Below are 72,089 nucleotides of genomic sequence, written 5' to 3'. Positions count from 1 at the left end.
TACCTGGAAGCTTGAGCCAGTTCAGCAGCAGCAGCTAATTGGCTATATTTTGGTGGGAAGCTATGTTGTGGGAAGTATAATTACAGGTGCTTCTGATGGGCTACTTAACATTTTGAAGGGATAGCAGCTACACAGCAGCCTGCCTGCCAACCCCATGTATTTATCAAATAAAATGAATTATGAAAATAGTTGCTGCTAAAAAGAGGTAGGTTAATAGATTTTGAAATATATGTACACATACTTTTATTCACACTGTTTATACAGCTCAAGCCCGTTATAACGCGATCAGTTACAACGTAAATCCGCTAATAACGTGATGCAAGCGTGGCTCCCAATTTTCGTATTTATGAATACTTTACAACACGATTATTGGTATCTTAAATACTTTATTGTACAGTGCATACATTTGTACATTATCTCGAACGTGATCCGCTTATAGCGCAATATGATTCTTTGCACCCCAAGAACAGCTTATAAGAGGGTTGAGCTGTAATTGGAAACCTTGTCAGAGATAGGTTTGTTGAAACATAGATCAGTCCCCAATTTGGGGTGTGTATGGAAGATACAGTAGCTTGGGAGCATGGTTTTGAGGCAGCTTGTGCTAGTCTCCTACTGAGGTTGGTTTTGAAAAAGAGAATAAAACCCAACAAATCAGAATATAGTGAATTTAAAAATCTTGTCTTAGGGAATATCTCTATTTTTTTTTCTTTATGGTCACCCAGATTAGGTCTTTATCCCCCCCTTAGTGGATCATATGGAGAGTTTAGAGAAATCAAAAGGACAATTAACAGAAAACCTATAAAGAAAAGAGAAAGAGACATCTCACCTGGGAGTGCCTGTATTAAGCTTTTTTTTCTTCAAATTACACATACTGTATGAGAAAGATGTACTGCACTATATTTGGATTTGTTATGTTTTATTTTCTTCATTTTTGCATGAGGTCCTAATCGACTATGGATGTATCAGAAGATTTGGAGACATTTTGGGAAATTTCTAGTTTCAATTATGAACTTATTGTAGGAAAGTGAGGCTTATTGTTAATTACCATTAGAGTTGATAATTGAATGTAATTCACATTTTGCACAGTTGTTTATTGTCTGTATATCTTAATATGACTGACATTTAGATTCACTACGCACGACTTTGATTAGCACCCGTTCTTTTCTTAATATCGTTATTTCTTTAAAAGATAACCTTATGTTATATAACCTTAGAGGACTAAGGCAAAAGTGGTTGGTGTTGGTTGTCTTTTAGTGCGGGCGAGTTTCAGATTTTAGTTTTAATTTTATATACAATGGGAATTTTTGGTAATAAAGAAATGCTGTTGCCTTTACCTCCATCCAGGTGTTACGTGTTCATTTATGTTAAGTTGGCGTGGGATATTTGTGATTCTTGGAGTGTGGGGGACCATGCTCACTGCTGCCTCCCTCCAGAGCTTTGTCAGCGCTACTGTTATACAGTAGATAGTAAAAATAGATTTCTGTGATTCAGAGACTCCATTTGATTTGTCTTTCAGTATCCATTGTGTTTCCCCAGACTCTATTCAGACTGAACTGAGAGATTATGGAATGTGAGTAAATGTAAATGTAAGTCAACAACTGTTTGTTGAACAGAAGTAGGTACAGAAAATAAATCAAGGTCTAGATTAGAATATGTCAACATGCCCAGTCTGCTGACAGTTCTTCCCAAGGATGATCATGTGTTTTGTAATTTATTCTGTTTATAATATGTAGCCTCAATTGCCTAATAGTAAAACAGCTAGTTAACAAAGTTGTGCATACAGTAAGTTCATTCTTGGGTGGGAAATAACTGTATGAAATTACGTACAGTAGCCCAAGTCTGTTCCCCATTTTAAACATGTATTTGCCTGCATTTGCCTGAAGCTTGTTGTAACTGCTTGTAGAAGAAATAAAGAATTTGGAACTTCAAGGGTCTTGTGTTAGACCAATTTATTGAAAACGACATGCAAAAATCTGTATTTTCACACTTTTGGAACATTTATTTTCAACAGCGAGCCAGCAGTACAGTCCATGACCCAGTACAGAGAGAAAGAACTTGATGTATGTTGATGATCTGTTGAAACAAATGAAAGATGAGGCAGAGCAGGTGGAAATTTACAAAAAAATTGCTGCTTTGGAGGAATCAGGATTGAAGTAATTTTTGGGGGTGTTGTGAATTCTGACAAAGACAATAGTTCACTTGAAGAGAGGGTGGAAGCTTAACAAATTCTACAATGGCTCACTTCAATCATGAGAGGCGGAGAGGTGGAGAGGTGGAGAGACGGAGAGACAGAGAGACGCACATCCATGCATTTTGGTGCTACATGACGGATATGCTCAAAATGGCTATGGATAATAGAACACGGATTTAATAGAAATACTTTATTTTACAATAAATATAACTCTTGAAACTGCAGGATGTGATTCAATTTGCTTCCCACAGCAGACAAAGTGTTACTGGGTTGACAAGTCTAAAAAGGCACCTTAGAAATGTGGTATGGTGTCAGGCCCAACAGGATCAGATGTTAAACCCACACAATCTCTGTTATTCAAAACAACAGCTCTAGAATTGTGAGCTATATCAGCTGACTGCTATCAGTGCATACTCTCTGCTAACAGTATACCTCCAAAGGATATCCATTCTGTTGATTGTGCTTGAAGTGCTTTCAAGGTTACAAATACAAAGTAATAATATGTACGTACAGTACTTGAGTTACTGAGGCCAGGTGACATTAAATAAAAGATGAACAGAACATGAGCAACCTCACTCTACTGGGTTAGAAGAAAATGGGTGCCTCCTCTGTTACTCTAGGGGTTACACAGTTACAAGCAAGCAGTATTATTATTTGTAGACTATTCTTGATACTATCTGGATGTTATACATTGTCATCTTACGTAGACCACAGGTGCAATCTCGTTTATATGTATTGTACAGGAGGCATAAAATCCATTCTACTGTATGTTTATACAAATATGACTAATAAATAAAGATCAGTCAAATAGAATCCAATATTGTTTGCACTCAAGTAGGATACAGTTATAGTGAGGGAATGCATATCCCAGGATCTCAATGACCCCTCAGAGGCCATTCACATTGAATCATATGGCAAAACTTTTAAAAATAAACTTTATTATCAAATATAGCGAGTGTAGGTATATGTAACAGTGTTTCCCCCACCCTCTGGGAGATTCTGCCATTATGGGTCGTGTGGTGCATGATACCTGCTGGTACCAGGAGGGTCAAGCTCTCCTCTGGTGGCAGTGGGGACACAGGATCAGGTTTCTGGGGTACATTACCCACATGGGTCTCTAGCAGTGCAACACCTACATCTGCTGTAGGCTCCAGATAGGTGAAGATGATCTCCTACAGTAGAACTATCACATCTCCCCCCCAGTAAAATCACACACTAGGCAGGAGTATAACAGGAATGGTCTATTCTCTTGGTCTAACAGTACAGGAGCAAGGCAGATCTCTCCCCACTGCAGTCTCTGGGATTGTCAACATGAGTATGGGCCCTGGACTGCAGGTCATGGGCCCTGCAGCTGTCCTGGCTCTTCCCTGGCCCTCTATCAGGACCAGAGGTATAGGGTATCACTCACTCTCCCCCAAGGAGAAGAGAAGCAGGGTAGGCCAAGTTCCAGGGGAATCCTGTGTGATCCCTGCCTCTCACAAGGGGAAGAGGCACTACTAAATTTGGGACAGCACTGCCCTTAAGTACAGGTAGGAGGAGGGCACCAGGTCTGCCCCATGATTGGACATGATTGGACCTGATGTCAACGCCTCCCACTCTCACTCAAGTGCAGCACCAAGGAGGGGTAAAACCCCATGTTGACTACTGGCAGCCTGATTTTAGCAGGGCTAACTGCAAGGAGCAGGGCAGGTTAGTAGATAAAGGCGGCATGGCTACATATACATATATAATGTGAACTTAAAACAAGATGGTGGTTCTAGAGCTGGAACTAAGAGCCAATACCCACAATTGCTTTTGCAAAAGGGATGAGGGATGTCCCTCAACGGGTTAATATTGTTATGACCATACCTCACTATAAAAATATAGTAAACCTATAATTAAGTGTGCTAGGATACACATCTGTCTCACCTAAAGTGCTGTAAAGTTATTAAAGCAGTGATATCACAACTGAAGCGGTATAGATACAATGTGCTGCACCTCAGCATACAAAGCAGCACTGTTGCTGTTAATAGCCTACAGATCTAAATAGTAGATGTAAGTGCTATAACATTGTTTACTGGATTGTCAGAAAACCCTTGATATTATTCTTAGATACATAAAGTAACATCCACACCAATATCTATGTAAAGATAACAAATATTAACAAACCAGGCTTGGTACAAATTTGATAGGAAGCCAGGAGATACATTTCTGCAGGGGAGATGCCGAGACAGATTTAGGAAAGACTTGAGTGATTCTGGCAGCAGCATTTAGGATAGATTGTAGGGGAGACAGGTGAGAGGGAGGAAGGTCAAAAAGCAGGAGTTTTCTGTAATCGAGACGGGAGCGATCAGAGTTTTAGCAGTCAAGAAACAGAGGAAAGGTCATATCTTTGTAATATTTCACAGGAAAAAACAACAGGTTTTAGCTACCTTTTGAATGTGAAAGGAGAATGTGAGAGAGGAGTCGAGTGGGACCCTTAGGGCTGTCATATACAGCATGCGGCCGTGCTGCAGTGCGTGCCTATGCGAATGCACGTGCACGTGCCGCATGCTTTTCGGAAATATAGTGAGAGGGGCAGTATACTGGGAAGCTACAGTGTTTGTGTGTGTTTGTGTGTGTTTGTATGTGAATGTGTGTGTATGTATGTGTAATTTATTATTTATTTAAAAAAAAACAATTGGTAAAAATAAAATATTTATTAAGTTTGTGCAGACTCACAAATACATACACACATATACATACATACACATGCATACATATATACACACACACATATACATACATTTAGCGCCGGTCACGGCGCAAAAAGAATATTTTCCCCGTCTCTCCTGCTCCCTGTCGGCACCCCTCTCCGTGCCATGTGCGCGCGCGGCACTCGTATAAAAGGGCTGACTCACGTCAGCCAACTAAAATTCCGCGTGCATGCGCACGGCATAGCACACGCCCGGCACTATAGAATGTGCCTTAGGCAGTGTGCTTGTGCTACAGGTTGAATTATAGTACTTCCAACAGTAATGTGGAAGGAGTTACTGTAGTATGGCCAGATTTGGGAGGAAGTATGAGTAGTTTTTGACATGTTAAGTTTGTCAGTGGTGGGCCCTCCAGGATGATATAGCAGAGAGACATTCAGAAACTTTGTTCTGTACAGCAGGTGTAAGGTCAGGGGTTGAAAGTAAATTTGTGTGTCATCAACATCGAGGTGATATTTGAACCCAATAGATGTGATTAGGTCACCTAGAGAGAATGTGTAAAAATAAAAAAGAAGATGTTCCAGGACAGAGCGGTCGAGAGTAATTACCTCTGTCTTTGGCATCATGGAGGTCATTAGTAATTTTAGTGAGGACTGTTTCAGTGGATTGAGCAGTGCGGATGCCAGATTGTAGAGGGTCTAGGAGAGAATAGGTGTTGAGAAAATGGAGCAAGTGAGAGAATACAAGATATTCAAGGAGTTTAGAGGCAAACGGCAAGAGGGAGACAGGTCGATAATCAGAAAGAGAGGTAGGATTTTGATATATAATAAAAGTTACTTTGTCCAGGTCATTATACATCTCTAAGTGGTATTTTACCCACTTGTAGTATTTAGGAGTACACCTCATCTAAAAGATTGCCTTTTATCTCTTCATAATCTAATAGAGATTAAACAAAACACGTTTTCTGACACACAATTAACAACAAGTTGAAGTACAGCTTTTTTAGATGCTACTAACAAACCACAGCAACAAAGTGGCATCATTATGCAGGTTTTCAAAGAAGGAGAGAGCACATCTGGACAAATGGCTCTCCTGATAGTAATAGCACACCAGCCACTAAGCTAAGATCCTATAGTTATAGGGAACACGGAAGCAGATATATTAACAAAAAAGCAGCTAAAGAGAGACACGATATGTATCCGGCAGACCAGATACTTGAGGTTAGAATGTTTTCTAGGACAGATGCAACTAACACATACCATTCATATTCTCAGGAACAGCTTAGGGACCCTCAGTTGAAGGTACTCACAGATAAAGACCCCTGTCAGAAAGAGTGTCTAAACAGAATGGTATCATGGGTAACTTGAAAGAAGGCACCTTAATACCATTTCTGCCTACATAGCTAGAGCAGAGTCTGACAGAGCGAAATCATGAGTTTTTGAGACACATAGGTACTTATTTACTGAAAAAAGTGATACACATTAAATATTACAGTCACACTCCCAAGTCTAACTGTGAGAAGATAGTCAATTAGTATCTTGCCTGTGCACAGATAAATCCAAGACCAAAGGCCAAATCTTTACTTAAAGAGAATGTCCATTTCCGATGGACCCTGGACATCAGTACATTTAGAATTTACAGGACCTCTACAAAAAGCTACGGGTGGATATGCCTATTGATTGGTGTTGGTATGATCAGTATTCCAAATGGCCAGAGGTGATACCTCTCAGAAACGGTCCTGTACCCTCAACCACCAGGGCCCTTTGGACACATGTCTTTAGTCATTGGAGTTTTCCAAAAGTGATCGAAAGGGATACTGGGCCCCACTTCCTAGGCCAGGCTATGAAAGTAATGTGTGGACTTTTAGGGATTCAACAGAGATTTCAAATCCTTTACCATCCACAATATGAATCGAACACTGATACACAAACTGAGGAAGAGGTTAATAACACTTGGACAGGATTGGCCTACAGTACACACATAACTTCAGTTCTGATGAGTATTAGAGCTACAGACCCACAAGCCACTAAATGTACTCGGTAGGAAATCATAACAGGGAGAAAGATGCCTATTAATTTCCCAAATCAACTAACTCTGTCAGTACTTCTGAAAGCTGAAATCCTTCTTTTGTCTTTTGATCACTCTCGAAAGGCAATATCGGATTTTTTTCTTCTTCAGAGACATAAACCAATCCATTTCCAGACGTATTTTTAAGAATCCGAACATGGATGAGAGATAGAAACTTTCAAATTGAATCAGTGTTGCCAGTTTTGTATATCTCTCTTCGCCCCCTCCCCCTCAAACATCCCTCCAAAGAAATTATGGAGACATGCCTGTGCTGAAAGAGTGAAAGAGGAACACACCTGATATACTTGGCTGAGAGACATGCAAAGTATATAGAGTTAATTAGCCCTAGATTAATGCCTGGAATTGTGTCAGACCCAAAATGACTAGGACCCACCACCCCAGCTTTTCTAGGCCAATTCTCTAGCAGCGTGAGCTAATCTATCTGAAGGGTAACACCACTGTCACAGTAGACTTAGTTTTGAGCTGTACTTCTCAATGAGTGCTCATATCTGTACAAAGCACGTTACCCTCTTCAGGGATAGAAAATCATATCTAATAAGCAGTCTTCTGCCATGAGACACCCTTTGGCATGGGAATACACCTTAATGTCCAATTATTTGAATAGGCTGTAATGTATTCCAGCACCTACGGTACATTAAGACAGAGCACTGCTTATTAAATATGGTCCACTGTCTTTATCCTTAATAAGATTAGAAGTACTAACTCAAGTCACATGCTCACTTTCTTATAGTACTTTCTCTCTGCATCTGCTTTATTTGCTGTGCATCCCCTTGTTTTTACTTGTGTGCCAGAAAACATGTATTTTATTTAATCTCTATTAGAATATGAAGAGAGAGTAAAGGCAAGCCTTTAGAGGCGCTAGCATTCTTTAATATTCTGTGGGTAAAATACCCTTAGAGATGTATTATGACCAGGACACAGTAACGTTTAATACAAATAAAATTAAAAACAATGAGAAAGGACGTCCAAAGAGCTGAAACATCGCGGTTACAATAACGTAATACAATGATGTATTAACCTAACTAAGGGAGGTAATAAGTTATACATTTGTTAAGAAACAGAATTAAGTGAATAACAAAAGAAAACATAATTATAAAAAGCACAAGATATGAAGCAAAACAGAGAATAGGTAGCGCTAACTAGAAAGATAAAATGATAAAACAATTAATATTGTACAACCTTAAATGGGGAATGTAGTCCACATATAAGGGGCTGCCTGAAATACAAATTCTGACCCCCTGGTCAGAATGATAGCATAGAAACAAAGGGATATGTATAACAAGGCGCCTGTGGTTAAAAGGATATATATCCAACCAGTAGAATAGCCAGGGATAGGCTCCAGACGTGGTGATGTGCTTAAAATAAAAGAAAGACACAATACATAGCGTGATACTGTTAGATAAAAAGAAGGGGGGGGGGAACTACATATAGACACTCAATATATAACTAATAAGTATCAGCTGAGATACAGGTGATTGCTATTAAAACATTTAATATACATATATTAATATACAGGACATAGAAATAATATAAAAAACTGGGTAAAAGGACAAATAATGCCGATGGACACACTGCTGCAATGGGTGAAATACCCACTCACCGGACGATAGATGTAAACAGGCGGTGGATAAATCTGAGAGTATCCCCTCTCTGCTGCTCAGACAGCTACTGCAACCGATCCGGTCTGTGGATAGAGCGTGGCAAACGCCCGCCGGCGTGTGTGCGTAGAGCTTCTATCTGCTGGTAGTGCAGGACATGCAGATAGGTTCAGAACGGCTACAGCAGATTCGCCTGATGTATAAGTATAACCGTCTGCCTGGAACAGCTGATTCGTCACCGGATCCGTTCGGGAAGGGGGGAAATCACCACAGTGCTGCAGTGGGAGTCCAAAAATGCCACCCTACGCGTTTCGAAAGCGTGCTGCTTTCTTCCTCAGGGGTTCTTATACATCAGGCGAATCTGCTGTAGCCGTTCTGAACCTATCTGCATGTCCTGCACTACCAGCAGATAGAAGCTCTACGCACACACGCCGGCGGGCGTTTGCCACGCTCTATCCACAGACCGGATCGGTTGCAGTAGCTGTCTGAGCAGCAGAGAGGGGATACTCTCAGATTTATCCACCGCCTGTTTACATCTATCGTCCGGTGAGTGGGTATTTCACCCATTGCAGCAGTGTGTCCATCGGCATTATTTGTCCTTTTACCCAGTTTTTTATATTATTTCTATGTCCTGTATATTAATATATGTATATTAAATGTTTTAATAGCAATCACCTGTATCTCAGCTGATACTTATTAGTTATATATTGAGTGTCTATATGTAGTTCCCCCCCCCCTTCTTTTTATCTAACAGTATCACGCTATGTATTGTGTCTTTCTTTTATTTTAAGCACATCACCACGTCTGGAGCCTATCCCTGGCTATTCTACTGGTTGGATATATATCCTTTTAACCACAGGCGCCTTGTTATACATATCCCTTTGTTTCTCACAAGATACAGTATGAAGGTGATAAACCACAATGTTTAATGTTCCTGACAGTGAGAGTTAGTACATAGTGGTAATGTAAGCAATAAACAAAGCCTGAATATTTATATTTGCAGAACAAAAGACTCTTGATTTAGAGCTTGGCTAATAATGCAGATTGAAAATTCAAAATGCATTAAATCACAGGTTGGCTTCTACAGAGGTGCAGTCACCCTGAAAAAAACCCTATCCACTTAAATAGATAGTTACATTGAAAGGATTGAATGCCCCTGTATAGATTGCACAGATTTGGTCTAAGAAGATAAACATGTATAACATCCAGAAAGTACCAAGAATATTCGTTTACAAATAATAATTGGGCTTGCTTGTCAAATCGCAGTTTTAACTGTGTAAACTGCTTGATAATGTGGTCAGCGAAATGTACGTCGGCAGGTTGCAACGTCTTCTGTTCATGATGTCATTTGGGAGAGTAAACGTTAACATGGCAACTACTGCCATAATCCTCCCATTCCACTAATATACACTTAGTCTAGGTCCCCAGTGCAGCCGGCGGCGCGTGCGGCCGTGCGGCCGTGCGGCTGTGCGCGCACCTCTCACCAGGCCCTTACCTGCTCCATGGCGGTCCCCGGTCCCTCAGCGCTCTCAGGTTCACTGCTCACTGTGATGCAGCAGCCGACAGGGGTTACAACCAGATTGTGATCCCGAGCGGCGACGCGTCACGTGGTTTGGCAGGGAGTCTATCGGAGAGACGGGAGACCGGGAGTGAGGGAAGAGGGGGGGAGAGGAAGTCTGCTGAAGTCTGTGTGTGTCGCAGGGAATGGGGGGAGAAGTCTGCTCTGCAGTGAAGTCTGCTTCAACATTGAACAACAGCAATGTGTTGCAGTTTTTAGCAGTTAATAGAGCAATGCTGTTGCGCGCCTCCCTAATTAGTTTGTTCCCCAGTGGCCCCCAGGCCGGCAGCCTCCGTATGAAATATTGTCCCAGAGGAGCCGGGAGAGACCCACACTGGGGACAGCATGAGTGAGAGAAGGGTAGCTAATATATCCCAGGTGGTAGGAAATAATACACAACAAGAGGCAGCAAGGGCAAGAGAGAGGCAGATCCAATCCCCACGGGGGGTAACAGTGACCCGTGTGTGTTGAGCTGCTTTGATGTGTTTGTTTTGGCCCTGCCCCCTGTCATGGCCGCACCTTCCCTGACGTATTTTGGCCACGCCCCCCCACACGCAAAAATGCTCCCTATGGACCGCAGATAGCGTGAAGTGCCTCTCCACGCGCCGCCTGTATGCAGTGCGGGCGCGCTGTCTGATGCAGTGGGGCCTCAGCCTTACAAGTGCGATCCTTTTAAATACCCTCTGTTTTATTTTAAAGCTCTTTTCTCTGTTCTACGAGGCAGCTGTAGTTAGCAAGCATAAACTAATATTTAATAATATGGGATTGTAGCCTTACCTGACTGCTGTGCTCTACTGCTATCCACATCCTAAGCTCCCGCTGATCCTGAGTCCGGGCATACTCGCTCAAACGTGGCCAGTCCAATACCAGCTTTGAGTGACAGCGGTATTCAGGACACCACATCCTTTTTCCCAGATACGGACACTTCACTTCTAGCCAGGGAGCTTTAAATTACTTTTTTTTACACTCCACTGGGGCCCATTCGGTACCAGCTTCCAGCGACAGCGGTATTTAGGGCTTCATGTAATTCTTGGAAGCTATGGGCGCTTTACCTCTAGCCAGGCAAATACTTTCTGCCATGGTTGCAGCATAGCACTGCCCTACTGCATTAGGTAACATTGTGCAGGGGCGCCTTTCAGCCTTATGAATATATTAAACACAAGTGCCCGATATCTATGTATCCGGACAGAACCAGACCCAAAAGGGTTAACTAGTATAGCCTTACCTACTGCAGTTAATACAGTAGACTAGAACTCCTTAGATCCCCTCATAGACCCTAAGAGGAATACAGGGGCTCATTGGTGCACACTAGACCATGCATCTATGCACCGATTACATTGCAACATACTGTAGGATCTCCTTAAGAGTTTCTGCTGTTGGTTGCCATTTGATACCTCTATTAGAGCAACCACACTAAACGCAACACCTCTCTGAACATATTGCAAGCAGATAAAGACCACTATTGCTGATCCGGATATCAGTATATATTTTTAATAAGATCGCTTGAATATTTCACTTTATAAATTTGGATATTTAATCTTTTTGACACAGTTAACCACTTATGTCATATTGTAGTGCATATCTGTGAGGATCGGCATTAGTTCCCGTCCCCGCGACAGGCCCTGTGAAAAATCAGGAGATGCACCGCAGACTAGGGAAATTACCCACAGGCCCCGCGCCGTCATACACAGGGATACCTCAAGGCTCGGGCTTAGGCCCAGTCCCCACGTCACGTCCTGTGACAACACAGGTCCCCAGAGGCCACGCACCAGCGCTGCATCATGAAGAGTATGCGAGGGGTTAACCGTAACTCCAATCTAGGACTTTGTTAAATAAATTTTAAGGGACCACATGGATCTATACTATGTCATTATCTACCTTGACGATATCTTAAACTTCTCCAAGTCCGTACAAGGACACCCGGGTCATGTTAAACAGGTACTTCTACGCATACGAGAGAACCACCTTTTTGCTAAATTGGAGAAATATCAGTTCCATCAGAACAAGACGGCATTTAAGGATATATAATCTCTGATACTGGCCTTGCCATGGATCCAGCAAAGGTGAAAGCGGTCTTGGATTGGCCTCGCCCCATGACTCTGAAAGCCGTACAATGCTTCTTGGGCTTTGCCAACTACTACCAAAGATTCATTCAAAACTTCTCCTCTGTAGTAGTGCCCATTACGGCCTTAACTCAAAAAAATGCTGATTCCGCTTTATGGTCCCCGTAACAGGGGAGTTATCCCTGTTCAGGTAATGTGCCTCTAATCCAGCAGTGTGGTGGTTAACTGCTGGTAGTCAATTAACAAACACCACCTGCCTGATTAGATTGCTTAGAAAAGCCTGTCTTTTGAGAAAGGAAGTGAGACTCCTTAGCTCACACCTGAGCTGAACTTGGAGACAAACAGTCTTGAGCCCTGCCAGAAGAAACAGCAGAGCTGCTTTCAAGACACAGGGGAAACTTCTAAACCTGAATGCTGACCCACCCTGAGGAAAAGGGATCTGAACCAGGGACAGAGAAGGTTTTCCCTCCAAACCACAAGGAACAGATAAGACTTTCATTTATGAGACTTCTTATATCTGCTTATTTCATGCTATATGTTTGGGGCTGGGAGACATGTTTATCTAAGGGAGTTGTGAACTGCATAGTATTTCACTAGAAATACTCTCAAGTGAATAGAAGCTTTGTTTACCCCTTGTTTGGATGGTTTCCTGATGTTAAGGAAACAGGCGCAATAAAGGCTTATTTAATTTCACTATAATCAGTCTCCCTTGCATACCTCTGTGAGCGTCCGCCTACATATGGTGTCCGAAGTGGGACGAGAGGTGGTCTTTGAAGTTAGAAAGGACCGGAGATTTTTTCTGTGAAAATTTTTTTATGCTTTTTGCTTACAAACAGTCTGAGCAACTTTAAAAAAAAAAAAAAAATCTCATGCAGCAGAGATCAGAGTTAAAGTGATACACACCACTGCACTGAAACTTACAAAACCACAGATGGACTCTTTTCCCCAATCCCAAGAGGAGAGAGAGAGAGACTGCTGAAGCAGGTAAAACCTTATTTGCCTATCACAATAAAGTGTAATATGGTCATTGAAATAGGGGGTTTGCCTTCCAGCCATAGTCAGGGTTCAAGAAGTGAGTTAGCCCTTGAAAGGGATGGGCGTTTGTTATTTTCAAATGTTTAGCTGAAGCAGTGAATACAGATGGTGACCCATGAGTGGTACTGATTCTGCAAGTAAAGGCTGCCACACCGCATAGGACTACCAGTTGTGAATGAAGTATACGCAGAAAATTTTGAAAATTGATGCAAGACTGTGCTGAAGCAGGGGAATTTTCAGTAAACAAGTGCTGAGGGTAAAATTGTCTACTAGAAAAAAAGGAATTGCTGAACGGTGTAAAAGGTATCCCAAAGTGTGCAGAGTGAATGTCATATACCCAAAGTTGAGACTGAACTCAAGCAGAAAATCACACTATTCGGCTAAAGCAGAGATATCCCTAGCAAGTAAATGGTGTAAAGCAAACAGAAGTTTTTTACCTAGCAACTACACATTCAGCATACCTAATGAGAGATTACACATAGCAAATAAATGGTGTAAAGCAAATAGACATTTTTACCTAGCAACTGCACATCTTGTATACCTGATGAGAGAAAATGCATGCACAGTACTGCTGATATTGTTAAACTTACCCAAGAAAGAAAAAGTCTACAGAGATGCCTGTGAGAGCGACGACCTCTACAAGCAAAATATGCCCACCTGTAGGCCTACCACAATTGAGGGTTCTAGCAAATACAGTGGCAATCGATGCAATAGCGCCTCCTGAGGTCAGGAAGAAAATTACATCTGATAGCCTAAAAATGGAGGACAAGATGCAGCGTTCCTGTAATGAACCCTACCCCACGGAAGAATGGCCCTTCCAGTCCAATAAAGAGGAGGAAATCTCTTACGGGGAACCCGAACCGAGTCACAGCCACAAAACACCCCAAGAATGGTGGGGGTGCCTGAACTCGGCATGAACCGAAAAGACCGCTCCCTTTGATGAATATGATCAGCAGGAGAAAGATCGGGAGCAGTGGATCACCGAATATTTCCATCAGCTATTACAGTTGCAAGAAAAGCCGGGTGGATCCAGTGACGCTGCTAAAATTTCAAATGAAGATGGAGACCCCATTATCCCTGAATGGACGGTTTCATCCAAAACAAAAAGGCGAAAAAAGAAAAAGAAAAGCGGTTCTTCATGTACCGTGGAAGGAACAGACAAGTCTGCAGATCCTGTGGAGAAAAAGGGGGACCGAGATGCTCTGCAGCCTAGAGAAAATGGAGAATTCATTCCGCGGATAACCGAATATCCAGAGGGCCCAAGGCAGACGTCGTGTACCCCAAAGAAGTGTCTGTCCGGTGCCAACAGTGAGGAACCCTCAACCAGTCATCCCAGGGAAGCAGAGCCGGAACCAGTGAGTGACGATCCCTTGACCAGCCCTGAAGATGTCCTGAAAATTGCCAGGCGTGACTGTGATCTACTTCGAGAACAATTGAAACTTGAGAGAGGAGATAATGCTGAGTTACAGAAGACGATGCTCGCAATGTACTCTGAATCTGGAACAGAATTGAATGATCTTAAGACTGAGCTAGATACTGCAAACGCTACTATTTCCGGCATGGATGAAAAGCAAAGCCAATCTGATAAAATGATGACTAAGATGAAGCGGAAGTATGAGGAGGCACTAAAGCAGATGACAGTCCTTCAGCAAGAGGTTCACACTCTTCGCGTAGAGCTGAATGCCTCACAACAGGAGGTCAACAATATCCGGACAGAGGTGGACGTATCTCAGAAAGAGGTTCAAACACTCCGCAGAGCACTGGATGCCTCACATCATGAGACCAACAGCTGCCGCACAGATCTGGAAGTTTCCAGAAAGGAACTACACAGTCTCACTGAGGAGCTGGACATTTCTAAAGAAACAATTGTCAATCTTATTACAGATCTCCAAGTCTCCCAGAAGGAGCTTCAGACCCTCAACCTAGAGAAGGAAGTCTCACGCCAGGAGACTGTCATTCTCAAAGTAGATGTGCATAAATGGAAGGAGGACTGCAAGGAGGCCCTGAATAGTACAGAGACGGAAAAAGGAAAACATTTAAGATTACAAAGAAAAAAATAAAACTCAAAGAAGAAAATTTTAATTTGACAAACGACGTCAAGGAAAAAAATGAAAAGCTGCACGAGCTTAAAGAAATAAATAGACTTTTGGAAGGTGAGAAGTTTGAAGCAGAGCACCGACTGCAGAACCAACTGCAAGGTCTGCGTACGCACCTCGAGAAGGTCGAGGAGAAGCAGCGAACTCTGCAGGAAGACAATCTGCAGGCTGTTAAAGAAATTCAAGTGCTGCAGGAACGTCTGATTACCAGTATGTCCCCGCAAAGCAGCATGAGAAACTGAAGGCTACCCTGAGCATCACCAAAGCAACGCTAAAGGCCAAGCTTAGAACCCAGGTGACGCGGAACAAAAGGGAGCACAAGAAGGTCCAGAAACTGAAACAAGTAACTGTGGCCCAAGCAAAGAAGTTCATAGTGCTTCACAATGCAATAAAAATGTGGAAGCAAGCTCAGAGAAAGCAAAGCATGCAGATAAATTCCCTGAGAAGAGACTTGCAAGACGCACTCAAAAAGCAGGGATCTCTCGCGGATGAGATTACAGTCCTACAAGGACAAGTATTGACCCTGACTAACGATCAGTATCCCACAGCCTCAAAAACCCATGAAGACAAGGGTACAGTGAGAGCTGGAAATACCGCTCATCTGAAAGACAAGGTTGCAAAATTTGAACCACCTAAACAAGCACTAGCAAAACCTTCAGCCACCCAACAGGCAACAAAAGAAGGTACACGTGCTGAATCAAAACCAGAAGAATCCTTAGCTGATGAAGCTGAAAAGATGGGACATTCTCTGGAAGTGGGTGTGGAATTGCAAATTAACCCCAAAGAGGCTGAACTAGCAACCCCATTGAGTGGAAAAAGGGCAGAGAGACAGCTTCAAGAGCGGAAAACTCAAAGGGCTGTTTTTAAACGCTCTGCAACTGCTGCCATACAGTATGCCTACAATAAGATGAGCACCCAACGCGAGGGAAATCTCATGACCGTGCACATAGCAAAAAGACTATACTTAGAAAAAGTCCTCCTCGAGAGACTGAGGAGTGCTGATTTCAAGCACCTTCGGGAGGAGACACGAATAAACTGTAGAAAGGGCTCCAATCCCAGCAGGACTGAGGGTTCTCTTCCTCCATCCACTCTCATTCAAGTCACAGAGATATCTAGAATGAGAGTGGAAGGATGGGCTTTGGCCGTGGCAAGCCTGAGCTTCCCACAAACAGGGGAGGTATGTAACAAGGGGAGTTATCCCTGTTCAGGTAATGTGCCTCTAATCCAGCAGTGTGGTGGTTAACTGCTGGTAGTCAATTAACTAACACCACCTGCCTGATTAGATTGCTTAGAAAAGCCTGTCTTTTGAGACAGGAAGTGAGACTGCTTAGCTCTCACTGAGCTGAACTTGGAGACAAACAGTCTTGAGCCCTGCCAGAAGAAACAGCAGAGCTGCTTTCAAGACACAGGGGAAACTTCTAAACCTGAATGCTGACCCACCCTGAGGAAAAGGGATCTGAACCAGGGACAGAGAAGATTTTCCCTCCAAACCACAAGGAACAGATAAGACTTTCATTTATGAGACTTCTTATATCTGCTTATTTCATGCTATTTGTTTTGTGGCTGGGAGACATGCTTATCTAAGGGAGTTGTGAACTGCATAGTATTTCACTAGAAATACTCCCAAGTGTATAGAAGCGTTGTTTACCCCTTGTTTGGATGGTTTCCTGATGTTAAGGAAACAGGCGCAATAAAAGGCTTATTTAATTTCACTATAATCAGTCTCTCTTGCATATCTCTGTGAGCGTCCGCCTACAGCCCCCAGCGGCCGTTCAGGCATTTGAGAGACTGGAAACGACATTTGTATCAGCTCCTGTCCTCGAGCAGCCAGACCCTGGGTTACCCTTCATTTTTAAGTGGACGCATCTGACGTGGGAGCCAGAGCAGTATGGTCTCAGAGGAAATCATCTCAGGCCAAACTTCATCCATGCGCCTTCTTCTCTAAGAAATTCTCTAACAAAACTATGGCATAGGCAATCGGGAGCTCCTGGCCATCAAAATGGCCTTAGAAGAATGGAGGCACCGACATTATGGCACGGAAAGCCCAGTCACCATACTGACAGACCACAGGAATCTCCTGTACATTGAGGGTGCTCGCCGGTTGGGGTCACAACAAGCACGATGGTCACTTTTTTTTTCTCGGTTTAACTTTATTATTTCAAATCTACCAGGCTCGAAGAACATGAAGGCAGATGCCCTCTCCTGTCAATTCCTGGTGGAAGACAAAGCTGAAGACCGTGAGGAGACTATATTCCCTCCAGATTCAATAATATCTGCAAACACCTTCGATTCCTTGGAGAACATTGTTCAAGGTCAGTCCAATATTCCTGAATGTCTCGTAGTCCCAGAAGGCTGCCTTTTCACCGCACCTGCTTATCGTAGGAACGTGCTGGAATGAGGTCACTACTCCAAGAGCTCTGGACACCCAGGTACAAGGAGAACCATCAACCTGTTGGAATTGAAATTTTGGTGGCTGGGAATGCGGAGGGAGATGAAGGAGTTTTTCACTGCGTGCTCTAAATGTGCTCAAAGAAAGACTCCCCGCAACAGACCCACTGGATTACTCCAACCTCTTCTGATTCCAGATCATCCATGGACCCAACTATCCATGGATTTTATTGCTGAACTTCCTATGTCCAAAGGTATGAATACCATCCTGTTGGTAGTTGACCGTTTCTCAAAGCAAACTCACTTTATTCCCCTCAAGGGCCTACCTAACACTCCCAAACTTCCAAAAGTTTTCATCAAGGAAATGTTTCGTCTACATGGGGTTCCTCAGGTTATTGTGTCTGATCTGGGGTCCCAATTTATTTTGAAATTCTGGTGGACCTTTTGCAAGCAATTGGGGATCTCTCCATTTTTCTTCAGGTGTCATCCCCAGACCAACAGTCAAACTGAACACACTAACCCATCGTTAGAACAATTTGTTCGATGTTTTGTTTCTGATACCCGGACAACTGGACAGATCTTCTATCTTGGGCCGAGTTTTCGCACAACAATGTCCGAAGTGAGTCAACAAGGGATTCTCCATTTTTTTTTTATCAATTATGGCTTTAACCCTTCAGTCCTCCCCACTACAGGACCCAGATCCGGGGTGCCATGGTGGACAACAGGATCATGCAGCTACAGAGTTCATGGGAGAAGATTCAGGAACCTCAGGTGAGCTGTGCCCACACAGAAGGAACAGGCGGATCGGCATTGATGAAGAACCCCAGCATACAACCCTGGGGTGAAGGTATGGCTTTCCACCAGGAACATTTGTCTCAAGGCACCCACTGTGAAACTGGCACCAAGATTCATTGGGCAATTCACTATCACTGAGAGGATCAATCCAGTGGTCTATCGCTTATGCTTGCCGGCTTCCATGCATATCCCATTGGTTTTCCACACCTCTCTTCTGAAGCCATTTGTACAAGATCCTGAGACCCCTGCTCCAGCTCCACCTCCTGATCCCTTCCTTGTTGAGAGCCAGCAGGAATACGAAATGCAGTCGGTACTGGATTCAAGGATAACCAAGGGTACTTTCCAGTATCTGGTCCAATGGAGAGGTATTGGGCCCAAAAAGCAATCCTGGATCTCATGGGACCAATTACATGCTCCCAGGCTCGTCCGCCTCTTCCACCTTAAGTACACTCTCAAGCCATCCCTGATATGCCCGGAGGTTGCTCCTGAAGGGGGGTGGAAATGTGAGGATCGGCATTAGGTCCCGCCCCACAGCAGGCCCCGTGACAACTCGGGTGATGCACCGCAGACCAGGGCAGCTACCCACAGGCCTCACACCGGCAGATAGAGGGATACCTCTAGGCTCGGGCTTAGGCCCCGCCCCCGTGCCACATCCTGTGACAACACGGTTGATGCGTCACGTCCCAGGAGACCACACACCGGTGCCACATCATCAAGAGTACGCAAGGGGTTAACCGTAACTCCACTCTAAAACCATGATCACCTGCACCTGCGGCTCACTCCGCCTCCGCCCTGCCATTGGGCACCTTCTACTGAGTGGGCATTTTTCCCTAATCTCCAGAAGCTGCTTCATACCTCTCCATTAGGCCTCAGCCCTTTATATGCTCAGCCAACACTTTGGCAAATTTGCTGAGCATAATCTTTCATCCTGAACATAGTGCTTACCTCAAAACCTCCGTTGCCTCGTCCTGTTGCCTTGCACATTCTGTTCTTGTTTGTTCCTCAGTGTTTTGACCTCGGCTTGTACCTGTACCCCCGAATTCTCTCTACCTCGACCTCGACTTGCATCTGGACATCTACCATCTCCTCTCCTCGGCTCCGGCTATCCTCTACGACCATCCGACCTGCCCAAACCCCAGACCACAGCGAGTATTACGATTACCCTCACTTCTCCAACCCTGACCTGGCTACATGACTATCACTCTGCACTCCGGAGGCACTCACGCAGCTCGAGGTCGGTTCATACTAACATCCCCACCTCAGCCTCACGGTCCTGTCCTATTTATGCTGAGAACCCGTTACAATACCCTATTTTTTACTTGTTGAGTTAATCTCTAATAAAGTGTTGATGTTCTTAATTACTACCATTTACCATTAAGTCATATTTCTGGGACCTGAGTGCTCTCAATACTAGGGATACTCTTTCTTCACAGTTCGTTATAACTGTGTCATTCCTAAAGCAGTGCAGGGGGCGCCCATTTTCTTCTAATACAGTAGAGTGAGGTTCCCCATATTCTGGTAATCTTTTATTTAATGTTTCCTGACATTAGTAACTCACAACCCTCAGTATATATGCTTTCAAGGCTACAATCAACAACATAGATATCCCTTGGGGGTATGCTGTTTGTAGACAGTTTGCCCTGTTAGCGATCAGCTGGTTTAGCTCACAATGCTAGAGCTGTTGTCCTGAATAACCAAGGTTGTGTGGGATCAACCTGATACTGTTGGGTCTGACACCATACCCCATTCCTAAGGTGCCTTAGACCTGTCAACCCAATAACACTTTGTGTGCTGAGGGAAGCACGTGAAATCACTTCCTACAATTTCTAGAGTTTTATTTATTTTAAAATAAAGTATTTCAAATCAGTATGTGTCTGGCACTCTGACAGATGGCACAGTGAATATTTTTGTCCATGTTCTGTTACTACTGTAGCCCCCTTTCCCTATGCCTAAGGAAACTATGCGAGCAACTATGTGTGCTGCTGTACCTGTTTGTTCACAGGAGGTCTAAGCCTCTGCCTCAGGGAGCCTGTGGTGCTCTCATTCTCCTTGCAGTGGAGCGCATTTGCCTATGAGGGATCCCAGCGTTGGCGGGATAACACCTCACAGGAACCGATATAGAGTAATAACTAATACACCTCACAATGTATATAACTAAGGTTTAATATAAACACATATTAACATAAATAACATACAATAACTGTACCCCAGTATAAACACAGTGACTGCAAGGGATTTACCGTAACTCCACTCTAAACCCAGGATCTCCCGAAGTACTGAGGGTGCTGTGGCACCAATACCCCTGGTGTCCATTGGCAGCCATTCTCACCGAAATGTGAGAATCACCACCCCTTGTAGGTACATGTTGGGTACCTGCCTGGGTACTCCAGTACCCAGGTGCTGCTTGGCGTACTGAGTTGGAGCGGGTCCCACGTAGCGGGGCCTCCAACACAAATCCCCTCTCTCCTAAAGGGTTCTGATCCTCCTCGCAGTGTGAGCTACAGCTGGAGTCACACAATGTCTCTGGATCCTGTGACCAGGTCCCAGGCCACTGCATGGCCTTCCGGTGATCGGTGCAGAAATAACAAAAAGGGGAAGAGTCCCTATCTGGGGCCTTCCCTACAACACTCCTCTACTATAGCTCAGGGCCTAACTGGAGCCTAGGGGCAAGGTCTAGGACTAGGCCAGGAAATACAGCTCCCTGGACACTACCTTCTTCTTTGCCTCCTCTGTCTGGACTGCCTCGCGGGCTTTCCGAACATGCAGTTCTCGCTCCCCATTGGCTGGTACAGTTCCATGTTCTGCAATCCCTCTCTCTAGGGATTCTGGGAATTGTTTTATTTATTTATTTTATTTATAAAATTTTACCAGGAAGTAATACATTGAGAGTTACCTCTCTTTTTCAAGTATGTCCTGGACAATATGACAAATAAAACATGGTTACAAATACAGTTACATAAATGAACAGGGTATACATTATATATTACATTATGAGGAACCTGACGAAGCATCATTGCGAAACGCGTAGTTCCCTGCCGGAGCCCATTGACTGAAGGACCCAGCCAGCCTGCTGACATCCGGTAGGACCTCCTCTTCCGGTCCCGCCGTCGGACGCGATCACGGGAGCCACACTGGTGAGAGGAACTGTACCGGACGATCGGGCTGATGCTGGGCTGTTTCAAAGCTGTATCGTGAGTGTTATTCTGTGATTTTGCTGTTTATTGCACTTAATAAATCTTATTTGCCCACTCACCATGTTCGGCCCATTTCTTCCAATTTGGGCACCCGGGAGAGAAGCAACTCACATACTGCCTCCACTGGGAGGGTGAGAAAGCTATCCATTGCTTCTAGCAGCACTCCGTGAAGGAAAGACTGCACACTAGATTCTGCAAACCAGCACTATCATCCCCTTTAACCCCTTTTACCCCTGACCAACAGCAGGCCATATAAGCATTTAGAAGCCTGCTAGTCACCCACACATATCAATTTTATTTCTTCTTTTTTATTCCCTTTTTTATTCCACTCACCCCCATTAGGTTAATAAACCACACAATTCTATTTAAGAACTTTATTTAAGAATATTTTTATAATTTTTATAATAATTTTAGAGAAAACTTTTTTACTCTATATTGTACTGTTTGGCTACCTAAAACACTAATTCCGTGTTCCACATCTTCTCATTTCATTTTTTGAGCAAAATCCCGTGTGCTGACCAACCCTCCATCTCCACTGCAACTACAAGAAGATTCCGGGCTTTATCTTCTCTACTGGTCCAGCTGCAGAAAACAACAAGGGCAAGTATACACTACCCTTTCCTTGGTTACACATTACCACACAGGCAGCATCACAAGCCTAAACAAATAGGGAGCGCCCCAGCCTCTTTTCTTTTTATACATTATATACAATACATTGCATGCACAGTTAGAGAAGATGTATATTATAGGTGTATGTAACAGTTACAGACCAGATTAAAATGTGAGACAGCCTTAGTTTTGAAAGAAGTTAAACTGGTGGTGGATATGAGAATATCCGGTAGGTTGTTCCAGTTTTGGGGTGCACGGTAAGAGAAGGAGGAGCGGCCAGATACTTTGTTGAGCCTTGGGACCATGAACAGTCTTTTGGAGTCTGATCTCAGATGATAAGTGCTGCATGTGGTAGGGGTGAGGAGCGTGTTCAGATAGCTGGGTAGCTTGCCCAGAAAGTATTTGAAGGCAAGACAGGAAAGGTGAACTTTGCGCCTAGACTCGAGTGATGACCAATCTAATTCTTTGAGCATTTCGCAGTGATGTGTGTTGTAGTTGCATTGGAGAACGAAATGACAAATTGAATTGTAGAGGGTGTCAAGTTTGCTAAGGTGGGTTTGGGGTGCCAAGCCATATACTATGGCTCCATAGTCGATAATTGGCATTAGCATCTGCTGTGCGATACGCTTTCTGACCAGCAGGCTTAGGAAGGATTTATTCCTGTAAATTACACCTAGTTTGGCATAGGTTTTGGATGTCAGGGTATCAATATGTATTCCCAATGTTAAGTGGGAGTCAAACCACATGCCCAGGTATTTAAAACTAGTAACAGGAGTTAGGGTGGTGTTAGCAACGGTTCTGATCTGGAGCTCAGTCACTGGAAACTTTAAAAATGTAGTCTTGGTCCCAAATACCATTGTTATAGTCTTGTCAGTGTTTAAAAACAGTTTGTTTTGGGAAATCCAGTTTTCGAGTCTCAAAAAGTCAGACTGAAGTATGTGATCAAGGTCAGAGAGGCTATGGCTGTGCGCATATAGGATTGTGTCATCTGCATACATGTGTATTGAATTGTAGTCCCGTGTCTGCATCTGCAAAGCCATCCTAGGATGCCTGCCGCACTCCTCACACTGCTTATGTGCGCCTCGCCGCATTGCACATGCACAATTACCAAAATGGCCACCCCCAAACTCCCGATCGCGCGCAGCTTGAAACTACTTGAAAGCTCCCCTGCACCGGAAGTAGTGTAGTTGGACTCGGCCATCTTTGTTCATATCCATCATGTAGCACCAAAATGAGGGCATATACTTGTAGTATCTCCCTCTCCCTTTAAATCTCCTTTATAAGCAGACCACTTGCACTTCCTGATTGACAGTTCAATGCTCTTTGTGGAGCACAACTAAGGATATGGCCCCGCATTGAGGGACGCTCTTGTCCCCGTGGCGCCAACCATAGCAGGTGCTGCAGCAGCCAGCGGGGACCAAGCCTAAGATATCTGGGTGATAAGCTAATAGCTAAATTAGCTACATTTGTGAGCATCGAGCAGCCATTACATGGCCATTACATTACCCATCAGCTGGTTTATCTCACATTGCTAGAGCTATGGCCTAGAAAAGCAGTGGTTGTAGATTATAGATCTGTTGGATTTGACACCATTTCAGTCTTTAGGTTGATGCCTTAGGCTTATCAACTCTATATAGTTGGTATGGAAATCCTTTTAGGAAGTGTGGGATGGGACTCATTTAAATATACTTTGCATATCTATTAGCATATCTCCCAGTCAGGTACCTCAGATGTGCTACTCTTTCAACATAGGCATGCTATCCTAATTTATCCGGAGGGACGTTTGAGGGAAGATATATAAAACTGGTGACAGTGATTAGATTTTAAAGTTTCTGTCTCACTGTTCTTAAAAATATGTCCAGATTATATTTAACAATAGATTTAAATTAATCCGTCCACAGACTGATTTTAGTGAGGGGGGATGGATTTTGTTTCCGGGAAATGTATTTGGACTGTTCTGCCCATCCCTAGTCATGAAAGCCCTCCGCCCCCAGTGTGTATATATTTCTCAGATCTATGGTATCTAAGACTTTTTGGAACCAGAGCTTTCTGAGCTATATGATAGAAAATGCAACCACTTATTGCACAGGAACCAAAGTTGCAAGACCAAACTGGAGGCATAACAAAGAAGCCATCATGGTTCAAGCGAAAATTTGGATTCAACACCAATGGGTATCATTGGAGGTGGACTATCCGATACCTGAAAGACAATGTCACCCTTTAATGACAACGACAGATATAATGGGAATGAGAGACATATAGTATGTGTTTTTTACGGATTTATGCATACTCACATGGCACCCAATAACAAGTACAAGAGTTGATGGAACACACTTGCAAGTAGAAGTGTCAGTGAAAACTAATTAAATGTTTGTCGGTCTTCTGATACTGTAGTTTGGGAAGTTATCTGTAAACATGGAATGTGGGAGATAACATAAATATTGAATGCTACTGTGAATATCAGAAAGGATTTACTTGGTATCACAATGGTATAATGGTTTCCTAGAATAAGAATAAGGCACTACCAATTTTCTGAGAATACAAAGGGGGCATCAGTTTGGTTTTTCAATGTAATAAAACCAGAGGATTTGGGTAGATGGGAATGTAAACATAACCAAACACGAGCTACATACAGTATTCTAGTCAAGGATGCTCACACTTACTATAATGTTACTTTGGTAGAATCACCATTTATGGAAGTAGCTCGAAAACAAATTAGATTGGACCCATCAATACCAGAAGCAAGGGAGGTGAAATACAAATTAGTTACTTGAAAATTAACACTTCAAAAAATGCTAATTGTTCAAGGTATACCACTTTTCAAGTTCATTCAATAGCTATTTTGATTTGACTGAATATGTTACTGTATGTGGGTGGCACTATGTGTGAAACAGAGGAGGGGAGAAGGGTTTATAAACCAGGAAACTCCAAGTGTTTGAGTTTTAAACTGACATGTACAGCCAACCTGTTTGTCTTCTGAAAGCCTGCTGATTATAGAAATGGATGTGACATATTCTGTAGTAACATATATTGTACTTGCACTCACTGTTTTATATATCCTAAAGGTTTTGAGCAGCTGGACTGAAAGCAAAGACAAGAATTTCCCTCCTGGTCCCAGATGCCTACCCCTGATTGGAAATTTACATATTATAGATTTGAAGAAACCCCATCAGACTTTAATGAAGGTAAATTCATGTTTCTGCCATTCTATTTAGCAACTGTGGGAAAGGAGTAATAAGCAAAAATAAATATCTAAAGTCTGCTGTTATTTTTAGTTAGGACTTTGTGACTGTGACCTTGTTGAAGGTCTTTTTGGAGCAGCTCCTCATGAAATAAGGGTGGTTTTATTTCATTTACAAGTGAATAGTTTTTGCACCTATTAAATCACATTTATTCACTGATATTTTTCTAAGTAAGTTGTGCTTCATATTTTTTTTATATTAGCCACATGCGAAAAATGTGCAGGAATAACTCACGAGCAGTTTCAATAACGCCTACTACATCTCTAGCAAACTTTTTTCACATACAGCTGCAACTGTCGGTTGGAGGCGGCTTGCCTTGAGAATTCTGCACTTAAACCCAAATTACGCTGCGAGATTTCTGCAGCCAGACTAATGGCCCATCGGATTAACTCAGTGGGGGTTCCTGCATTTTAATGGGACTCACACTATGAGAATCCTACCGGGCTGCAAATCCAAGTCAAATGCAGGGACCCCAGCTGTGTTAATCAGATGTGCCATTTCAGCCTGCTGTGGATCATCTCACGAGTTACTGCAAGATGTCACAGATTTTCCAAGGCAAGCAGTCTAAAACCGGCTGCTGCATCTATATTTACCACAGATTTCTCAATAACAAGGTAATTGTGATTGAGTAAGACAATGGGTAATATTTACTATCATGCACGCATTTTTTATTTGAGCTACAGGTTGTAGTAGACATTATTTCTCCCGCTAAGGTGATGCACAGAGGCGGAACCAGGGTTTTTTGTGACAGGACAAGTTCCTCCAAATGTGCCCCACCATACACAAACACACAGCACACTGACAGATACTGGTGCACGGTGACACAAAACACAGACAGACACTGACACACAGGCACTGCACAGAACACATTACACTGATACAAAGCATACTGCATAGCACACCAACACACATCATAAATACTCACAGACACACAGAACAGGACAGTGACAGATAGACACACCGCATACTTGCACGCACTGATACACAGCATATATACACACACTGACACACAGCACACTGTACATACTGTAGCAAATCTGCACACAGCATCCTGAAGAAAGGTGGATCACATTCTGTGGCGTGTGCTAGAAAATGGTGATGAGTCTGCTCTCTGAGGAGGCAGAAAAAGGGTGTGTGCACTGTGTCAAGAGGGAGGGGGTAAATGTGTTTTGTGTTGAGAATATTAGTGAGTATGAAGTTTGATAAGAGGAGATAAATGTGTTGTGTGTTGAGAATAAGGGTGGGTGTGAAAGAAGGGTGTGTGTGATGGGTTTGTGCATTTGAGGATGTTGAGTGTGGTGTGTGAGCAAGAAGGGTTGTGTGCGTTCTAACAAGGACACCCCAAGATTTAAAAAATCCTTAAGGGGTACCCATGCCTAAAAAAAACACTGTTCTACAACGTCTATAGCAGCTGATCTTAAAATGTAATAAGTATGTCTTAAAATAGCATCATTGGCTATGCGTAAATTGATGTTCCAAATGCCGGGCTCTTTTAGTATAGTCTGATTAAAGCCCAGTCCCTATTAGAGCAGAATTAAAATGGGGTCTTACATTGAAAACAGCCGTTAATCCAACACTAATTTCGATGTGAAAACAAGACAGTTGCTTTTTAACATGTACATAAATTAGGAATAGACAGGCTGTGCTCTCTCTAATGAGCTGTTTTTTTACTGCCCCCACAAAATGCACATATTTTTGGTAAACTCTAAATTGGGGATTTTTATTACAAGTGACAAACCTGCCTTTTGTACCCACGCATTCAGTTTGCGCTACTATACTATCATTAGCTAACCATAACCTGGTATCCTTGTGTAATAAAGGTACTGTTACTAATTACAATCTAGTCCCTAATTGGTTGTTTTGAAATGATTCTATAGATTTCTATAAACGAAAGAAGCAAGATTAAGAGATTTTATACATCTGCTACAGCTACAAATTAACACAGACCAAAATATTTGGTAAATTGTTTAAAAATAGTCGTATTTTCTTCTTGAATATTTTTATATTTATTATTATCTGTAATATTTTCTATTTAAGCTATCAAAAATATATGGCTCTGTGTTCAGCATTCAAATGGGTATGAAGAAAATGGTAGTCTTGGCTGGATATGAGACTGTAAAAGATGCTCTTGTGAATTATTCTGAAGAATTTGGAGGAAGGGCAAGAATTCCAATTTTTCAGAACATGGATAAAGGAAAGGGTAAGTTTGTTTCTTTGCCTTAATACATTACATCTAAAGGTTTTAAGGCGTAGAGTCTGTGAGAATGATGTACAGTATTATGGCACATTTGGAGCAAAACTGAAGCAAATTGTATCATTTATAACTTGTTTCTGCACGACAATCGGGTTTATGAATGCTAAAGTACTGTATGTGGGACAAATTTATCCAACCATATGTATCACATAAATAAGATTGCTTTCCGTTGATACATCTTGTGCATTTGTTGCCCAGGAATTGTTTTAATTTGGCCTTGATACATAGACCCCAATGTGCTACAGAGAAGTTTTACATTGTATTTGACTAAATAAAAATGGAGTGACATACTGTACTTTTCTGGCTAACAATTTGTTTAACATGTAGAATACCCTTTCTTACATTTGATACAACCTGCAAATGTAGCAGTGCATTAAAAAATGTAGAGTCACACTGTCTTTACTTTGATACAGTGTATATTATCTCCCAATGTGTCTATCAGAAAGCAACATACAGATTCATGACAACAAATTAATATCCTTATACAGTATTTTGCTTTGGTAACATTAGAACTTGGAGTCACAACATGGGACTATAAGGGGCATAATCCGCATGCCCAGCACATTCACTGCAAACTTTGTCTCTAACCATTTACTACTGAAATAACAGACACTAGGCACTGCGTTTATTGGAAAGACTGTTCAGGACACAGTTTTGCTCAAAATGTTAAATACCAACATTTAATTGGTATTGTTTTACCCTTCAAACATAGTAAAAATCTTATGAAACTATGGCGACAGAAGAGGAGAGAATGGTTCTGTTCTGTGTGAGCTATAAAACCCATATTACTCACTCCACATCCCCACTCACCTCTTTCTTGTGTGAGGATCTGCACTATCCAAAGTCCATGAAGATGGTCGATCTGGCCAAATATATACTGGGTCCAGGGAGACAATTTTCTTTGTCCTGCTCTGCAACTTAGGGAATACGTACCATATTCAATAAGCTGATATACTGCTGATCTCAGGGCAATCATTGGATAACTGGTCTTTTATTTATTTTGTATTGTTTTGTGGATGAGTAGTTATGTTTTTTTTCCACTGACTCCTTGTGGGGATCTGTTCCTGCCTTATTTTCTTTAAAGCCCATACTGTTGGGCCCTTGTCAGTATTATACCCTTTGTTGTATACTGTATATTGTATTCCCAGTCTTGCTGGCTAAAAAGTAGATCAGTGGCCACTGGATGGATCTGTAACCATAATATAGTGTTTTCCAAACCTCTCCTTGCGACCCATGGCCACACCTGTTTTTTGAAATAACCAATGCCCTTGCATCCAAGTGAATGCTCTTATTTTTTGCACATTTATAGAATGTTAGGTTGTTGCCTCAGAAACCTGGTGTGACTGTCGATTATGGGGAGAGGTTTGGAAAACACTGCATTAATAGGAGACTTCCCTACAGCAGCTAGGCCAATGAGCAACACATCCACTATTAATGTGGCCTTCCTGTAGGATCAACACATATGGGGCCTATTCTAGTAGCTTTGATAAGTGACTTATCGATGGTTTTGAGCACTTTGAGTAAGTTCGCATGTGTAGATATTAAAAAAGATCAGATAGCATGGCAAACTCGCTCGAAAACGGCTTCTTCATGATTGGTAGCACTCCCGCTCAGACAAATCGAGTGGTTGCTCAAAAAATACTAAAACTTGCATTTTTTGCCAGATTGAGCTATTCAAGCAGTTCCAAGATTCACATTCCTGCAACTAGAAGGCTCTGATCTGGGATCCACGATGAGACTCTGATGGAAGAAATGTATTCTTACTAGATCACATTGAAGCTGGGTGTCTCTGTATCTGACACGCATTAATATCAGCTCTGGAGACCCCCTGCTTCGATCCTATGCAATAAAAATATATTTACAGTCAGCTCCATTACCTTAGCATCTAACCGCTAAGGTAATGAAGGGGTGCCTGGTTTGTTAGGGGTCGATGGGTGAGTAATAAATGGACACGCTACTACCTACCACCTCTAACCCCAACAACCCCTTCACATACAGTACAGCGATGGGTAAAAAAACACAATTATCCAGATCTGGAAAATAGCGCATTTGCCCATTAAAAATAAAACATTAACCAGCCAGCATTTAGTAAATAAACCTCTGCCAGGATGAAGCCCTCATCCTCATCTTCATCTTCATCCTCCTATTCCTCCGTGGGCAGCAACATTAAAATGAAAAATCTAACTACTGGCCACTAACCCCTTAATTACCTTAGCGGTTAGTAACCGCTCTAGTAATTAAGGGTTTACATCCTTCATTACTTTAGCGGCTAGCCGAAAAGGTAATGAAGCTGTTTTTATTTTATTTTAATAACATTGTTTTGAAGCAAGGTGTCTCCAGAGCTAAGCCCCAAAATGTTTGCCTCAACACCCCCTTCTCCTGAGTTACAGGCCCTGGCATGGGGTGCCGGTATCTCCCTGCATTGTTTAAATCTCCTGTGTCACGTAACCAGGAAATTTAAACTTTGCAGTAAAATTAATGTGGTTTAGCTCTGGAGACCCCCTGTTTCAATATTGTTTTGTTAAAATAAAAACAGTGCAATCGCCTGTATGAGCTGTACAGGGAGATGCAGCTGTGTCTGTGCAGCTCTTCCAGACTGCAGGAAGATCACAGAGGCGGAACTTAGAAAAGGACAGAGGTAAAGACACTGCTAACTCGAGCAGTATTGGCATTTTCCTAGCGAATGGTATCTGGCTTACGATAACTCTTTCTGAATATCATGATAAAACAAATGTCAGACCGGCCGGTAGGTCATGCCAAAACATTCTATATGGCAGTGATTTTATCTAACTTACCTGAATAGGCCCCTAAACTGATAAGTGGACTGTATACCGCCCTACAGCGAAACGGTATAGTTGTTTACACAGCAATAATTGGTTTAATATCTGAGAAAACCTTACTCACATCTGCAGATTAATACACAAATTAGTTAGTCACAGAATATTATATAATATGTGAGAAAACTTGCAGTACAGCGTGGCTGCTAAATGTGCGCCGACGCAAGTACTTGGCCCAGAAAGATTGAGGGGCGGTGCTTGTGTGCACAGCGCATGCAACACACTGGGACCGCAGCCTAAGGGTTAGTGGGTATTGAGTTCTGGAAGAGAGTTCAGAGTGTGCAGACACTGAAGATAGTTCTCCTGCTAGAGGAGTGTACTGAGGCCTAGTCCTTAAGGGATAGGGTACAGATGATATGTGATCCAGGGCATGTACCTCGCTGTTAAATAAGCCTCAGTCATACAACAACTGGTGTAGTCCTTGAAGCATGGCTAATGATAACAGAAGAAGTGTCCATGAGTTGCATCCTGAAGCCTCAGGATCCTCTTGAACTGGAGGCGCAGGCCACTAAAGAGACACCGTGAGCCTGTCCTGATGTCCTCCACACAACATCGCTGAGATCTCCTGTCTCCTGTTTACCAACCAGGTATGATACAGCAGCTACAGAACATAGAAGTAGCAGCACATTTCCCAGAGGGTGGGGGAAACAGGGCTGCACACGAGTAACAGGAATGTGTGCTATAAATACCCATACAGGTTACCACAAAGTGAAAAAGGGACCTCTGACGTGGGATTACAACCCAATTTGGGGTATGAAGTGATATTACTCAGTTGATACATTATTTCTGATCTTTAATCACTGTAATTCATGATTACCAATGCCCCTCCCTTGACAGCTGGACACACTATAATATCAACATTGTTTTTAAGTAGTTGCAACACTTTACACTCCAAAAGTGAAATGTTAGAACTCGCTGTTTGTTGGTGGTATCTTATTACAAGCTGTACTATCCTGTTGTACTAACCGAATAAAGTTTTATACAGACAGGTTAGTGACGGGAGGATCAAAGGTACTTTTAACCTTACATTTTGGGATGTCATTAGTCATAAGTTTATCATGAAAAATGTAATTGAATTTCATATGTCTATTGCATTTAAACATATCCACGTCACTAGAATAAGTCCGGTGTTGCTGTCAGTACATAAAATAGTCCCCTGTCTAGAAAATGGGTCTCAGTATTGGTCAATAACACGTCAGACAGATTATAGATCAGCGTGGTCCGCTTTGTGGGGGACGACACTGCCCCTTTTCACTTACCCCCTCGTCTGAAAAGTACCCTTTGTCGTTTGTGTGTAATGTTGTGGCTCTTAATTTGTAGGAGCCCTTCTGTAAAAAAGGTGAACCTTACAGCTGTGCTTTTTGAGCATGACATACTGTAGGCTGTGATTTACGCCACAGACTCGCTCTCGGATAGTGCACTCAACTAAAGCATACTTTACGCTACAGGCTCCCCTCTGCATATGTACTGCACATTTCTATGCTCCAAAGTCTACACTGTACGCTCTCCTCACACTATAGAGACTTTCAGTAACAATATTGATTGAGTGTAGGTATACCCTCTGGACACTAATCTGCACAGATCCTGACTGAGACCCCTACGACTGCATCCTGCTACACAGGATAGTCTCTTCCTGCTGATCAAATAGACATTCATCGACCCAGCCATCCCAATACTCTGCCAATCTTGTGACAATCATATCAGTTGGACTTATAAGACAAATTACCAGACTTTTCACGCACTGTCCTCAGTAATATTATTTTTATTATACTAAGGGGTCAACTGCCGGTTGTCAACCGCTTGCCGTGCGTGTTTTTGCCGGGTCCCTGCTGTGTGAATTCTACAGGTTTACACCTGTTTGTAAGAGATGCGCAGTCAGAGTCTAACAGGCGATCGTTGGGGCTTTAATTTTATTTTAATAATACAATATTGTAGTAGGGGGTCTCTGGAGCAGAACTGCATTGATTTCAGGTCCGGGACCCCCGGCTTCCCGAGGTAGTAGCCGCTATGTTAATGAAACGGTTAACCCCTCCAACTGCCCAACCCGAGAAGCCTAACCACCACCCTGGGGCAACTGTCCCCTTCTTCCAATCCCTCTACCCCCAATACACATTACGATACAAACAACAATACATTGAATACCCTTCCCTCCCCCCTCCCAACACATATAGTAATGTGCAAAATCCCTATTTTCCATATCTGGATAATAGCTAATTTGTAACGAATCTCTGTTATCCCCCTTTATTTAACACACAGCTACTAAAAGCTAAGTTTTAATTCTGTCATCTAAGTTTTAATTCTGTCATCTATTCACACCACCATTACTAGTATTGAGTGCACCGTGTTTTCTTTCTCGTGCATACTATATTAATAACTTGCAAACTTTTAATGATTTTTTTCCCAAAGTTTTCAGTATGTAAAAAAATGTTGAATGCGCGAGATAAAGTTGTTTACATATATTATTTTTTTTTAACTGTTTCTTGTTTGGCTACATTTAACATTTTTAACACACTGTTTTAGGACTTGTTTTTTCTAACGGTGACAACTGGAAGGTGATGAGAAGATTTACTATTACAACTTTACGTCATTTTGGAATGGGCAAGAGCAGCATAGAAGACAAAGTATTTGAAGAATGTGATCACCTAACTCAACATATTGAGTCATTCAAAGGTACAGTAGGGATATAATGTGGATATGTACATTGTATAATGCAATGCATTTGTAAAATTGTAGTTAATTTGTAGTCAACCAGTGTTAATACATTATATTGCTGAGCTGGGACAGGGAACATACAGAATTAGAGGATTCACTCAAAGATATATGTTATGTCAGTGTATTTTCATGTGACTATCCAGAATCCTTTTCTGAAGCCTAACAACTTTATGATGTGAGAATGACGTGAATGAATCACGGAACCTGTGGGAGACATGGAATAACACTTTTCTACTTCTTCCAATAGTTATTCCAGAAACATGACTCCTGTCTTCTCTGTACTTACCTAGTCAAGGTTTTTTTTCTTTATGCACCATACATTTTCAGAAAATACTTAATAAGATTATTAATAAATTACATGTTTGTTTCAACCTTATGGAATCGTTAGTGTCTTGTTACACAGTGCTTCTGCTACAACCGGGATTTTGCTGGGTGGTACAATACTGTAGTGGTTGTTCTGTGTGAAATGTATGGCAGAAACCAGTATGTGTAACAGTGTTTCCTCCAGCCAATCACAGATAGGGGCCATTGCAGGGTGTATGGTGCATATACCTGCTGGCAACAGGAGGGCTGAGTTGTCTGCGATAACTTGGGAACAGGCTTCTGGGGTTCATAGCCCACATAATACTTAGCAGTGCAGCGCCTCCATCTGCCGTAGGCTCCGGGGAAATGGAGATGATCTCCCATTGTAGAACTGTACTTTTCCCCCCAGTTAGGTCACACACCAGGCAGGAGGTACATTACAAAACAAGAACGGTTTATTACTACACTTCTGCAGTGACAGTTACTCAGCAGTCTTCTGCCGGATACAGTCAGTACTCACTGAAGATGGTTAACAAACACACAGAACCCCAGCAAGCTCCTTTAAGGAACCCCTGAGGGCCCCCCCCCCCCCAATTTTTTTTTATATATGTGTATATGTGTATATGTGTATATGTATGTGTCAAAAAGGAGAGCATGACAAATGTATACAACAAGCGACAGAGAAGCCCAATGCTACATCCAATATGACAAAAATACACAGTAAAATACTTACATATTCTCTTGAAAAAATATCATTTGGTTGAACCCTTTGGCCAAAAGCATTGTAAGCCTGCGAGCCACAACAAGGCAAACCCAGTTCGCAGGTCCTAACACTACCAGATAAAATACTAATCTACCTCTATTAGGATTAAAATTCTCATTTACCTCTATTAGGAGGGAGAAAAACCCAACAGTGCTAGTGTACATAAGATCCTTTCAATACTAGATGCAATTTGTTGCTACTGTAGGATGCTTTGCAACATTAATTGGTAAAACTTGGGATTCTGTGGGCAGAAGGGGATATTTGAACAGTTTAAAGTATTTTTACATATGTACCACAAAGGCAAAAGGCTCCTTGTAATACTTGTGATTGGTTCATAGCGTTCGCCGCATGTGTTTAAAATAAAATGCTAGAAAGGCCCCCCTATAATATACAGTACTGTGAAGATGTGTTCCCTGTGTTAGGGAATAGTTCAGTTCCAACTATGGGTATAAAATCTTCTCAAGCGTAAAACAGCTTCACAGTTTGGGAAAGAACTCTTATCAGCAGAAAAGTCATTAACCGCTCAATGAATTTTTTTATAAAATGTGTTCTTTCTAGAAATACTAACAGACATCAAGATCCCTGTAATCTTACAAAATTATTAAATAATTCACCAGTACACGTTTCAGGAATTGTATCCATAATCATCTTTTTAGTGCCAAAAAAAATGTTTAGAAATGAAATTGAGTGAATACTATCTTTAGGTTCCAGAGAAGCAAAACATTCACATAATACGGAAACCCATGAATACATTTCCAAAAATTTCACAAACATAGAAATCACCCCAATCTATAAGACACTAACCATAGATCTATTTGCGTTTTTTACATCTATCAGCATACATGGGCAGGGGTACAGGTGCGCCGCCGAGTATTATAAAACTTGCCTTAAACTTGCCTGGGAAAATCTGGGGCTATCACCAACAAGACCCAGGAACATGCTGTGTACATGCTGGGTACATGCTGCAAACATTTCAGTAACATTTCTGCAGAGACTAATGGCCCATCGGATTAACACAGCAGTGTTCCCTGGCAGTCCCATTCAGTTTGAATGGGACTGCCAGGGACCCCCGCTGTTAATCCGATGGGCCATTAGTCTGTCTGCAGAAATGTCACTGAAATGTTGCAGCATGTACCCAGCATGTTCCTGGGTCTTGTTGGTAATTGCCCCAGGTTTGTTTTAGAATACTCGTCGGCACTACAGTATTTGGCTAAACCCTCATTATTGTCTCTCTTTGCTACTTTACATTTTCATATGTGATGATGTGTGATATTATATGGTTGTAATTATATTGTAAAAATAGAATACAGATATGGTTATTATTATTAAATAACATACAGTGAGAGTAGTCTATTTGTCATCACTGGGCACTGGGGATCATTGTGCACATATGATAAGACTACTTTTCATATTATATTTATTATATTATATTTTTAATAATTTATATCCTATACTTTTTTCTTTATTTTATAAAACTATTGGTTGTTTTCTTTAATGCTTATCATCAATCTTAATTGATAGGAAAGCCGTTTGATAATACTACAATAATTAATGCAGCCGTTGCCAATATAATTGTGGCAATTTTACTTGGACATCGTATGGACTATGAAGATCCAACATTTCTGAGGCTCCTAAGTTTGACAAATGAAAACGTTAGACTTCTGGGATCTCCCACGATTTCGGTAACATGACTTACAATTTTTCTGTCCAAACACTGTTTATTTTTCTAAAATCAAATTAAAAATCCAATTATCAAACCCAATTCTATCACTATCAATACAGAACCTGCCTCAAGGATTAATCATAAAGCAAGGTGTGGTCATTTCTCTGGTCATACTGAACAGCTGTGAATTTATTTAGAAAATGATATTGAGAAGGAAGGAAAAGTTTAGTCTCGCAGAATTTTCCTTGAGACAGCAGTGAAATATCTTACACCATCAAATGATTTCTTACTGGTAAATTGTGACCCATGTCTGTAGTCACTTCCGAATGCTTACGTTTTTGTAAATAATATTAAGTAATACCCTAAGATGTTGCATTATACTGAACTGCAATACCTCTTTGTTTACATTAACCTTTGATAGTTAAACAGGTGCGTATTATTATTAGCATTTGATAAGATGTTTAGGACTGTAAAGCCTGATGAGGTTTAAAAAAGGGTTATTGCAAAGCCCTTTATTAATTGTTTGCAGAATGTAATGATATTGGCTAGTATAAGTGACCAAAAGAAGCCACACACATGTTGTGCATTATTTAATCATCAGGACATCATTTTTTTAAGCATATAGGGTGTATTGGGGTCTTGCGTGGTTTTGTTGTTATATACTGTATATTGCCAGAAGATATCTGTATGTGCAATGCAACATTGGGGTATAAAAAAAAATAGGGGATTATTCTGTAAACTCCGTTAGCGCTGTACTGAGCAATCTGCCTGGAAAGCCCCATTGACTTGAATGGGGCTTTCCGTGCAGAACGCACAGCAAAGAGCTAACGGAGTTTACAGAATAAGCCCCATAGATTTGTCAGCAAACTGTGACAATGTTCCAGGGCACTAACGAAAAAATCCAAATGGACAAAGCAGGGAGCCCAGGTAGTGAAAAAATCATAGAGGCTTTATTTGCAACATTAACAAGTGGTAATCAGAACAGAATATGTCCTCCCACGTGTTTCACGCAAGTGTTACGCTTTCTCATGGAGTTATTACTCCTCTTTGATTTTTTCACCACCTGTACCTGTAATTTCAACACTATAAGTGTTGCAGATATGTTTTAGTAAGGCAAATGTTGTAGAAAGTATTTAAATAAGAATTAGTAGAAGGATGTACAGTAAGCACCTTCCGCTTTTTTAAAGTATAAAATAGTGTCAGTTAGTCCTTTTAAATGTACACAGAATATATGTAGCCCTTTTTGTGAACCGGCCTGACCCACCCAATCTCACATTGGCCCCTTGTGGTCTAACCGGTCCCTTTCCTTGCGGCACACCTCTTCTAAGGGACTACTGGTAACTGTATCACACCTGTGGCTCCAGGAGATCTGAGCCTCCGCTAGCTGGTAGCCTGGGGAAACCCTTACCGTTTACCTGGTGCAGCGCCTCCACTTACCCAGGATCCCCGTTATGAAAGATAGCCCTGGGTAAGAAATACAACACTCATAGATATAATACTAACACTTTACTAACACACAAACAAAGCAGTACACAACATCATAACCTTATGCTCTATCCGCATTACCTCGGCCCAATGTCTGGTGTTCCCACCCAGTGTGCTGTGATCCCCCACACCCAATATCCCGTACTCCTTCGGAGGTCGTGGGTGACTGCGCAATCACTAAACTAATAGGCCTGTTGGTGCACTTATAATACAGAAGTACCTTCCGAGCACTCCGATGCTCGGGACCGCAACACTCTTCTAAAAGGGTCAGACGTGCGATGCCTCCGTCTGATCCTATCCAGGTACTTTTCCAGGACCCCAACGAGGGTCCCACCGCTTCCCGGGAACAGCAACCGAATCACGGCAACACCAACCGCATCACGGGAACAGCAACCACCGCTATCCCTATCTATCCCTAAAGTGACAGGAACCCTAACCTAGGGCCTGTCCCTGATGAACCGCAACCTGGGATGGCTTGGGGAAAACTCCTAGGGCCTGTGGAACAATGACCTGCCCCCTCCCCTAGCTACCCAGTCCTATCTGAAACTGCTAACTAACACCTAACAGCCTGCAGCAGACATACAGCTCTCACCGTCAGCCTGCAGGCTTTCACACACGCTGCACACACTGCGCCCAGCACATGCAGCGACAACACACAGCTAACATAACACACACACCATCCACTGGAACCCGCAGCAAATCCACTGCTTGCACGCTGTGCCTATTTGCCAGTGCGCACAGCCCTATCCGCTGTGGCACTGCCAAACTGCACCTTCCGCACCTAAGGGTAACCTCCTTATCTAGGGCCGTCCCTCTTCAGTTACCCCCTGCCCTTACCGGGAATTGGGGCCTGCCTGGGGACCTAAGGAGAACCCTTACCTGATGCAGGAGCCACGCGCTCCCTACACCCTTCCTACTCCTTCCTTCTCTTCTTCCTGACTGACTCATGCAAAGCCCGGGAAATGTATCTCTTTTCCCAAGCTGAGCTTCCTCCAGCCCTATTGGCCACTATCAGGCACCTGGTGCCTGTCTCCCTATGCCTCCTGGGAATTGTAGTTCCCAGGGGGCTGCTACAGTACTGGGGCCGCGTGCGCGCTTCTCCCGCGCATGCGCGAATGCCTAATAGCCGCCGCAACCTCTCTCTTCCCTGTCCTGCCCTCGCGCGATCTCTCCCTAACTGCCGAGTCCCTCCTGCGCATGCGCGACCTGTCTGGGGCCTTCCCTGCGCTTGCCGGTCCCTGCGCATGCGCGAACCTACGCGCAATGGCGGCACCCTCTCCTCCAGTCGCCGGGCCGGTGGCAACGCGATCGCGGCCTTAGCGACGGCCCGATCGCGTCCCCGGCAACCGGCCTGCGCCTCAGAGCACCGCTCTGCTCCCTGCACTGGCCCCCACCCTCGCGAAGTGCAAATTTTCCTCAGGGCTCATTCTCCCCCTCGCAGAATCCCAACGACCTCGCTTGGGAAGCAACCATACAGAGTGTTATACAGGGTAAAATACATGGCATAACTCATATCACATGTAGCATGCATTTTGTCATCAATACTCAATACACTCGTATGGATACCCGAGGCCAGCTGAGTCTCAGAGTGGAGTGCCCCTAACTGATTGGGTGAGGGTATCCCTCATGGACTCCTGTGAGTCTTTTGGAGCTCAAGACCAATCTCTTGCAAAACCCCACCGCCTCCCCCTCGCGGAAAAAATAGTAAGGGGTCCGGGGTATTGACCCTTGCCGGACCCCCGGTTTCGTCTCACGGGAGACAGGGAGGCTCAGTCTCTTGCCTCGGTCCACCACATGGCGAACATAACGCTCCATCGTGCACATGGGAGAGGCCACAACTACCAGAGCGGTCTAAACACAGTCTTTGTCCGCTCCAACCATCCCTTTAACGGTGACCTCTTCAGCGGACGGCACAACTTCTTCGGGTAGGCCCGGGTCTCGGGAAGGCCAGGCTTGGAGACTCCTCGTGCAGGAGTATGTGTCGCTCCGGTTCGCTACACCGGATCCCTGGATGAGGTCGAGTTCGTTCTATGATCTGCAGAGATCTTCTGGGGGAGACACCTCCACCAGGACGCGATGACGGGGTGAACCCATCGCCCGGGTGACCCTACCTTTGGAGTCCTAACAGCCTGCAGCAGACATACAGCTCCCCCAAGAAGAAGCACCGCTAGACGTGAAACGATCGTCGGGTGACAGGCGACGCTCATACCGATGACGTCAGCCGTTTGTTTTTACAGAGTGTGAGACGGAGGCTGAGGCATTTATGGTGTTCACAGAGCCTAAAGATCCGGATATGGGTGATATACTGCGCGCAATTGCGAGACAGCATACTCATTAGAGTAATATCCCTCCACGCTTTGAGGAGTCTTATAAGTGAGAGATATCTAGCTGCTTGCATTCAATTACACAGTGACGCTTAACTGTGAGCTTCTGATATACAGAGGCTAGTGTGTATTGTGTACTGTGACTAACCTTAGTCACCACAGCGCATATACTCTATATAATAGACCAACACTTTTGGGTCTAGAGGCAGAATTACTTATATATGGCACTATTGTGCCTGCGCTGTATACATCCTTTTTCAAACACTTTGCTATACCTCACCCTTTTGCCAATTCACTCCGTCTTCAACTCCCCTTAAGAGGTTTTAGATTAGCTGTATATATTTTGGTTTACCTTTTTTTTGTGTATCTAATAAGTATAAATTAAGTAATAAATAATTTTTTGTTTTGTATTTTAACCTCCTATACCCATATGGTTGAATATAGTTGATTTATCTGTGTATACACTGGCGACACACTTAATTGCAGTGCGGCCAGATCCGCAAGCCGGGAGATTTCCCGGCTTGCTAGTGGCCGCCCCTCGGCGTGCCGCGCGTCACTGACGTGCGGTCACGCGTCTTCGGGAGCCTGCGCCCCCTGCATGCGCGTCCAGGGCTCCCCGAGGGAGCCCTGGTGTCCCGCGATGTGGAGGACGGTGGCAGGGGGTTCCGGGGGACCCGGCGGACCCGGCAGCGGTAGAGAGAGCGCCCCGATCGGAGGGCGCTCTTCCGCTGCTTCGGCGCGCGCCCGTCACCCTCGGGCGCGCGCCAGGCTACTGCTGCGGCCAAGAACGGGCAAATGCTCGAATAAACTTGGCCGCAGCAGTATATACTATCACTCAGAGTTATTAATTTAGTTAAGTGCAATCTATGGGAACGCTTTCTCTTGGTCATCTCTGACCATCCTATTCACTAGTTCACAGTTCCATGCACCGCTTTTTACTTTGGTATAGATTATTAAGGTGAGCAGTGTTTTTCCATTGCCTACTTCTAGATAAAGGGGCACCCATCGGTCGGACCCCCGGGCAAATTTAAGAATTTAGGGCCATCTTCCACGCTTAGGGTCTGGCCTGCATATATCAGGACAGTACTCCATTGCACGGTGTTATCATACCTTCGCCCTCTGACCCACGTACCCGCCAGTCCAGGGAGCTTCAGAACCTGTGCCTGGACATCTAACAAGGGCATGCCCGCCGGGACTGCCCCCACGGCAACCACGTGGTTAGGAGTCACGTTCACTTTCAAGGCCCATGCGTAGACCTCCTGCTTTGAGAGCACCCACATGGTGGAACAAAAATAGGACACAATTTAGAAAAACATACAGGGCACCCCAGGTCTGATATATCTCAGCAGCGCCTCCAAATGTAGCCCTTTTTGTGAACCGGCCTGACCCACCCAATCTCACATTGGCCCCTTGTGGTCTAACCAGTCCCTTTCCTTGCGGCACACCTCTTCTAAGGGACTACTGGTAACTGTATCACACCTGTGGCTCCAGGAAATCTGAGCCTCCGCTAGCTGGGAGCCTGGGGAAACCCTTACCGTTTACCTGGTGCAGCGCCTCCACTTACCCAGGATCCCCGTTATGAAAGATAGCCCTGGGTAAGAAATACAACACTCATAGATATAATACTAACACTTTACTAACACACAAACAAAGCAGTACACAACATCATAACCTTATGCTCTATCCGCATTACCTCGGCCCAATGTCTGGTGTTCCCACCCAGTGTCCTGTGATCCCCCACACCCAATGTCCCGTACTCCTACGGAGGTCGTGGGTGACTGCGCAGTCACTAAACTAATAGGCCTGTTGGTGCACTTATAATACAGAAGTACCTTCCGAGCACTCCGATGCTCGGGACCGCAACACTCTTCTAAAAGGGTCAGACGTGCGATGCCTCCGTCTGATCCTATCCAGGTACTTTTCCAGGACCCCAACGAGGGTCCCACCACTTCCCGGGAACAGCAACCGAATCACGGCAACACCAACCGCATCACGGGAACAGCAACCGCCGCTATCTCTATCTATCCCTAAAGTGACAGGAACCCTAACCTAGGGCCTGTCCCTGATGAACCGCAACCTGGGATGGCTTGGGGAAAACTCCTAGGGCCTGTGGAACAATGACCTGCCCCCTCCCCTAGCTACCCAGTCCTATCTGAAACTGCTAACTAACACCTAACAGCCTGCAGCAGACATACAGCTCTCACCGTCAGCCTGCAGGCTTTCACACACGCTGCACACACTGCGCCCAGCACATGCAGCGACAACACACAGCTAACATAACACACACACCATCCACTGGAACCCGCAGCAAATCCACTGCTTGCACGCTGTGCCTATTTGCCAGTGCGCACAGCCCTATCCGCTGTGGCACTGCCAAACTGCACCTTCCGCACCTAAGGGTAACCTCCTTATTTAGGGCCGTCCCTCTTCAGTTACCCCCTGCCCTTACCGGGAATTGGGGCCTGCCTGGGGACCTAAGGAGAACCCTTACCTGATGCAGGAGCCACGCGCTCCCTACACCCTTCCTACTCCTTCCTTCTCCTCTTCCTGACTGACTCATGCAAAGCCCGGGAAATGTATCTCTTTTCCCGGGCTGAGCTTCCTCCAGCCCTATTGGCCACTATCAGGCACCTGGTGCCTGTCTCCCTATGCCTCCTGGGAATTATAGTTCCCAGGGGGTTGCTACAGTACTGGGGCCGCGTGTGCGCTTCTCCCGCGCATGCGCGAATGCCTAATAGCCGCCGCAACCTCTCTCTTCCCTGTCCTGCCCTCGCGCGATCTCTCCCTAACTGCCGAGTCCCTCCTGCGCATGCGCGACCTGTCTAGGGCCTTCCCTGCGCTTGCCGGTCCCTGGCATGCGCGAACCTACGCGCAATGGCGGCGCCCTCTCCTCCAGCTGCCGGGCCGGTGGCAACGCGATTGCGGCCTTAGCGACGGCCCGATCGTGTCCCCGGCAACCGGCCTGCGCCTCAGAGCACCGCTCTGCTCCCTGCACTGGCCCCCACCCTCGCGAAGTGCCGGCGAGTCCGTCGCAGCCTCCGGCGGTACCCGCTACCGCACGGCACTCGCGGAGGGGGGCCAGAAAGTGCAAATTTTCCTCGGGGCTACATATATAAAATAATTTTGAACCTTGTGGCCACAAACATAATTAAGTATTTGAGTCCCAAGGTAATTGAATATGATAAACTCGTTTAGACCTTAACTTATTTATGCGCAGTGAATAAAGTCTCCCTGAGCCTTTAGAGGCTGTAGTTGCACAGTCAAGAGGGCAATTAGGGACTCCTCTTGTGCATGGGGTCCCAAGCATTTTTAGGCACCTTCATAGATTTACCCACTGAATTCCCTAACTAACTAAATATAAGGTGCAGGAATCCTTCCTGTAACTCACATGAATATCCATGTTTCCTGAAAGCAATCCTGGCTTGTCCATGAAGTTGTAGATCTGGTATCTCTACGTCTCAGTCCTCCTTTCTTTGATGCAGTTCCTCTTCTGGCTCTAACGAGCTTATTTTAATATTGAGGAAGAAGAGGTTAGCCTTAACCCTCTCTAACTATAGATTAATCTTAGCTTTAAACTTGTTCCTAATCTAAACACAGTCGTATAACTGTGTAATAGCAGTAACTCCCCTACTGGATAAGGCCAGGGCCTAACAAGGCCAAGTAACCCCAGAGTTCATTCTGAGCTCCTCCTCCTCAATTCTTCTTCATGTCACACCCAGACCTTCTAGTGCTTGAGGCAGAGACAAATAAAATATTTGCAACGTAAAGTGTTACACTACTCTTTATTGTTTTCACTGCTTTATTTTATTTTTCTAGCTGTATAATATCTTCCCAGTTCTTGGATTTCTTCCTGGTAATCACAGAACTATTCTAAAGAATGTGAAAGAACTAAATGCGTTCCTTAAAAATAAATTTGTCGGATATCTAAAGGATTTAGACGTAAATGATCAGAGGAGCTTCATTGATGCATTCCTTGTGCGGCAAAAGGAGGTAAGTGTCTTATATACAGTACTTTCATACAGTACATATCACCGCAACTTGAAATTATCTATCTTCTAAGTAAATGTAGTTTTACTTATAAATGTTTTCATCGTAAACTTGGCATTTAATTTGACACATGTAGCCGTATGGGAATGTGTGGCTCATCATGTTAAGCATTTATAATGTTTTTTATGTGCATTTTAATTTCCTATACCAGGGATTTCCAATAGGGGATTTGGGAACTTCTAGGGTTTACGAGGGGTCTTTAAAAAAAAAAAAAAAAAAGGAATGGTGGTTCCCAGGCAGTATAGTGGGTTCCTGAGCCTGTCACTACTTGGCACTTAGTAGGGTCCAAAACTGTGCAACTGTGTGGGTGGTATAGCTGTCAGCTCCAACAGGAGCTTGTAATGTCACTCCCCACAATGCTTTGCATTTACAGTGGTCAGACAGTGTGTGGCAGGACTTTGAAATCTAATGCAGTAAATGATACAGTAGCTATGCCACCCATGCTGTCTGCACAGACTGATGTGCAGTTTGTGACCTTATTAGGCATGTGTTTCCTCCTCAAGCTCAGCACACTATACAGTGGCAGCCCCCTTTATCCTAATGCGGCCGGATCCAAGACGTTCTGATAATCGCTGGCAGATGTGGGTTTTTTTTTTGGTCCGGAGTGAATTGCGTTATTTTAGCGCTCGTGATATTAGCATTTTATTATCGCGGTCTGCAATACTGCAATACTGTCTAAAAACTCAGGGGGGCATTCGCGAGCTGTTGTCTTGGAAGTCTAATACATTAGCAGTTCAACCTATGTCAGTACACAGTCTGCGTGTGCGCGCGCAGTAATTGTAAATTTGCATATTTATACATGCATTTGCAGTGCTGTACAGTATGTCTCATTTGAAAATTGTTGAAACGCATAGGCGTGTACAGTACTATAACAGTATCACATTTCGGCATATACAGCGCTCTCCCCTCGCTCGCCCCCGCACACACACAGGATAATTTACTGCACTGCAGGGTATTTCAACTTCTTATCTTCTTTACAGTGCAGTACACCTCTCCCACACCATTCCTTTGAATGTGTGTCTTTCTGGTTTCAATCACATTCCTGCTTGACAGCTGATGATTACTGCTGCGCATGTGCCTGTTCACCACAGCTTGCTTGAGTGAGTGACCAAAAAAAAAAAAAAATTCTCATTTTTTATTTTCTCCACAAGCCTGCAAAAACCATCTTGATATTACGATATTCAATCTGTGCTGTAGGTTTTGACTGTGACCCTGTGCGTTTTGACTGCACATGGTTGATTTGTGTGCTTTTTATGTACTGTATTTGGGGGTGTATGGATCAAATTATTATGATAACCTGCCTTTTGAAATTATGTCATTTCTTTTAACTGCTGCCCAGCTACAGCAATCCTGCATGCAGCTGTACCCACCTCCCCCACGCACACACACAAGGCTCGCTCAAGGATTTGAAACTCTTATCGACAGACACCTCTACAGAGTCATTCATTTTCTGAAGCTTGTCATTGTGTTTTTAATCCGTCCCTAGCCGAACGGCACCTGCGTGTAATCATCTTTGAGATGGGAGCTAGCTGATTACTGCGCATGACTCACCCAACCCCCCCCCCCAACCCTTTGAGGCTTTGTTTACGGTAATGCTTTGGAAAATCCCTTCTCAAATTTGATATGTAAATCTGATTTGCACAGCACTGTGGGAATTGAGAGTTAAAAAAAACATTAACTAATTCATGTTGTTTTGTCATTCTTTTTTTTTCTTTGGTGTACTGTAGGTGTGGGGGGGGGGGTTGTCAATGATTATGATTATCATGACTGTAAATAAATATTATTTTTATTTTATCAGGAACAAAAAAAAAATATATAAAAATAATCATGAATAATACATAATGCAGTCTTTATTAATTTCTTCTGTCAGATGGAAATTGAGGGCCGGTGGATAATCATGAATAATGCACATTGATAATAATATAAATTATTAATATATAATATATAATTATATATATATATATATATATATATATATATATATATATATATATATATATATATATAGTAATATAATTTTTTCCATCTTTATCTTCTTCCTCATTCTGGGTACAGTACAGTAGTTCATTGAGAGAGGAGAGGTTTTGTGTACAGTACGTCATGACTGCAGTTTAGATAATGTACACTTAACTGTACAAACAGTTCAAAGACTGTACACGATACCCCCCCTCTCCCCCAGTCCATCCTTTTTTTCTGAAAAGACAAGAAAACAAAAAATTAGTGCAGTTATGTGCACACTGTATTATGGCATTGTGTGCTGTGTAGTACTGTCAAACTACTTGTGGCAGGACGGCCTGTAGCCGAGGTCAGGGAACAGTCCACACGTGTAGTTTCAGGATAATGAAAAACGTTCAATGGCTTTATTTCTCCATTACAACATAACATGCAGGTACACTGTCCCTTTAAACAAATAAATCCTGCTCCATGTTGGGAGAAAAACTGACTAATCCAGCAGACCTATCTAGCAGTCTGGCTGGCTAAACCATAACCAAACCTTCAGAGTCTTTTAAGCAGTCATGAAACAAATGAAACAAATCTTACTTTGGCTGCAGTAAGTAGTGTGCTGTATCCGTCTGTCTTGCAGCACATATATCCATGTGCTCTTGTCTGAGAGAGCCAGCTACTGCTGGTAACAAGATCCTTATCTACCTTGCTGGCTCTCAGGTGTCAGCTTACTTCCTGACTACCTAACTTCCACCTGAGTTAACCCTTATGAGTGCTGGATGAAGCACTCAGACATATGTCTCCCAGGCGTAACTGATAGGAGTTGACTTCACTCTGTCACACTACTCTATACTTGAACTACTGTATACTGTGACTACTGTTAAATACTTTGTAACCAGATGGCAGGTGCTGCTCTCTCTGGAAAGGAAAAAATTGAGCAGTTACTCTAGGTGCATACTGTATTATGGCATTGTGTACTGTATAGCTACTCCATATTGGACTACAGTATGCAGTTAGTACTCCATAAAGTCATTCATTTTCTGAAGCTTGCCATTGTGTTCTTAATCCGTTCATAGCCTAGCGTCACCACACTGCGCCTGCGTGTAATCATCTTTGAGATGGGAGCTAGCTTTTTACTGCGCATGACTCACCCAACCCCCCTCCAACCCTTTGAGGCTTTGTTTACGGTAACGCATTGGAAAAATCCCTTCTCGAATTTAATATGTAAATCTGATTTGCAGAGCATTGTGACAATTGAGAATTAAAAAAACAAGTAACTGATTCATGTTGTTTTGTCATTCATTGTTTTTCTTTGATGTACTGTAGGTGTGGGGGGGGGGTTGTTGTCAATGATTATGATTATCAAGAATGTAAATAAATATTATTTTATTTTATCAGGAACAAAAAAACAAATATAAAAATAATCATTAATAATACATAATGCAGTCTTTATTAAGTTCTTCTGTCAGGTGGAAATTGAGGGCCGGTGGATAGTCATGAATAATGCACATTGATAATAATATTAATTAATAATATATAATATATAATAATATGTATATACTGTATAGAATATAATTTTTTCCGTCTTTATCTTCTTCCTCGTTCTGTGTACAGTACAGTAGTTCATTGAGAGAGGAGAGGTTTTACATACTGTACACTTAACTGTACAAACAGTTCACAGACATTACACGATACCCCCCCTCTCTCCCAGGCCATCCTTTTTTTCTGAAAAGACAAGAAAACAAAAAATTAGTGCAGTTATGTGCATACTGTATTATGGCATTGTGTGCTGTGTAGTACTGTCAAACTAGTACAGTATATACTGGAACTACTGTATACTCTGACTACTGTTAAATACTTTGTAACCAGATGGCTGGTGCTGCTCTCTCTGGAAATAAATAATTTGAGCAGTTATGTGCATACTGTACTATATAGTCAAATTAGTCTATACTGGAACTACTGTATACTCTGACTTGCATACTGTACTGTATAGTCAAATTAGTCTATACTGGAACTACTGTATACTCTGACTACTAGGAAAGAAAAAATCTGTGCCATACTTACCTGTATCATACTGTACTTAAAATACTACAGTACAGTACTTCAGTATACCATACTACCTTCCTGATGCTTGCCCATTACGCGCGATCACAATGGGCAACACAAGTCGCAATATGGTCAATATATTTATTTATATAAATATTTATTGCAGCGTTCCACGGTGAGTACATCGTTCCAAAAACTCTGTATGCCTTTCGCCACTCATCCTTTTTGGAGAGTTTCACGACTTTGGAACTTCGGCTGATGCCAGACCAATTCGATAGGATTGAAGTCTGGCGATCTGTCATTGGAGGGGGGAAAAAATGACAATTAGTTTAAGAGATACAGTACACAGTAAAAACAGTGGGAAAAAATGAGACACAGTTACCGCACTTACTCCGCTGGCATCTTCACCCAGTTGATACCACGCTCAAGGATACAGTATGCGCTGTTGACGCGGTGTGCTTCGGATCATTGTCCTGGTAGAAACGGTGACCATCCCGGAACTCACGTGTGATGTATTCCACAATCTCAGGCCCAATTTTGTCTTGGAAGAAAGCTTTATTCATGATTCCTATAACGAGAAGAGAAAAATGCTCAAAAAACTGCACACTAGTACAGTACAGTGCGTAAGGCAAAAGCGTGTGACATACATTTTACTGTACCTTCAAAGATGACGATGCATCCTGGTCCACGCCTAGAGATGGCACCCCACACATGCATCTTCACTGGGTGATTTGGACGCGGCTTCATAGATATGAGACCTTTTTTGTGGAATGCAATGCAAAGGTGGCAAATCTCTCCAGCGAAACAGTAGACTCGTCAGTGAAGATGCAATCCTGGAAAGTTTCTCCACTGTCGATCCATGCCTGGGCCTGGATCACTCTCTTGATTTTGTTAACGTCCCTTATCATTGGGTACGCTCTGTAAAGGTCACTTTCTCCATCCCTCTTCGATGACGCTGCCGCTTCTCCTCTCTCGGAAATCCACAGGTCACCTCCTCCACCCTTCTTCGGCGACGCTGCCGCTTCTCTCCATGGAACCCCCATCTCATCCTCCGTAGCACCCATCCACCCAGATGTCCACAGCACGCAATGCACGAGAACCAGCTCGTTAGACTGCATGCTGAATGGGATAAGTGTGGATATCCCCAGGAACTCTATTGTGCTGGCAAAGATAGATATGCTTCTGGAGAACATGCTAACTATGGATCAACGGATGCAGAAGATAGAGACTGACATAGCAGGGATACATCATTTTCTTGGTGTTCATGCCCCTGTATCCCTGACGCCGGAGCAGGAGGGTGGCATGGATGTGATGAATGGGACCTTCGACCACCTTCCATCAGCAAGTGCACCCCCTCCACCAGAAGATTTTGTGTACATGTATGCCGTTGAGGAGGATAACATGACAACCACGCCAGGAGACAACACGGCGACCAAGGCAGGAAGAAAGCTTCCTCCCAGACAACCTACCCTCGCCCGCCGCCACAAGCACACCCGCTCACAGAAGCACACCCGCTCCCAGAACCCAACCTACACACACTTGCATCGAGACGGTGCCCGACATCATCCTGCGCGACCTGCCCAATCCACTCAGGGAGAAGTATAGGGTGATGAGTGCTGGTTTACCACACAAATATGCAATGTTAATTTTTAAGCACCACGTGTCCTACTCGGTGTACTGCGAGTGGGCCTACAAAGTGAACTTTGAAGGAAATCGCGAAAAAAGGCGCTTCCTGACAATTTAAGAAAGACTATTCTGGAGGAATTGCGGCACTTTTTTTCAATTACAGATCCTTTAATGAAAAGCTTTCGAGACTCCATTAATGGCATCTTGCGCCATACAAGGCATTGGCCCTGGAAGGACAATCTGGTGGGGTACACATTTGCGTCAGTGTTCAACTGTTGTTAATTTTTTGTAAATGTTTTGTTCCAGTCCCCGAGGGCCGCAAACATGCCTGGTTTTACTTAAATAAAGGAGATGTTGCGTGTTTTAACTTGTATTAATAAAGAAATGTTTTTAATTACAGTACTGTACACACAGGACCTGCACAATTCCTGTCCCCGAGTGCCGAAAACAGGCCTGGTTTTCAAAGTTTATCCTGAAAACCGGGCCTGTTTGCGGCCCCCGAGGACTGGAGTTGTGCCGGCCTGACTGACTGTTCTGTACACCATCCCACTGTAAATGTTTTGACTTGCTGTACTTTAATAAAGGAGATGTTGCGTTTTTTAAATTTTCTGAATAAAGATTTTTTTTTTAATAATCCCATACTGTTGTGCTGTACATGTTTTGACTTGCTGTACTTAAATAAAGGAGATATTGCGTGTTTTAACTTGTATTAATAAAGAAATGTTTTTAATTACAGTACTGTACACACAGGACCTACACAATTCCTGTCACCGAGTGCCGCAAACAGGCCCGGTTTTCAAAGGTTATCCTGAAAACTGGGCCTGTTTGCGGCCCCCAAGGACTGGAGTTGTGCAGGCCTGACTGACTGTTCTGTACACCATCCCACTGTAAATGTTTTGAATTTAATAAAGGAGATGTTGCGTTTTTTAAATTTTCTGAATAAAGAATTTTTTTCAATAACACCATGTGACTGTAAACCATACTGACTGACTGTAAATGTTTTGACTTCTGTACATACTGTAAATGTTTTCACTAGCAGTAAACCATACACCTGTTGATGTTTTGAATTGCTGTGCACTTAAAATGTTTTTACATTGTACAGTATTTGTAAATAAATGTTTTTGTACTTACTCCACCAATAAAAGAAAATGTTGATTTGCTTTAAATTGTTCCATTGTCTCCTTTTATACTGCAACAAAATACAGTGTTTCTAGAATGTACAGTACTGTCCAGGCATACTGTACTGTATACTGTAGGCATGCTCAGTACTGTATATCACAAGAGTATTAAAAAAATTACATGCTGTACGGGTATATAATACACATATGTACTGGAATACATGTAGAATAAATGCATACTTTTTATTTTCTCGGGTTTATTATACAGTACGTGTATATATATAAAAAAAAGTATTGTATGCGGTCTGAAAACATCAGCATACTGTTTCAGGTATTCTATCCTAATCAATAACAACGGCCACTAAACTGTAGACTCCGGTACGTGGTTTTTTAAATCCGATTCAGCAATGTGCAGGCATTGTTACACAAAGCGATATTATCCATTGAAATCCCACCATTCGCCGTTTTCCGCATGAGATGACAAAGTTTTCTTTTCTGAGGAAAAACAAAAATAAAAGTTTTACTGTAATGGTCAGTCCCCTAAAGAAGTTCCCAGTCAGTCCCACCAATAATTTTCTCAAGGAGGCGTCTCCTGTTCACATGCGCATGCGCCTACCGTCGATGTGATGACACGCATATGAGTTTCAAGAAGGTCCCAATGCACATGCGCCTAGCGTTCCACCAATTATCTACAGTACTGTAGAAGCTGTTCAGCCAATGATATTGCTTGCAAGAGAATCGCTTGACTTTTGAATCGCACTAATATTGATATTTTCAAAATAAAAAAAACAGAATAAAATACGGCAACATTACTCACCACAGAATTTCCCAATCAGCTGGCGCCGGACCACTGCCAGTCCAGTATTCTTGATCATACACGTTGACAGGTGACAGCAGGACTACTACACCTGTAGTCCGCTGATGAGGTTTGAAATCGCTAAGTTACATGCAAGCTTGCTCGAAACTGTACGCGAAATCCGGCTCAGGCTGCAGGTATCCATGCGTGGACAGACAGCAAGAGTTGTCACTGACAGTCGGACCGTTACTGGAAGCCGGTGCTGGTGCTGGCGCTGTAAGGATGTGCTCACCACAAACGAGACGGGACCGCGGTGCTGAGGTGGGAAAGGTTAGAACGCCACCCACAGCCACGTGGGCACGTCTTGAGAGTAGATTGGTCTGGGGTTCCAGATCGGGGTAGGAGAGGTACGGTTGGTAGTAAGGCCGTTTGCCAAGTTCGGGGTTGGAGAGAGAGGGACGTTGTCGTTTACCATAAGCCAGGATCGGGATGCCAGAGGTTCGGAGAGTCGTGTAGCCGTATGCCGAGTTCAGGTTGCCAGAGGTACAGGAAGACGTAGCGGAAGCCGGTTTGGTTCACGAGGAAGTCTGCAAAGAGAACTAGGGAGGCAGAGAATGGTGAGAACAACTGGTTCTATGCTCAGCCAACGAGTCAGTGATCCTGCCAGGTATATATAGGAGAGAGGGTCCAATAGCAGTGCAGCAAGGTGGGGGTGTGTGGAAGGGCCAGGCTACCGCAGGGATAGGTCCAGAATGAGTCCCATGGGAGGAGCCATAAAGCCCAGTAGTCTGAGTGCATTTGATTGCAGCAATGTTTTGATGTGCTGTACCTTTAAGGGGTTGGAGCGACGCCGTGTGGCCATGCCTCCGTATAGCGGGGTTTGCGTGCGCGTGACCAGGTGAAGCCGCCAGCCCGAGATTAGAAGTGCAGTCCTGGCGTGCGCGCGCACGCCCACGTGAAGCAGTGACCGGCGCTCCGGTGAGGGGATGAGTGTGTGCTGCAGGGATCTCCGTCGGAGCTGTAGGTGAGTGAGGAGCACACCGAGGGCGGCGTGACTCCCAAACCCTCACAGTACCCCCCCCTTCAGGGGCGACCTCTGGGCATCCATGACATGGCTTGGAGGGATGCTTGCGATGGAAAGCCTGGACGAGGTGAGGCGCGTGGAGATCCCGGTGGGGAATCCAGGAACGTTCCTCAGGTCCAAAGCCCTTCCAGTGAACCAAATATTGTAACCCTCCTCTGGAGATCCTAGAATCCAGGATAAACTGAACCTCGTACTCCTGTTGACCTTGGACCAGAAGAGGAAGTGGAGATGCCGTGGACTTAGAAAAGCGAGAACTCCGGAATACAGGTTTAAGTAAGGAAACATGAAAGACTGAAGGAATCTTCAACGAAGGTGGAAGACGCAAACGATAAGCCACAGGATTAATCCTCTTGACCACAGGAAAGGGACCGAGAAACTTAGGTGCTAACTTCATGGTAGGAACCTTTAAACGGATGTTCCTGGAGGAAAGCCAAACACTGTCTCCTGGGACGAATTCCGGAACCGGGCGTCGAAGACGATCTGCCTGAAGTTTCTGTCTCCCAGTAGCCACCCTTAAGTTCTCCTGAGTCCTTGTCCATAAGTCCTTTAAGCGGGAGATGCGTTTATCAACTGCTGGTACTCCTGAGGGTATAGGAGAGAAGGGTAGGCGGGAAGGGTGAAAGCCACAATTTATGAAGAAGGGAAATTCTTGAGTGGAGTCATTGCGAAGGGAGTTAAGAGCAAACTCAGCCCAAGGAAGTAGATCCACCCAATCATCCTGAGTCTCGGCTATGAAACACCGAAGGTATTGTTCCAGGTTTTGGTTGGCCCTCTCAGTCTGCCCATTGGTCTGTGGGTGGTAACCCGAGGAAAAATGAAGTGAAATACCCATCCTCCGAGAAAAGGCTCTCCAAAATCTTGACACAAACTGGGACCCACGATCAGAGACGATGGTTGCAGGTACTCCGTGAAGACGAAAAATCTCCTGGATAAAAATGTCCGCAAGCCTGGAGGAATTTGGAAGACCCCTCAAGGGCACCAGGTGAGTCTGTTTGGAAAAACGATCAATTACCACAAGGATGGTATTCTTTCCTTTGGAGTCTGGGAGCTCCACAATGAAATCCATAGAAATATGGTTCCAAGGACGGTCTGGAATGGGTAAGGGAAGAAGAAGGCCTGCAGGTCTAACCCGGGGTACTTTATTGCGAGCACAGGTGCCACATGCTTTGACGAACTCCTCCACATCCTTAGCCCTCTCAGGCCAGCAGAAGGTACGTTGAACAAGGTCGTTGGTTTTCCGTATCCCTGGATGTCCTGCAGACTTAGAGGAATGGCACCACTCGAGAACCATTTTGCGGTGTTGAGGTGCCGTGTAGAGTCTTCCCTCCGGAACCTTGAGCCCCATAGGAATCTGTGATTGCTCGGATTGAATCTTGCCCATAATATCAAACGAGTTGGCGGAGAGGATACATCTAGAGGGAATAATTGTCTCTAGCTGCTCTTCAGACTTGTCTTCAGCAAGGAATTGTCGAGATAGAGCATCCACCTTTAGATTCTTGGAGCCAGGGATGAAGGAGATGAGAAAATTAAATCGAGAAAATAATAATGCCCAGCGGGCTTGTCGAGAGTTCAAACGACGTGCCCCTTCTAAGTAGAGAAGGTTCTTATGGTCTGTAAGAATGGTTATGGGTGTCTCAGTACCTTCTAAGAAGTGTCTCCACTCTTCTAGTGCCAACTTGATCGCCAAAAGCTCCCGGTTCCCGACATCATAATTCCGTTCTGCGGCCGAAAATTTCTTCGAAAAGAATGCACATGGATGCAGTTTGGCTAAAGGAGATGTCCTCTGTGACAAGACGGCCCCAGCCCCGATGTCCGAGGCATCTACCTCCAAGGTAAATGGAAGTTTAGGATCCGGGTGGTTGAGGATGGGAGCAGACACAAAATCCTTTTTTAGCAGATCAAATGCCCGTATGGCGGTTTCAGACCATGATGAAGGATCTACACCTTTCTTAGTGAGAGCCGTTATGGGAGATACTGTAGAGGAAAAATTGCGGATGAAACGTCGGTAATAGTTTGCAAAACCCAGAAAGCGTTGCACGGCTTTGAGAGTGGTAGGACGAGGCCAGTCCAAAATAGCCTTAAGTTTCTCTGGATCCATGTTGAAACCGGAGTCAGAGATAACGTATCCCAAAAACGCCACCGATTTGAGGTGGAACTGACATTTCTCCAATATCGCAAAGAGATGGTTCTCCCGAAGGCGTAACAGCACTTGTTGAACATGGTTGATGTGTTCTTGAACGGATTTAGAAAAGATGAGGATGTCATCTAAGTAAACAATAAGAAATGTGTTAAGAATGTCCCGAAAGATCTTGTTGACAAAATCCTGAAAAACTGCTGGTGCGTTGCACAAACCGAATGGCATAACCAGGTACTCGTAGTGGCCGTCATGGGTGTTAAAAGCAGTCTTCCACTCGTCCCCCTCTCGTATCCTTACTAAATTGTAAGCACCCCTCAGGTCCAGTTTAGAAAAGATAGTTTCTCCCTGGAGGCGGTCGAAGAGTTCCGGAATCAAAGGCAGAGGGTATCGATTTTTGCGTGTGATATTATTCAAACCCCGGTAGTCGATGCATGGACGGAGAGAACCGTCCTTCTTCTTGACGAAGAAGAATCCTGCTCTGACCGGGGAGGAAGATTTTCTGATGAAACCCCTTTCTAAGTTGTCGGCAATATAAATGTTCATGGCTTTTGTCTCTGGAAGAGAGAGAGGATAGGATCTTCCCCTGGGAAGAGGTGCTCCAGGAAGTAGGTCAATGGGACAATCAAAAGACCGGTGCGGCGGTAGTACCTCGGAACGTGCTTTATCGAATACGTCACGGAATTCCCAGTACACAGACGGTAAGGAGTTGATCTTCTATGATATGGTAGATACTCCACCGGTCCTCTGGAAAACCCTGGTACATGTCTTGGCACAAGAAGGAGCCCACTGCACAGGTTCCCGATCCGTCCAGTCGATGCGAGGATTATGAAGTTAAAGCCAAGGAAGACCCAAAATCAACTCAGCAGAGGGAGTGTGGATTACATCGAGAGTAATGATCTCCGTATGGACGTCGACGAACTGCAGTAGAAGAGGTACCGTCTGTAGTGTGATGAATGCCGGATTTAGAGGTCGACCGTCAATGGCCTCCAGACCTACAGGCGTCCTCCTGTTGATAAATGGAATATTGTTCTGTCTAGCAAAAGTCTCATCAATGAAATTACCTGCAGAACCGGAATCAATGAACGCCCGTGCCCGGGTGTGAAACCCCTCTCCAGACAGTATTATAGGCAAGACTATCCTGGTAGGAAGGATGTTTTGGACGATGGGAGAAAGGGTCAGTATTCCCAACGAAACTCTCCGGGATCTCATTGGGAGCTGGCGTTTCCCGGTCTGTGGGGACACTGGGGTAAGGCGTGATTGGAATTGCCACAATACATACAAAGTCCGGCCGTGCGCCGACGTTGCTTCTCAGCAGAAGACAGCCTGTTGCCCCCCAACTGCATTGGTTCAGAAATGTCCCCGGAAGAAGGTGACGGAGCCACGAAGGTGGGAGCAAGACCTCTTGGAACCCGTTGACGGTAATGAGAACGTTCGTATCTCCGCTCCAGTAGGCGCTGATCCACACGGATAGCCAGAGCGATTAACTCCTCCAGGTTAGTAGGACGATCTCGTGCGGCGAGCTCATCCTTTAGAGTTTCAGACAGACCTTGCCAGAACGCAGATGATAGAGCCTCGTTGTTCCAACCCGTCTCAGCAGCAAGAGTGCGGAACTCCACAGCATACACGGCAACCGAACGATCTCCTTGAGTTATGTGGTGTAGAGCAGAAGCTGCCGTTAACTTCCGTGCTGGAGTATCGAAAACCCTTCGGAATTCCTCGACGAAAAGATCGATGTCCTGTGTGAGAGCCCCCTGTTGTTCCCAGATGGGAGAGGCCCATGCCAGTGCCTGGTCGGTGAGAAGGGAGTAGATGTAGCCAACCCTGGAGACAGAAGACACAAAGCGAGAGGGGGAGAGACGAAATTGAACGAGACATTGGTTAATGAAACCCCGGCATCCTTGGGGATCCCCCGCGTAGTGTTTGGGAGGAGGAATACGTGGTTCTGGAGTGAACGGAGGTATCGGGAAAGGATTCGCCGGTGCCACGGGTGGAGATTGGCGCGTGAGGCCTCAAACTTGAAGAGTAAGGGCGTGGACGCTTTGCTGTATAGCATCCATTCGTTTATCAGATTGGTCCAGATAAGCCTCTAATCTGGTAAAAAGAGCAGTATGGGCATTTAAAGTCCGCTCCACCTCAGCGGGGTCCATTTTTGGTGGGCTGAGCATAATGTAAGGATGTGCTCACCACAAACGAGACGGGACCGCGGTGCTGAGGTGGGAAAGGTTAGAACGCCACCCACAGCCACGTGGGCACGTCTTGAGAGTAGATTGGTCTGGGGTTCCGGATCGGGGTAGGAGAGGTACGGTTGGTAGTAAGGCCGTTTGCCAAGTTCGGGGTTGGAGAGAGAGGGACGTTGTCGTTTACCATAAGCCAGGATCGGGATGCCAGAGGTTCGGAGAGTCGTGTAGCCGTATGCCGAGTTCAGGTTGCCAGAGGTACAGGAAGACGTAGCGGAAGCCGGTTTGGTTCACGAGGAAGTCTGCAAAGAGAACTAGGGAGGCAGAGAATGGTGAGAACAACTGGTTCTATGCTCAGCCAACGAGTCAGTGATCCTGCCAGTATATATAGGAGAGAGGGTCCAATAGCAGTGCAGCAAGGTGGGGGTGTGTGGAAGGGCCAGGCTACCGCAGGGATAGGTCCAGAATGAGTCCCATGGGAGGAGCCATAAAGCCCAGTAGTCTGAGTGCATTTGATTGCAGCAATGTTTTGATGTGCTGTACCTTTAAGGGGTTGGAGCGACGCCGTGTGGCCATGCCTCCGTATAACGGGGTTTGCGTGCGCGTCACCGGGTGAAGCCGCCAGCCCGAGATTAGAAGTGCAGTCCTGGCGTGCGCGCGCGCGCCCACGTGAAGCAGTGACCGGCGCTCCGGTGAGGGGATGAGTGTGTGCTGCGGGGATCTCCGTCGGAGCTGTAGATGAGTGAGGAGCACGCCGAGGGCGGCGTGACTCCCAAACCCTCACAGGCGCATTGCGTGCCAGCGACTGACATTTCTTACTTGGTTTTAACACGACCTTTCGCCTTTTACCGTCTGCATGATCATAGATACGGGAAAAACCCGGTGATACACACCAATACCCTCCAATAAATTCGGGATCAATATGAAAAAAACATGGATCGCTACATAACTTTTTCCTTATTGCACGCTTCCACACATGAGGAGCTGACGAAAATTTGTAAAAGTCATAGTTTTCGATAAAATACTGATAAATTTGAACAACTGTTGCCATCTTATCATCTGTTGCATTAATCGCGACCCATATTAAATAAGCGTACGTTCTGTCGGGTTTTTGAAACACGGGCTGCACTTGTACACTCATGGCAGCGGGACTGACCCTGAACAATAACAGAAACTGGTGTTTGTCTTTCTTAATATGAAATTCTAAATTGATACATTATTGTAACCTCTTCCTTCAGTCCCAAGGCCAATTTACAATAGACCACTGTGGTATCTTTTTTAAACGAAACACCTGCAAGTCGACACATTACTGAAGCGCATGCGCATTACAATTCATGAATATCTGCCATCTGGCGGACACGCAAAGAATTGCAACCAATTAAATCCGAAACATTCTCAATAAACACATCCACCGCGCATCAACCGCGGCTGTGAATGCAACATGAATGCGGTATGAATGCGGTGAAGTGTGTGGCATTCGGAAAAAAATCCCGATAAAATGCGGTGATGTTGGAGAATTAAAGGGGCCGCGACAGCAGTTCCTGGAATTTGTCAAACAGTTTTGTTAGCAACAGTCTGATAAGTAGGGAACAAGTTTTCTTAATTAGAAATTTGACGAACAAATATTTTGTTGCTCCAAATACACAATGTAAAAAAGTTTGGGAACCACTGTCCTACAGTATATCTGTCAGTATAGTACATAATCCTAATTAATTTATAGTTACTTTCTCTCTAAAGTCCAGAAGAAATTTAATTCAGCAGCCATGGTTTCTCAATTGTTTCTGTATTTCTGTCCTGTGTACTTCTCTGGTTTCTCTTTGACTTGGACAAGGTCCAATTTTGGATCTTCACATGTACTCCCCCTACATACAGTACAGATGAAGTAAGACTTACTGTCCTCAGATCTACAGAAATAAAAGCAAAATCCTGCAGCTCGTGGGACAGAAAAACCATGTATCCCTCATCCCACTTCAGAACTATTCTAGCCTTCACATGGGCCTTAACATACTCAGCTATGCCTATAGTGTAGTGGGTAAAGGAAAGGAAAAAATGTACCTAAATTCATACATGTGTGAAAACAATATTATGTGCAATATAATGTGTACAATGCTGCAGAAAATATAATTATAAGTGCACTCACTGAAGTGGGAGCCTCACCTCTCACTGTGCTACTACCTGTAGATTCACCTGGGCAGGATGTGGGAGTCAATGACATCACACAATCCTATGGTGTAGAAGCTAGAGAATTGCTACAGTGTATTAAGGGTCATGGGTTTGATTCCTGCATGGTATGGTAAAATACTTAGTGTAGGGGGGAGGCGTGTGTGTCTGTAAGCAAGAAAGCATTGGGTGTTATATTAATAAAAAAGAAACAACCTTGGCGATTTTTTTAAATTGGGATCACGCTCAGACTGCTGATCCGTGTTACATCAGATCGCGCTATAACGGTGTTGAGCTGTACATTTAAAAGTCTTAATCTTTTTATTTTAAATCCTACAAGTATTTTCTCATAGTACAGAACTGATTTATTTTAAAAAAAAACACATATAGGATATGCAATGTCCATACTTATAATTACATGTATGTATGTTTTCATTTAAACTTCTATGGACTATCTCAAACTGATCTATTCTTATCGTAAAATCATCCCCAAACTCCATGCATTCTATGCTTAAAGCAGCAATTCCAGTGATAAATAGAGGTAGGGACACAGTGATTTCTTAAATTGTGCAACCCTGGGCATTTCTCTGGCACTTAGTTGAAATTGGGCCATTCTAACAGGCATCCCACAGTCAAACTCGGTTTCACAATCATACAGCTGCAGCGGCCATTATTCAAACAAATCACACGTTGTGTACATCGGAATACCGATGTTATGACGTGGGATGTCTTCAAACCTTACCGCCTTAAGACGCAAGTTCGGCGAGTGCAGAAAATGGCATTTTAAAGTTCTGTTTTTTAAACACCTGAAATTGACACAGTAGCATAGTTCTGTACACATTGCAATTCATTCATTTCATTGCCCCCAAAGAAACATAATCCATGAAATTCAACAAAGCATTCTTGATAAGCGTGGGTGCCTGGGGTGATTGGCCGCATTCATGCTGCGTGGAGTACAGCATAGCACACGAAATCGGCGCCGTGATTTGTTTGAATAATGGCCGCTGCAGCTGTACCATCTTTCAACGTTTTCTAAAACATCCCAATTCATATCATAAATATCTCTTTCCTTTAATTTTGGCGCATTAAAAGCTGACACAACAGCATTTCCGTTTCCTAACTGTTTTTTAATGGATTTATTTATTTTATATACATTAGCCCCTTGGGCATCTTTCAGCTTTTCCACAAGCCATTAATTTTCTCTGCAAACGTCCTTATTCTCCAACTGTGTTTGCTGGTTCCTTACACCCATAGCAGCAGCAGTGTTTGCATTAATTTTAAGAGATTCAATTGTGATTTTTAAACCATTCACTTTGTCTTCTAAATTCTGTGTTTCCACATTTATGATTTCATAACGTTCCGCTACCCAGCGGGCAGCAAATCTTTGAATTCTTTCTCGTGGACTTGGAATTGTGTTTTTTCATTATTGGCGTGGTCACTTAACCCAGAGCCTGAAACCATGGATCTGAGGTTTCTTCCATACATTTAACATAACCTCAGGGTTTGTTACCTTGGCAATTTTTTTCATCAGACCCTCCATTATGACATGTTTTAATTATTACTCAACGTGCTACACACACTTTACACAAATGAAATCCCCGGCGCATGGTATGGACAGATAACAGAATGGATTACCACTAAAGTTGACAAGAGTCCAATAGATATCCACAGTTGATAAAAGTCTGGATATTTTCCATATAAAAGTTCTGCTCCGGTGCTGTACTCCTCACCGATGTTATCCTATTGTATAATACACAAGAGGAGAGGAAAACACACCATAGTGCAGTATGCAAAGTCCAAAATCTTGTACCCTGTAGAACCCAATATAAAATGCCTACTTACAAAGTGGGCATGCAATGCATGCGGTGGATAGGATCTCTGCTTGTGCCAATGTCTTCTCCTGTTGTTCCACGAACCCCACGTGTTCCAGTCTCTCTGGCTCTGTTTCTCTCCCAGCACTCCCCCACTAGCAGCACTCAATTTGTTTCCCCAAAAGATAAATATAAGGGTAAAAAACAAATGGTGCAGAACTGCAAAGCTTTAATTAAAACACACACACAGAGAATCACACTTACAATGTGTCTCTGCTGACAATAAAACACAATTGCCGTCCGCAGCTTGTACGAACCGGAGCTCCAGCTGATGCTAGTGATAGCCGCGATCATGTGACCTGGCACGCGTACGGATAGCGTCACTGCAAAAGCGACCTCCACACTCCTTTGGACGGCAACAAAATCAAGCTCCTCCCAACAGGTTTCGTGACAATGCCAGTCACTTCCTCAGGGGATCCCCTGGTGGTGGTGTTATCTCTGTAACAGGTTCTTTGAGAAATTTGTTGTTGGGGTCCCCTAGGCAGCATCCATCAACAGGTCTTTTAGTGGTTATAATCATTTTTCACTTGTTAACTATATTATTTGTCATTTTTTATTTGTGCACTTTGTAGGTTTAGCGCTATTTCGTTTAGGATATTTTAGTTAGGTTCTTTTGGTGATACACACACTTAACCGAATAACAGATTGATTTATCACACAATACTATTCACTTCTAAATGTGTTTGCCAGTCACACTAAACCCTCCTGCCACGGCTCGACATTTTCTAAGAAATCCCCCTTCTGTATTTCACTTTCTTTTTTGGGTGCAGAGGCTTCCCTGACATGACAATAAACTGGCAATAAATACTCTAACAACTCCTTAATTTTTTTTTCTAATTTTCAGGATGAAAGAAACCCTCAATCATATTTCAATATTGAAAACCTGCCCGTTATTTTAAGAAATATGTTTGCTGCAGGAATGGAGTCAACAGCTACCAGCCTCCGCTGGGGCCTCCTTCTGATGATGAAATACCCCCATATTCAAGGTACAGTAATTGCTATTGATCTGCAATCAAATGAACTATACGTTCCAGAATCTTGTATACCATCTACTTTGCTATGATGCTGAAATGATGGTTACTTACTTTAGGTAGAGGCATCAACATAATATGTGAGTTCTTGTTAAGATTTTTTGAAAAATGCAATAATCTTTTATGTGTACCAGCAGAATGACACAGGTACGACTCTTAACCTTTAGTTTTTCTGGGTGTCATATTTATGGAATGAAAACTGCTTAATACATTCTCTTCAAATCTACAAGCAGCAAACGCTGACCTTAAATGGGGGTAGCATTTTTACCCACACACAAAAAGGGACTAACTTCAACCCCAGCAGAACATACTGTAGGAAGCAAAACAGAAAATCACATGGAAACTCTCCAGGGGGCCATGCATTAAAATATACTGTATGGGTTAAATGATTCCCTTCTTAAGTACTGTATACTATTAGTACTGTATACTAAATACTATTTCGAAAAAAAAAACTATTTTTGTAAGCTTACACAGGTTATTCTCAGATCCTGTGAGCTAGTGCATTGAGAATATAATACTATTTGATGGTATTGAATTATCTTAGTTTTATTGCAACGATATTTACTTTAGGAAGATATAATCTAGTAAATTCAGCTAAGTCTCAGATGTGTGTTGAATTTTTTACCATGGTTTAAGTTTTCATGTACATACAGTACTTCTGTAAATTTGTATTTATAAAGCCACTGAACGGCTCTTAAAAAGATAAGACTTAAAGCAGCAAATCTGTTAAAACATTGGAAAAGGTGAATAAAAAGTACACACTGGGAGAAAGGAGCCCCCAGCTAAACATGATTACGGTCCAGCACAGAGAGAATTTCCCATAAGGATTAAAGCAGCAGAGGTCCCTGCTTCTGAATGGGACTCCCGCAGCATTAATCCTACCAGGCTGCCACCAGTCTAAGAGCTGCACAGAGAAATCAGAGAGAAGCAGCCCCTCTCTCTGTGTCTCCCGGTGCAGTTCTCACAGCACATCTCCCTGTTTGTTTATTTTTAGTACATAAGATTGAAGCAGGGGGTTTCAGGAGCTGAGCCAGGAGCTGAGCCAGGAGTGGCTCAGTGAGTAAAGACACTGACTGGTACTGAGTTTGAAGCAGGCGAACCTGATTCAATTCCTGGTGTTGGCTCCTTGAGACCTTGGGCAAGTCACATTATCTCTCTGTGCCTCAGGCACCAAAAACATAGGTTGTAAGCTCCATGAGACAGGGACCTGTGCCTGCAAAATGTCTCTGTAACGTGCTAAGTAAAACTAGCAGCTCTATACAAGAACATGTCATTATTATTATTATTATTCATTTAAGATCCGGGACCCTCTGCTTCCTGAGATAAAGGCCTCAGCATGGGGTGCTGGAGCTGTTAATGTGTCCCGGTCACATGGGCCGTAATGCTGAAGATGTAACCTTGCAAGAGACACCAGCACCTGCTACGGATATCTAACTCGGGAAGCAGGGGATCCCCGAACCTGAAATGAATGCAGTTTAAGCCCCAGAGACCTTGTGCTTCAATCCTATTTTGTAATAATACTAATAGTGAGTTCTGCTGTAAAAGCTGCACCGGGAGACACAGAGAGAGGAACTGCTTCTCTGTGATCTCTCCGTGCAGCTCCAAGACTAATGGCGGCTTGGTACAGATGTAGCATCTTGTATCTACTGTATCAGCTTTTTTTTTATGTTCAGAAAAGGTACAAGAAGAGATCACGAGAGTAATAGGATCAGCACAACCTAACTATAATCACCATACAGAAATGCCTTTCACAAATGCAGTTATACATGAAACCCAGAGATTTGCTGACATCTTGCCAATGAGCTTGCCACATGAAACTACTAAAGATGTCAACTTTAAAGGATATCTTATTCCAAAAGTAAGTCTATTATTTGCATTCCAAGATAAAGCTAACATTTATTGTTTAGAGAATACTGTTTGCACCTGACAATAATTGTGTTAGTATAGCTCAACCCTGCTGTTGGCTTTAACTGAAAACAGCATCTACTCCTTGTTCTCAGGCACTTACAAGTTACATACTGTACTCTGTTGTAGGCTTACGAAATCAACATCTGTGAATGTCTTTATTTAGACCTGATGTACGTACTTATACAACAACTGATATTTGTAGTCTTAGTGTCAGGGTTTTATTGTGTTGTATACAGATGCAGCCACCCGTATTAGAACATTTACCTGGGAAATTCTGGGGCAGCCAATCTCACAGTAAATGCCTCAACCTTGCCTCAACATTTCTGTGAGATTCTTAATGGCCCATCGGATTACCACAGCAGGGGGGGGCAGGGTTCTTGGGTCCCTGCAGTCCAATTCAAGCTCAATAGGACTGCAGGGACCCCTGCTGTGTTAATCCGATGGGCCATTAAGAATCTCACAGAAATGTTGAGGCAATGTTGGGGCAAAGTTGAACCATTTACTGTGAGACAGCCCCAGAATTTCCAAGGCAAGAGTTTTAATACTGGTGGCTGCATCTGTAGTCTATTTTTATTTATATAGTTACAAACGTGCACTCAGTGCAGTGTTTTATAAGACATAATACAGGGGGAAAGAATACAAATAAGGAGATGTGCATCACATTTAAAAGCCAGGAGTCTCTTTCCCGAAAGAGCTTATAAATGGTACGATGGCAGGCAGAAGCACTGCAGGGAAGTGCAACATTTGGAAGGCATGGTCAAAAGGGTAAGTACATACTGTATGCAGCGAGTCATGTAGTCACATTAGAGAACTATGGAAATGTTTCATTGTTGAATTTTGAGTTTAAAATGTGTGTTTTCAGGGTCTTTATCTTTAAATTGTAGTTGAAATTGTTTGATTAATATACTTTCTCAGAGGCATGTGCTCAGCGAGCCTTCTGGTATTTGGGACAAAGCATTATTTACAGGATATAGCATTTTATTAAATAACAACGTTCCAAGTAAGAGAAACTCATCACTGTCTGGGATTTTTATTAGCAATGTGATTTTCTGTTGATTCAAAAAAATATTTTACTAAATTATTAAATATTATGTTAATATGTTTAATAGCATTTTAAAACACATGAATATTCTTTTCAGTGTAAACTATCCTCTATGCAGACTAAGTGAAGGAGAGATTTAAACCATTTACAGTATGTAAACTTATCCACATTAAATTGATGTTCATGTATTTTTGGTTTTCATTTGCAGGGGACATATATTATCCCATTGCTCACATCTGTCCTGCACGACAAGACACAATTTGAAGAGCCAGATCAATTCAATCCAAATCATTTCCTTGATTCAGAGGGCAATTTTATAAAGAAAGCAGCTTTTATGCCATTTTCTGCAGGTACCTTAGCTTAGCGTGTGAAATACAATAGTCCTTTATTTTGAAAGAAAATGTACAGTATACATGGACTGTACTGTATATTGTGACAAGCTTCTAAAGTAGACTTTTTGGTGGGAACATTTTGATTATTCTGACACGAAAATTAAAATTGTATTACATTTGCTACATTACATTTTCTGTGGCATCTGCTTTAATGCACATTTTTGTGTCAGTATATGATATGAAGAATAGAGGTCTTTTCACATACTTACACCAATATTCAAAATGCTGTGAAGTCATTATCACCTTGTTAGGGAAGTGTTACTGTAGTTCCAAGTCACTTACATGGACTTGCAATTCAACACTGAGACAATAAGACTTCACAGCACACTGTATTGAAAAGGGGCCTTACGTTTTCCTAACAATGTATTGCTTTAAGAATTTCCAATTCTTTCCAATTTTCTTCCAATTTCCTAATTCTCCCAGCAGGGCACACGTCTCCAAAAAAAACGAAGAAATGCATTTCCTTTACAGAACATCACCCTGCTGTATACTATAGGATGAGTTAAATTCTCCTGCGTTGAATGCGTGCATTAAATGAGTACTGCACTAGAGATGGGAACATTTTGGGGGGCGGATTTGCATCTGCAGCGAATCGTCCGGTTCCTTTGGTCTTCATATCAATCTGGAAAAGGCTGATTCACATTTTGCGGATTTTTTTATTGTTATAACAGATTCCGCGACCAGCTGGCGGATTTGTAGAATCCAATGCATGGATTGTATTCTACAAACTTCCTGAGGCTTTAGAGACAGTAAGTCTCACTACATCTGTAGTTCACTTATATTTGTTTAATTTATGGTCACATATACTGTATCACATAATTATAGAGGAATTAGCACTCAATTAACGTTATTTTAACCAGTGTATTAATATTGTAATTTCACAAGATAAACACAAACAATATTTATTTTGTCTTATTTCAATTATACATAGTCTAGTGGTAGTAGTATTTTTTTTCATGATTAATAATATTCTCAAGCTGCAGATAGCGTATTTTAAAAACGGTCTTTTCGTTGTTTTTACTAGTTACTATCTCTCTCTAAATGTTAATGATTTATTATTAGAAGTTAAATTGTATTCATGTTTTGGAGGTATTCTTTAGAGTATATACCTTGAAACACCATGGTACCTATTTCTTAAACACATCTGAAGAGCGTCACCGTTTGAAACAGGTGAATTTGTGTTTCCTAGTCCAATCATCTAACAGAAACAGACGAGTCCATCCCTGCAGTAACGCTTTTCTTTGTTTTTTTAGGGTTAGTAAGGACAAGGGGAACGCAGCTAAATAATTAATGTTTTCTGAGTCTCTGTTTTTTTCTGAGGAATGTTTAACCTCTTTGAAGTAATTAATATGGCCTAATTACCTTGATATTTTCAAGAGCTGTAGGCATGCAATGCTAATTGCAGAAAAGCATTCTTGAAAAATGTAGCCAAATTAAAGTATGCTTTCTTCATATAGTATTCTGCTACCTAAATTACTGTATACCACTTTTCGTTCTCATCCCTTTGCTTAGTTCTACTAGTACATTTTCTGAACTTCCACCAATGAGACAAACAAAATAGCTCGGGAAGGTTTAGGGATCCATCAACTCAAATTAAACATATCAAGCTCAACTTCTTATTTACCACATTGACTGCCTAATACGTTTAAGATGCATTGCTTTATTGGATTGATAAGTGCTGCTGTGTGTTTTGTTTTGCAGGTGCTAGAGTTTGTGCTGGGGAGACTCTTGCAAGAATGGAGATTTTCATCTTTTTCACAAATCTACTGCAGAAATTCACATTCCGCCCACCGTCTGGTGTCACTGATGTGAATCTAAACTCAGGAATTGGATTTACAACTACACCATTACCACATACGATCTGCGCCATACCCCGTTTTTAAGAGACAACAATGGGGTAGATCCTCAGAAGTCTGTTAAATTCTTAAAAGTGTGTTACCTGAAGTAAACGTATCGTTAAGTGCTAACAGCGATCTTCAAAGCTCAATAACTAGATGTAAAGTGCTGTTTTCAGCCATAAGGAGCTTGTCAATTATTAGATAGGATGTGTGTGTGTTAATAATATGCAAAAGAGGTGTTCCCTCTAACAAGGCATATCCTCAGAGCTCTGTTACAGTGAACACAGGGATTTAATGTAAGGATCATAGCAAAAGGTGGTGTTACTCACATCCAGTCCCTTAAATACAGTAGCGACATTGTTTATTGAAGCAAAAGCCGCCGGCTCCATGCGGCTGGGAAGCGGGTAGCCGCGGCGCGTGGTGGCGCACTGTGACGTCACAGTAACATGCGCGCCCGGCTTCCCCGTCTTCCCCGTCTTCCCCAGGCTTCCCCGACACCCCTGGAGATCAAATGAAGGTAAGCGGGGGTGCGGGGAAGCAGAGGGGCATCGCAGGAGCCGGGTACGGGGTCGGGAAGGGAGGTAAATTGCGCGCGAAGTGGAGGGGGGGTGCGTGGGGGAAAGGCGGCGGCGCGCGGTTGTTACTGGCGGCAGCTGGGGTAGATCTCGGCGTGCCGTCGTGATTTAGTGCAATAAACAATGTCGGTGCTGTAGGTCTTTTACAGGTTCTGGATAAGTAAGACCACAGTTACGTATGTTTCAACAATTGTATTGTTATTTATCAGCTTTTTTCCCACTTCTTTCTTCTCTTTTTTTTTTTTACTTTAATTAAATAACTAAACAGTTTCTTGATAGAAGTAACGCCATCTTTGGGTGAGACCTGCTCACCACCATATTATTTGAAGCTAATGCAGGGAAGTGCTAACTTGACATGGCCTTAAGTGTATGCTAATGTGATAAATAACGACCATTGTTTCTGTATGTACAGTATTTAGCTTTGAGGATAGCCTTTAAACCCATTGAAACTAACGGACGTTACCTATTTAGATAACGTCAAGTTAGTGGAGCAAATGGAATGGAATTCTGAGGATTTATCCTTATGAAAGCAGAACACATAAACAAAAACTATATAATTATTTAAGAATGTCCAGCTATTTCTTTATTTCTGAGTGCATTACCATAAAATAGAAGAACAAAATAATATGTATCTACTATTTATAACGTTCTGAGCATGGTATCTTTTGCTGTGATTTAAAAATAATGAACTATATTTAATTATTTCTTGTTATAATACGGTACTACAAAATACTCAGGGCTAATTATCAAGCCCAATCCTACCCTAAAATTGACAGTAGGATGTATTTTGAATATGTATCAATGTAATGAGCATTTTTGATTAATTTTACCTTCATAGTATTAGCAGGGAGTGGTTATAGAGATCAATAAGAAGAGTTTCTATTACATTTTACATCTGAGTTGTCAAATGTCTACTTTTATTCCATGGAAAAAAAATCCACCAGGTCTATTGTGGTTTAAATTAATATTGCTAACAGGTAGGTTAAAATTAAAGAATGTTTGATGTGCATATATACATATTCAAAAAGCCATGGGCATAGACCCCAATGAGCTTAAATTGATTGTACCGTAGCATATAAATGTAACGGTTATTCCCCCCCCCCCCCAATCGCAGATTATACTGTGGAGGTGTAGAAACATATAACGTTACTCGGGTGTGGTGCATTACCTGTTGGTTCACAGGAGGGCTGAGCTTCCGCCACGGGGAACCTGGGACATAACCATATACTATGGACAACCACTTATAATAGGTGCAGCGCCTCCACCTGCGATGGCTCCCACCAGAGGGGGAGTGGTTCCTCGCAGGACAATCACAATAATCACGTACAACCGGTTGGATAATAACTGTAACTTTACTAATGTGCATAGAGACATGTGACCCCAACATATAACAACAAGTGTCCCTTGCTAAGGACAACAGGACTACGGCGTCTCGCAGGACGCTACCGCTAACTTGCACCACGGCGGGTGCCCACACTTTATGCGTCACGGCGGACGCCACTACCTCTAGGCGTCACGGCGGACACTACCACCCTTAGGCGCCACGGCAGACGCTACCACCCTTAGGCGCCACGGCGGACGCTACCACCTCCCCAGAGTGATCCCACCCCACGTCCAGTACACCCCACCCAATGTCTCACACACCCAAAACCTGTCCCAATATGTGTGTGTGACTGCGCAGTCACTATGTCTGTTGATAGGCCTTGTTGGTGCACATGAGGGTGTAGGTTACCTGCCGAGCACTCCAGTACTCGGACCTGCAACAGACTTCTCAAAGGGTCTAGACGAACTCCTGCACGATTTCCAGATCCAACACAGGATGATCCCTCAGGGGCGATCCCACCCTGATAACAGTCCAGCTTGCTCCGCAAGACACGCAATATTCTCTATTCTTAATATCCAGTAGCTAATGGGACTGATCCCTAACTTAGGGCCTGTCCCTACAATACTTCACTAAGATGACTCAGGGCTATCTGGGGCCTAGGGGAATTGCTGGCCTAGTGCAGCGAGTCACTGACTCCTGCACCCTACCTCCTTCCCCTAGCTGCTCCGGTCACCAACTGCCCTCTGCAAAAACCCCGCGAATTGTATCCATTCCCTGCAAGCAGGGAGCTCCTGCAGCCCTATTGGCTCCCTGGCGTCACATGGGGTGCTGCTGGGGCTCCTGGGAATTGTAGTCCTCTTACAGAGCCTTCCCTGGTAGGCTAGGGCTTTGCGGGCTTTCTCCTCCCCCTCTCGTGCATGCGCGATCTCCCTGGAGTCCTACCGACGCTCCTACGCCCTGCGCATGCGCAGCGCATCCTGCTATGGCGGCGCCCTGCTCCGCGTACCGCCCTGGCCCCAGCAACGCGATCGCGGCCTCGGCAACCGGCCCGATCGCGTCCCCGGCAACCGGCCCGCTCGCATCCCCGGCAACCGGCCCGCTCGCGTCCCTAGCAACCGGCCGCAACTCTAAATAACACGCGGCTCGCGCACCAGAAGGAGGGGGTCAGTACAGCAAGGGGAACCTGGCTACATCAATAATAGCTGAGCAATACATTATAAATACAGCTCAACCCCCTTATAACTCTGTGCTTGGGGTCCAAAGAATCACATCGCGCTATAAGCGGATCGTGTTAGAAATAATGTACAATTGTATGCATTGTACAATAAAGTATTTAGGATACCAATAATCGTGTTGTAAAGTATTCATAAATACGAAAATTGGGAGCCACGCTTGTATCGGATATAAGCGGATTCACGTGGTAACGGATTGCGTTATAACGGGGTTGAGCTGTGGCTTCAAATATTTTATTTAATTCGTATTCTTTCATTAAAGGTAACTAACAATCCTACCATGGAGTTATGCTTTGATTAATGTTTGAGTGTTAGTGAAACCTGGACGCCTATTACTGTATGTATTTTACTGTTTGATAAGTAATTTGTTAAATAATGTTGTGGCCATATCTTCAATAAAGAGACACAACTCTTACATTGAGAAGTTTGGGGGTGGAAGTGTTTTGCTCACTAATGTTTTAAGTAGAGTTTCTCCTCTACCATCCAAGTCAGGTGTCTTCTGAAACATCTAGGGGGTGAAAAAAATAAGGAGCACAGCCCAAATCGACAAAGAAGCCAGACAAGACAAAAATTATACCAATGAAATGTATTTAGGCTAGTACCATGAATAAAAGACAGCGAATCCTCGGACACGTTTCGCTTCAAACACATGCGCTTTGTCAACTTACAGAACAACATACAATACAACATAGAAAACAAGGTACAACATAGAAAACAGCTGATAAATAGTGCACTCCACCAGAAATACCACTTCTGGTGTAAAGCAACAATAGCTGATGCTACCAGAAAGGAAACTCAGGTGAGAGGCTTCAAAAAAATCAGTAATAGTAAGGGTAGAGAAATAACCTATGAATTATAAAAAATATAACGTATACTGACATAACTCACATACCGTAAGGAGAAATAGAGTAGCAATAAATTAAAACTACACCGAGATACCAGCACCCCCTAAAAGATAAGTATCTCTGCAAGCATGAGGTCCCTGAGCTGTAATAATGGGATTCAGTTCCGTGACAACCTACTTCAAACTTGTAACAATAATATATATATATATTATATAGCTATATATAGCAAATGGAAATACTACTGTATGCTCATTTGCAGGTCTTAGACAGGTCTGAAACCCTGCCTTTCACCATTATCACCCAGCACACAGCACTCCCACTGCAGCAAGGGATTCTGGGAAATGACATGTAAATGAGCACACAGTGTCACCTTTTGCTTCAAAACCATAAACATGGTTCCCTACAGGCTTAAGCTTGCTGCATGGTCACAGCTTTGAGCACAGCCAGGGTTAAGATGCCTAGCCAGCAAACCCACCCCCAGACAGACTGTTTCAACCTTAATGGGTCTCCACATTGTGGGATTGGTTATACTGGCTATGCAAAAATGAAGCAAGGGATAGGTTTTACCATTAATTAGTTAAGTTATGGTGGGTAAAAATATATATATATATATATATATTGACAAAAGAAAAAATATAAAGTAGCGCCACTCATGAAACTAGTAAGTCATAATAATAAAATTCTACCATGGCAATACACAAATAATTACAAACAATCTTACTATATATTACTGAAAGCATTGTATGTATGTCTCCCTGTGTGTACTGTGTTCCCTGTCCCTAGCGGCAATCGCATTGGCCCTTGGCCCATCACTCCGCTTCAGGCCAATGAGATGGCTCCCTTGGCCCGCCCGCCCCCGCACACCTCTCATTGGCCTGAGGCGGAGTGATGGGCCAAAGGTCACACACACACACACACACAACCCGTCCCCCCCATCCACCCCATCACGTGCGCCGCCCTGCACTGGCTCCTGGACGGAGGGGAAGCGCGGCCCTCCTGCCCTTGCCGCCAACTTCAGGCTCCTCC

General features: G+C 43.5%; 1 protein-coding gene across 1 annotated transcript; it reads left to right on the top strand.

Moving 5' to 3' along the window:
- The first annotated feature begins 25,246 nt into the window (after nt 1-25,246).
- Nucleotides 25,247-67,584, top strand: LOC142493876 (cytochrome P450 2K1-like). Its single transcript, XM_075598569.1, has 9 exons — nt 25,247-25,472; nt 27,567-27,729; nt 33,141-33,290; nt 35,920-36,080; nt 43,687-43,860; nt 61,721-61,862; nt 63,581-63,765; nt 65,066-65,207; nt 66,951-67,584. Exons 1-9 carry the CDS (start codon nt 25,287-25,289, stop codon nt 67,130-67,132), a joined length of 1,485 nt encoding a protein of 494 aa, XP_075454684.1. The 5' UTR covers nt 25,247-25,286; the 3' UTR covers nt 67,133-67,584.
- Nucleotides 67,585-72,089: the final 4,505 nt, after the last annotated feature.

This window comes from Ascaphus truei, chromosome 4, assembly GCF_040206685.1.
Source record: "Ascaphus truei isolate aAscTru1 chromosome 4, aAscTru1.hap1, whole genome shotgun sequence".
Taxonomy (NCBI): Eukaryota; Metazoa; Chordata; class Amphibia; order Anura; family Ascaphidae; genus Ascaphus; species Ascaphus truei.
This window is presented reverse-complemented; position numbering and strand designations above follow the sequence as displayed.

Coding starts and splice junctions, on each gene's coding strand:
- LOC142493876 (XM_075598569.1), top strand. CDS start 25,287: ATGGATGTGACATATTCTGTAGTAACATATATTGTACTTGCACTCACT. Junction 36,081..43,686: donor TGGGATCTCCCACGATTTCG/GTAACATGACTT, acceptor TTATTTTTCTAG/CTGTATAATATCTTCCCAGT. Junction 63,766..65,065: donor AAGGATATCTTATTCCAAAA/GTAAGTCTATTA, acceptor TTTCATTTGCAG/GGGACATATATTATCCCATT.